Consider the following 71,512-nt stretch of genomic DNA (forward strand, 5'->3'; position numbering starts at 1 on the left):
TTTAATTTGTTAATGATAGTTTTTTCCCCCCTGCATTTTCATATTGCATAATATTGTCTTGTATTTACTGAACCAGTTTATTTTAAGTCTGTGTGCTTGATCCAGAAGCAAAACTGATCTTTCCAGAGGAAAAACTCAAAACAATTAACCCCACCTGTATATTGTCTTTGTGTTTTTACAATTCCCATCAGGGATTTCCAGAGAAAGTCAGCCTCCTCCACTTATCTTCATTATCCTCTCTAGTCACTCCTATGTCCTCATTTATCACATTCATGATCCTCTTTAGTTTTCTTCATTTTCTTTCAGCAGCTAATTCCATTTATAACAATCTTTCTCCTTCAAATGTTCCCTGCATTTCTTCTCTACATGCCAGAAACAATTGAGTCTAACTTTGTCATCAAAAACTTCTCCACAATAATTGTTCTTCTTCTAACTTCTCATCTTGTATTTTTTCGAGACACTACTACAGGAAGTAGATCTGCATAAACACACCTTTGAAGTGCTAGATGTACTTGTTACAGAAATAGAAGTGTTTCCCACTGATATATCAGAATGTCGGTGTGATTATTTTGCCGGTTACAGCCTATCACCACACAATAGTGACTTTCAGTGATATGGGAATATTAAAAAGATATATGGATGTTTGGCAGAGACACTTAAAGTCATGGTGATACATGTTCAAGTATTGATTACAGTAATAAATGTATTTAATGACTGTGTTGCAGTGAAATAAGACAAAATCATAAATAATAAACACATTTTTTCTGCAGTCACATTCCACAGTTCATACCAGTTTGCCAGTTGTTATTTGAAATCTGCAATTGCAATCTAACTGGCTGTTAGATTCTGAGGGATATATGTGACAGTTCTCAACAATGAACACAGATGCTGTGAGTTTTTACTTAAAAAAAGCTATTAAACAGTAGTTTGGGTGTAAAAACATAAAGAAATGACAAAATCGAGATGCTTTTCTTTGTAAATTGTTCAAGTTTCTTAAAAATCTTAATTAATGTATATTACCACAGCAGTTGAGCAAACCCTTCAAAATAAAAGCAGAATAAGATTGTGAATGAATTTTGAAACACAAATTGAGACTTGGCCCAAAGACTGTGTTGAGCTCACCTTATTACAGTATTATAAAATCTGGCATTTTAGTCCATTATACTTTGACTTTCTTATTATATTCTAGGAAGGTCCAATATTGTTTATTTTATATATATACACTGTATATATATATATACAGTATATAAATGATTAGCGGATTAGCCTCATACAATTAGAAATCAACTGTAACAAAAATATAGAAACAGATGAGTGCTTCATTCTACAGGTGCTCACCAATCAAACACTTAACGTGAGAAGAACACCTTGCTTTTAATACTGAAATAATAAAAGCAAGGGATAAAGAGGTCATGGTATTATTTAAAGTTAAATCACATCAGAGATTTATAATAATCATTAGTAAAATTATTAAGTCTTCCATTCTTCAAAAATCTACTTTAGTGTGTTAAATAATGAAAGAAACAATATTAAAACAAATGTTGATATGCTTTGCTTAAACTATAGACAGACACTCGTGCCAATGAATGCAATTAGATGTAGTAATGGGTAGTTTAGCATTTATTCAATGTTCTGAAGTCATCTTAAGAAATACAGAAAGAAAATGTAACGATAGTAAAATGTGGTATTGTTTAAATAAAACTGGTAAAATATTGTTAGCCGTTTTAAAGGTCAATGACAAACAACATTTTATGTTACATTCATTATTGTGCATTTAACAATTATGTTATATTATTCATTATTGTGCAGTTCCCAAGTTAATCCACTAGAGGACACGTTTTGTCGAATTCCCAGTTTGGGAATATCTGCTCGAAAACAGTGGAGGCGAACCCGGAAGCGCTCCTGTCCGTGCTCTGGCTGCTGACTGAGGAAACGTCTCCTGGAATCTTTTCCCATCGGATTTCTGTCCAACGATTCATCTTAAAACGTCTATTGGCCGCATTAAAGAAACGGATCACCATGGCTAGCCGGCTACCGGCGTGTGTTGTCGACTGTGGCACAGGGTGAGCAGGGAAAATGTTGGGCTAGCTAGCTTTAGCCTGGTTTTCATTGAGCGACTGTCAAAGTTGCAGCTAACGCCCTGCTGTCAATACGACGCAGAGACATTTTTTCCAGGCATCATCTATGAGTCACGCGTTGTAAAATAGTGCTAGTGTTGGCAAGGACTGTCTAGTTTTTCATTATCAAATGCTTTATTACATCACATTGCCCTGCTAGCGACGAATGCTAATGTTACTTCCTGGATTCAAGGCAGAAACCACAATGTCCTAAATAATGAATTCGCCATCTAAATGTCAGAAGTTCCTTTATTAAAGTCATTTTGTTTTGTATTAGGTACACCAAACTTGGCTATGCAGGAAACACAGAACCCCAGTTCATCATTCCGTCATGTAAGTATTACGTGTGTACCTGATGGCTGTAGTATTCAGAGTATTATGCCTGACTTTCTATAGTCTTATTAACCTTAGCTTTAACTCCAACAAGGCCAACATTCATGGAGTAGTTGTTTTAAGTAAAGTGAAACTCAAGTTATCTGAGATTATTTCATGTTCCTTTTCCTTTGCAGGTATTGCTATCAAAGAATCTGCAAAAGTTGGAGATCAGGCTCAACGTAGGATGATGAAGGGGGTGGACGATCTGGATTTTTATATCGGAGACGAAGCCATCGACAAACCGTCATATGCAACAAAGGTGATTAGACACATCATTTATACAAACATTCATAAATCTCGCAATCATTTGAGTTATTTTTAACACCTGTTTTCTTCTGTTTCAGTGGCCTATTCGTCATGGGATTGTTGAAGACTGGGACCTAATGGAGAGGTTCATGGAGCAGGTCATCTTCAAGTATCTGCGGGCAGAACCTGAAGATCATTATTTCCTCTTGGTACGATTAGACATGCATTTTAGTAGGTTGATGTTTGTGTTATGACTGTAGGCAGTCTTTCATTGTAAAGACCTGTTCTTTCGTGTTTCCACAGACGGAACCCCCTCTAAACACACCCGAGAACAGAGAGTACACTGCAGAGATCATGTTTGAGTCCTTCAACGTTCCAGGTCTCTACATTGCTGTACAGGTAAATTGCTCAATCATCCTTACAATGTTTCATTTTCATTTCGTTGTCCTCTGCCAATCTGGGTTTGGGTTGCGGGAGAGCATCTTTAGCAGGGAGGCCCAGACTTTCCTCGCCCTATGTACATTGTCCAGCTCTTCCCGGGGAACCACAAGGCATTCCAAAACCAGTTGGTAGACATAGTCTCTCCAGTGCATCTTGGGTCTGCCCTGTGGTCTCCTACCTCTGCCCGGAACACCTCACAAGCAAGGCGTCCTGAAGGCATTCTAATCAGGTGCCCAAGCCATCTCAACTGATCCCTCTCAACGCCATGGACCAACGGTTCTACTCCAAGCCTCTCCCTGATGACCTTTCTTCTCACCCTATCTCTAAGGGAGAAGCCAGCCACCCTATGGATAAAACTAATTTTGGCTGCTTGTACTTGTGAGCTTGTTATTTTGGTGACTACCCTTCGTTCGTGACCATAGATGAGGGTAGGGACTTAGATTGACCGGTATACAGTGAACAAGACCCCAAGATACCTAAAATCCTCCAATCAGGGCAGGATCTCATCCCTAACCCGGAGATGGCTCCCCACCTTGTTCCGACTGAGAACCATGGACTTTGATTTTGAGGTGCTGATTCTCATCCCTGTCGTTTCACACACGTTACAAACCCTTCCAGCGAGAGCTGAAGGTCACCTGTCTGATGAGACCTACAGCAGTGACCTAGTCCCAAGGTCAACACTGGAGCTCCTCAACGCCTTGGCTGCACAAGAAATTCTGTCCATAAAAGCTATGAACAGAATTGGGACAAAGAGCAGCCTTGACCAAGGCTGATTTTTGATAAATCATACAAAGGTCGAACAGACAAGAATAAAGTTTATAGACAAAAAAAACCACAGGATTAAGTTATAACATCTGATTTATTGTTCTGCTGTCAAAGATATTTATAATTCATTATGTTTTGTGTTGAAGAAATTTCACCACAATATCTTTTTCTCATATTTGATTTATATCTTTGTATTCAGGCTGTTCTGGCGCTGGCTGCCTCCTGGACATCCAGACAAGTGGGGGAGCGAACTCTGACGGGAACTGTTATTGACAGTGGAGATGGAGTCACACACGTCATCCCAGTGGTGAGATTATTTTTATGTTCGGTTCCTTTTTCAGTTTTGGTCTTCTGGTATTTCAAACAGATTTTTTAATGGCAGTACGGAATCCAATTGTGATGTTTGATTTCTATAGTTGTTTTATTTACATCATCACGTGCCAACTAAAACAAATACAGTCTTTATACATGAAATACATTTTCAATTGATAATATACAGTTTATTGTAAAATATATTTTTTTCTTCTGATGCAAGCACAAAACTGCTGGAAGCTTTTTGGGGTCACTCTGTGCCCTTAGTGTAGCTGTGGGTAAGAAAAAGGCTGGCTCTACATTTTCTAATGTGTTTTCATCTTGTTTAGTGGTGACAAAGCACAGGTTATTGTAACTTCTTTGCAGCCTGTTCACCTGCCCAAGAATGCAGAAACGGTAACAAACCACAAACTTGGTGTAGCAGAGGAAAAACAAAAGACAGTTTTTTTTAAAGTTAGAAAAAAGTTAGTTTTTCACCAACACAACAGTAAATGTTAAACATACATAGTATCTTCAAATCGGATATTTGTAACTTGCTTCAACTCAATTGGTTCTTCTTACCAATAAAAATTAAACAATTTCCCGAAGGAGACCTCCTGAGGGATCAATAAAGTTTTACCTTACCTTACCAGTAAAAAGGGTTGTGTGTTAAAGTAAACTGTGATTATTCCACTATGTCCCAAACTTAAAACATTGAACTCATTGCTGTCCGGATTCCTTGCCCTGGTCTAGGAATTGACGAAACCCCAATCTTCTTTCATATGCTTATTTTTCATCATCTGCTAATGCTCTTTATCTTAATCCCACTAGTCAACATTTAACAAAGGCACATTGCATGTGCAAACATTCCTTCAGGGTTTTTTTTGTTAAAGCAGTATTTGGAGTGGAGATCCTGTGCCTGCATAGTTGCATGAACACTTTGTATCCTATAGTCTATTGCTCCTGTAGTCGTGCCGAGAATTTTTGAGACCTTCATTATCTTGTACACTCCACTCTCGCCTGTTTTCCAACACTGCTAATGGGAATGTCCCTTCTCTACCTGACACATTACAGGCAGTGGACGTGACTCTCAACAGCCCATAGCATGTGGTGCAAAAAGACTTCCATGCAGTGTAAAAATGGCACTTAAACTTTAGTTTTAAGCTCTTCTTTTTTGCTATTTATGAACATGTGTTCCATAGTTTCCATTGTCATCCTGCAGTAAATTACCTGATTCTCCCTAACGCCACAAAGATATTGGTTAGAAGAGTCTGATGGTTTAATAAAACTGTTAACCAATGTGTCTGTTCGAGCACAAGATCAAGTTTGACTATTTGTGAAGGTGTTCTGTCTTGGCTACAACTTGAATAGAAAATAATTTGCTGTTGTGTTTCAGGCTGAAGGATACGTCATCGGTAGTTGCATCAAACACATCCCCATCGCTGGCCGAGACATCACATACTTTATCCAGCAGCTGCTGAGAGAACGAGAAGTCGGGATCCCTCCCGAACAGTCTCTGGAGACGGCAAAAGCTGTCAAGGTGGGTTTTATGATTTCTTGGTTCTCCTTAATCTTCTATTTACCTTTTGATTTCAATATTCTTCATAAGTGATTCAACAGGAATGTTTTTTACTTCAGGATAAAACCAGTGTTTACTTTGCTGCGCCTTGTGTCATTCTAGTGTCATAATTTATACGAGCAATTTCAAAATGTGATCGTGCTAAGTACAGCTAAAACTTAATTTCTACTTGGCATGAATATATGTACATTTATTTATATTTTTCTTTATGTCCACCCTATAGTTGTTGAATTGATGATGATTTTTTTCTTCAGGAGCGGTTCAGTTACGTCTGCCCTGACCTGGTGAAGGAGTTCAACAAATATGACACAGACGGATCTAAGTGGATCAAGCAGTACACCGGCGTTAACTCCATTTCAAAGAAGGAATTCAACATTGATGTTGGCTACGAGCGCTTTCTGGGGCCTGAAATCTTCTTCCATCCTGAGGTTAGAGATGCCTTAAATGCGTATCGTTTTGTTAAATGCTGTGTCAGCATCTGGTTGTTTAACATTGTTTCTATCATTCATTCTAGTTTGCCAACCCAGACTTCACCCAGCCGATCTCCGAAGTAGTGGACGATGTTATCCAGAACTGTCCTATTGATGTCAGACGGCCACTCTACAAGGTGAACTCGAGCGAAATCTGACACATTAAGATATACAGACGATTTAGACCTGTTAGGAAGCAAGGAGTAAACTTAAAATAAGAAAGAGGGGATGAGTTTCCTGCAGCTGAAATCTGAGGTGTTTGAGAACAAAGGTGTAAAACCTCAGAAAATCACACGCATCCAGAAATTTTTATAGCATTTTTTCTCAAGCCTTCTCCCTCAGAAGTGTTTTTGTTTCTCACATAAAACAAGTCTTCGCTCAAGTAGAAGAACTCACATTTCTCCGATCCTTAAAACTCTTCACTGGCTTCCAGTTTCTTTCAGGATCAACTTTAAAATTCTGGTTCTTACTTTCAGAACTATTCATTGTCAGGCTCCTCCTTACATCACTGATCTGATCCAGTCTTACACCCCAGCTCGGGCTCTGAGGTCTGTGGATCAGAATCTACTGATGGTTCCTCGCACACGGTTCAGGACCAGAGGAGAGAAATCTTTTCAGGCTGTTGCTCCTAAGCTTTGGAACGATCTTCCTCTCTCTTTGCGCTTGATGGAGTCTACTGACTCCTTTAAGAAACATCTTAAGACGTTTCTATTTGTTCAGGCTTTTCCTTGATTTTCTGGAACTCCTGTGTTGTTCTCAGTATTATCTTGATCTTTAAAGTGTATATACTTTTTTGAGTATTGTTTTGTTTGTTTTAGCGCTTTGTGACCCTGGTCTGGAAAAGCGCTATATAAATAAATATTACTTACTTACTTACTTACATCAGCTGCTTAGATGTTTTACATCCAGTGACAAACGAAGTCAATCTTTGAGTGTTACAGCAACACATGAGTTTTTAGTGTAGCATGTAGTGTGCTAACGGGGGAACATGTCTGCCTGAAGATGAACACAAACACCTGTTGTGTAGTTTTGATAACTAGCTAATAATCACAGCAAAAACATTCAGTTCATTTATGAATTGAACCTAATTGCTAAACTCGAGTGTCAACACAACGAGTCACAAGGTAAAATACAGAGTTAATGTGTTTTTGTTGACATCTTGTTGTTGACTGTCTCAGAACATCGTGTTGTCTGGAGGCTCCACCATGTTCAGGGACTTTGGACGACGAATGCAGAGAGACCTGAAGAGAACTGTGGACGCTCGACTGAAGATCAGTGAGGAGCTGAGTGGCGGCAAGCTCAAGGTGAGGAACAATGGCGCACTCTGCTGGAGGGCGGCGAAAACCAGAGAGTTTATTGTTGGCTGTATATGAATTGTTGAATTGTTTTGCAGTTAAATAGTGTTTCACTATTGTATTAAAAAATACGGCATGCTCTTTTGTTTATGTCTCTGTAGCCAAAGCCCATCGATGTGCAGGTCATCACACATCACATGCAGAGATACGCCGTATGGTTCGGAGGGTCAATGTTAGCATCAACCGTAAGTGTCTTAAAGGTTTTTCTAAGTGGACTAAAGTCAAAGTCAACTCTTAGGTAAGCACTGTTCTCCCTTCACAGCCTGAGTTCTACCAAGTGTGCCACACTAAGAAAGACTACGAGGAGATCGGGCCCAGCATCTGCCGCCACAACCCTGTATTTGGCGTCATGTCTTAGACTATTGGAGCTCCAGCCATGCGAGGACGCAGCGGAACACCTCTGTGGAGTCACCACAAGCCTTTGACCAGATGCTCCGACAGCGCCGTCCACAGCTTGATGGCGGACCAAAATAAAGAAAGGGCAATATCCTCGCGGTCCAGAGGTCGGAGGTGTCTCATCCCAAAGGATCTTCAAACATCAAAGAAACTTGTTTACTCTGCGGTTAATAGGTTGCTAATAGTAATGATAACAGTAATAATAAGAGGTCTCTGCGTGCCTGGTTTCTTTGCTCCTAATCTTTCTCACAGGGTTATCGTGTATAGAACTCGGCTATAAATGTGTGGGTGGGGTCTTGCCGTGGTATTATGATGCGTTTCTCTGGATTATGTTCTGAACTTTTTAATTGACCACCTTTTAATCATCAATAACGGCCACAATCATGATTGCTAATCGATCCTTTCAAAGGTTTCCTCCCAGGAATAAATATTTTCATCTCAATATTTCATGTTTTTTTAATATATTTTTCAGGCTTAGAACTTCTCACATTTGTCCTTTTTTTTCTAATTGTGATGATGGTGTTCCTCTGGAAAAACCTTGTGCTGTACCAAATCACTCGCTGGCATTCCAATAAATGCCACAAAGCTGTTTCTACAGTTGTGATTGCTTTCTTTCCATCGCTTCTGCTTTTAGAGGAGCTATTTTTAAGTAGACGTAACTGAATCCTGGCAGAGACGTGACGCCTGCGTTTATTTCCACGCTGCGCACAATAACAGCAACATGGATGTTCGCTCGTGCTTGTGAGAAGAAGAGATGTCGCCGCTCGACAGAGTGAAGGTGCTGCTCTTTCTGGGGTTGTTCTTTGGAGCGGTGGGCTTCCTGTCCATGCTGCTGTGCTGCGGGACTGAGTACTGGCTGCTGGCCACAGAGACCTGCCTCCAGGCCGACCCAGGCAGAGGAGAGGGTGATAAAAGAGGGAGAGATGATTCAAACCAGGTACCATTGATTCTATTTACTTTCCATTTTAGAGATTGTAAATCTTTATTTTGAACTTTATAAGTGGAAAGATAGTGAGACCAAAAAAAAGAAGCAGTTTGAGGAGTTTAATTTTGGGTGAGGACAAGATAATAGCACTTTCGTGACCAATCCAAGCACAATCCTTGCCCTTCATCCAGACTACAAACATTAAACTTGCCAGGTAAATTCAAAGTCTATCTGAAGTGTGATATTTTCAAGGTGGTGACCGGTGTGAGAGTATTTCACGAGGGTCTTCTTTGGCGCTGCTCTTACTCCTCCGCCTCTCCTCATCCATCCATCTGGGATCTGTGGATTAGTAAGACGTCATTTAGTGTTTCTCATAATAATCATCTGGGAATATTTGAAAGAATTTGCAACATTTCCTTCAGCGAACCCTCCACCTCTGAAGCTCTGCCAGATGGCCTTCCTCTTCCCTTTCCCCCACAGTGAGCCAAAGTTGGTGGGACCCCAAAGTCACCCGGCCTACGAACCTCCATCCGCCATAGGTTAGTGTTGCGAGTTGCAAAGTTTCACTCAACGCTGCATCGTCACATTTCTTTAGTTTTCAGAACTTTCTGGAGCATCTTTCTGGTGTCTGCAGTTTCGGCTATTTTGATTGGCTGGTTCTGCATCATATGTGCCAGTTCACAGACCAATTACAGGCTCTACAATGTGGCTGGAGGTCTGCAGATCTTTGGAGGTAAAGGAGGTCATTTTGTTGAGCAATGTTTGATTACCCTTTTTAAGTAAGCTAAGATAATATTATTCTGTAGTTATTTTATATTCACATGTTTAGATATATTTAATTATTTGAAAGTATTAAAACATAAAGAATAGTCCTCATACTTTTATGTTTTAAATTTTTTCAAATTTAAGTTTATCTGGAACATACTGTGCAATCAATGCAATGCTTTGAATGCAATAGCCGGCCTGATATACATATTTAGTATTTATTTGCTTTTGTTTTTTTATTGACGTGCAGACTTCATTTTTGTTTTCTATGTTGTCAACAATGTAACTTCAGATATGTCTGGACTTTACTCTGTCCTCAGGCGTCAGTCTTCTGGCGGTGCTGGTCATGTATCTTATGTGGACGGAGGTTCTGGACGTTCTAGAGCAGTTTGCCCTACAACAGAGGAAGTCCAACTGTCCCTCCTTTCACCTCAGCGTCCAGCATGGTCCATCGTTCCTGCTCGCACCTGTGTCCATATTCTTCTGTCTGCTGGCCGGACTCATCCTGCTGCTGGTCTCTCGTTCCATGCCGCCTGCAGAGTCGAACCAGATGAAGCACATTCAACAACTGCCAGTGATGGAAACAGACTTGTGATGCGGCATGTGTTACAGCGACTAGAACTGCCACAACATTATGACCACCTGAACCTGAAGTGTGCCCTCTCTCCGTATTCATTTGATCTATTTCTCAAGAGTTCTGGATCTCATCAACTGCTAACATGAACCTACATTTGCAGTTACTCGCCACACAAACAATGTGTTCCCAATTCACCTGTAATTTGAACATTTTTGAGTGAGAAAACGGCCTTTTCCAGGACTCATACGTATGTACACAAAGCCAACAAAAACCTCTAAAATTGATTGATTAATTAATACTTAATAGCGTGGTAGCTACATAAAATAATGTAGACCTGGTATCGGAATTTACTTTACATAAAATATAATCAAATCAATGTGTTGATGAAATGTCCATTTGTGCTTAAACTAAATAAAAATCCAGTTTAGATACATTCATGTAAAGAAGGTCCAAAGGGTGAATACACAACAAAGACAGTTTCGATTCAAATCAATTTTATTTAATTGAAAGTGTCAAATCAGAATCAGAATCTTTTCTTACCAATGTTGTAAATACAATATAGGATATTTTCGGAGGGAGTATGGTATAAAAGAATCAAACAATATCATAGCAAAGTTTTCTTGAGACACTTTCTCAGAGAAATATATATAATGTATATTTTCAAGAATATATGGAAGAACAGAAAAAAGGATCCCAGTGAATTAACAAATTAATCACTGTCAGATTGTGGCAAGGAATACCTTCCTTTTAGAAGGCAGAAACTTCGAGCAGGACTAGAATTGGTGTTGACACCATCCTGCTTTAATCAACAAATGCATGCAAACGTATCACCTACATACTGTATGTTAAAAAACCACTGCACATGGTGAGAAGCAAATATCAAACAGGAGGCGAAGAGGAACTAGTCTGCGCATTGAAAAAGACTTGATAATCTGGTGGCTGCTTCTAAAAACAAATTATTTTTAAGGTAAAACGGCCACTTGGCCGATTCTTTTCATAGCTTCCAGTTATTTTACGTTTAATATTTTGCTTTGGTTATATTCTCTAGTTATTCCTTGCATTAACATGGTTTAAGTAATTCAAATATTTTTTTATTAAAACACTCTTAAGATTTGAACTACAAAAAAATCAAACATTTCTATTGATAACTGTTACCTTTACCAAGCAGATACAAATCTGTGTCATTAGTCCTGAGCAAGTGTGAATGTAAATTGAATTTGTACAGTATATGAGTAAGTGAGTAAGTAATTTGTATTTATATAGCACTTTTCCAGACCATTTTTTTCCTTTATATATGAGATTTATCTTATAGGTGATCTGTTTAATACATCCACTGTCTTATTACAGTGTGTGAAAACCAATGTGATCCATTATAGTCCTTTCAAGCTCATTTTGTAATTGCACAAATTAAATTTTAACAACTAATCTTCCCCATATTTCACCTTTGACCCTCGTCTGTGGCTCTGTCCAATGGGAACCTTCACGTGGAAGGATGATTGGAAAGACTTAATTTGAAGTTTGAAGTCTTTATTAATCATTTTTTCTAATCCACTTAACTGCAGCCATGATGACTCCTCTGTAGTTATTATGAGAGACGGATTGACCATGACTAAAGTGGAAGGATAGGTGTGTGTGTGTGTGAGAGAGAGAGGACGAGAGGAAGTGATGAGATTGAGTCTGACCGCTCTTCTCTGTCATCAGGTTGAAGCATTGAAACGTTGGGTCAGTGGGATGAAGATGGTAATAAATTAAACTGTCACAATCCATTGTCTGACGGTAAAGTCATTGCAGTACCACTATCCTGCCACAGGAGGTCAGTGTTGGGCTGAGGCTGACGGGCTGAAAGACTGAAGCAAACCGAACAGTTGCGTCTGAGAAATGAACAAACTGCTGATGTAACAGACAAACAAACAGAAAATGATTTCTCTAATCGTAAACATGATGTGGGAAGGGGGGTTAAGAGGAGGAGGAGGGCGTGATAATTGGAAAAAGGCAAAAAGAAGTGACAGGAAAGAGAGAGAGGTAATTCTGAACCCTTCAGTATTCTTTCAAGTCACTTCCATTTCCTGCCATTCCTTTATATTCACTAGATTACATCATGTTTGTGTTTTAATGATCTATACTAAGAATTTCGAGGATAATATACAATTTAAATAACTTCAGGGATATTATGTACAATATTGCACACAGCTCTTTAAGACAACAGAGGGCGCTGCGGGTATATTCATGGGGGTCACACTGTAGCATCACTGCTCTGTTGATCGTTGATACAATGGCTGATAAACTCCGGCCACACTAGTGGAAACATTTGATTGGATAAAAAGAGCAGAGATCAACTTTAAAATGCTGGTCTCTTCCCTTTACTTCCTCATGCCTGGCATTGATCATAAATCAGCCAGTCGATGCACAACAATCAATGTAATTTATTTTGCTTTATTTTATTTGTATTAATTATTCATTATTTATATGTGATTTTATGTAATTTGTCTATTATTTTACTGTCATTTATTGAATTTAAATCATATTACTTCCGTTAATACCACCAAGAAAAATCCTGTGTTGCTTTAGGGCAGAGGTGGGCAAACTCGATTCTCAAGGGCCGGGTTCAGGTTTTTGTTCCAACAATTCAAGAGGAAACCTTTTGACCAGTCAGATGTCTTCGGAGTGTAATCAGTTGACTGTCAGTCTGGTTTTGCTTGTGTTAGCTGAAACCTCATTGGTTAAACTGTACATGCTCGATCGGTTAATATGATTGGTAATCTGTTTTACACAGAAACCCATGAAAAGTTGCAAAATAAAACAAAAGAAAACAATAAAAAAACACACTTTAGCTTATCTGAAATTGTATCATCTGAAATTTACAGAGCCCCAGACATGACATGGTAAAAAAAAAAAATTGTGGCTAATTCTTTTTTTCAAGTTTTTTTCAAGATGTCATGTAGAAATCTAAGTGTTTCTAGTTTTATTCCAGTAAATATATTGGTCAAATGTATCCACTTTGGAAATGTCCACCAGTCACAAATGTATACCAAACCATGCTTGAAAACTGTGGAATGCAATGATATTAAATGGAGGCCATGTAAGGGAAGTGAGTGTCAGTGAAGGTGAGCATCCACGGAACACGACCCCTGGCTCACCTGGTGCCTCGAGGCTCCAAATGGGATTACGTCTGTTACCATTTTACCGCTCAACCTCGTCTATGAGTCTGAAGCTCTGAACTAGAGCCGGGCACGAAAGATTAAATCCAACTTTCTTTCATCCATGAACGCTTTCATCTTAGTTTCTTTTTTCACACCAAGGGAATTATCAGTAACCGCCGCAGCTTATGACGAGGGCGGCGGTGCAGAGAGGTGGGGTTAAAATGGAGTGTGTGCAGCACAAGGCGAAGGGCGGGGTGGGAAGTTCTGTGGCTGTCGATCCACCCCTCGTTCACACTTTATCTCCAAAGGTGCAGCAGTTCCCCCCTTTTGTGGAAAATGTTCCTCGTACGCTCTCCAGGTTTTCTTCCAGACCCCAGCACTGTCACACCATAATCCACCTTTCTCCTCATTCTCTCCCTTCTTCTGTAATATTTGGCACAAACGATTAATCTCTTTTCTTCTCTGTTTCTTCGTCAAATGTGTGTCAGGACTCATTCTGGGCGAATTGAATACAGATGTCAGGTTGCCATCAAATCCCATCGCGAGGCCTTTAATGAGATAACAAGCTTTTCCTCAAAGAATTAGCGCCATTGAGAGAAAAAAGAATGCGATTAGTTCAATCAAAGAGAGGAGTGATATGAGACCTGCCCTGCCAAATCACAAATCTATTCCCGACACTGGTATTAATTATCAGACTAAAGCTGCTGTTGCATATTGATTCATCAGGGAGCGCTCTTGTATTATCTCCCATTAGGCAGGAAAAAGGCGAGATTAAATGAAGCCTTCAGGGCCGATGATGGATCCTGGGAGACGGTTGATGCACATCACAGACTGGGAACGCTATAACAAGGCACCACATTTTTAAGCCCTTGATTTTGATTATTTTAGTGAGAATTTTCAATTACAGCTTTAATCTGTCTGTGTATTTAAAGACACAAATGCCTCAGGAAGTGTGTCAGTGGCACCTGCTCTATTAATAACGTACTTCTGTTGTCTACATGTGTTTTTCTTTGATTTCTCACTTCTTCAAATGATATACACATTTTTGTTGTACCCGGGTTACTGAGCCTAGAAAGAGGCATGTCAGGTTCATGACCACTATTTACTCCTGATATGTGAATATAAAGAATACTGTCAACATGAAGGTAATAAAACAAAGTTAAAGTGTACTTAATATACAGGCAGAAATCTCATAAACATACATACAGTTGTTTGATTCTAATAATGATTAATGATTCTCTTTTATCCCTTGTGTTATTTCAGGGTCAAGGTGACCCAAAGGCCTAAAAACAAATGTATTTGAGGTATCCCTTGTGTTGTCTCTGGGTCAAGGTGAACGACCTCCACCACTGCATATGTATTTCTGGAAGCCAGGGAGGTCGTAATTGACATTTCTTCCCCCCCGACCTCACATGGTTACGCCCTTAGTCAAAGAACCATCTGGAGGAAGTGGATTCAAACTTGGCATCACATAAGGCAGTATCAAAAAACAACTTTTAGCAATTATTAGATGTCATATATCTTACTTTGAGTGCTTAAGTCTTTACATTGCATGCTTAATAAAAAAAACAAATACAAATTGACAAAAACTTAGAATTCTTAGAAGAATGGAATTCAAAATTCAGTATATACACGACAAAAAAACCCACAAAATGCATTCATAACTTTAAGAACTACAAAATGTATTAAACAAAACATGAATTTTCTTTCAGAGAATTAATGTTATACAGTATAGATTTTTGAAGAAAATGAGAAGCTGGTGTGGTTCATTCAAACCGGTTGTCGTGCCATTACTGTGTAAATGTATAAAAGGTTATTTATATTGTTTTCTCTTTTATTTGGTTCTCTCACTTCCTGTTATCTTCCCCCAGTCCAGTAATAGCACACAGCTGGACCTCATGAGCAATCATGATCCCTACTTCAACCACCTGAGTCCAGACCTGTGAGCCGGATCAAAGACTTTCCTGCATTAGTTTGTTGTTGTTTTTCCCTCCTTCCTTACTTCGGATTATTGTTGTTTTAGCATTTTTTGCCTCTTTGCCCCTGTGCCTAAGTGCTTTAGTTTGTTGTTTAATGAGTGTTTTGAGCACAAAAGTAGGATAAGGGATTAGGTCGGGCTATCCTACCTCAAAGCGAGATTGAAGAAAGTGGGATATGTTTTGACATCAGTTACCCTGAAGATTTATTCAGTGGAACTTAGCCTGCTCCAGACCAGGCTAAATTCCAGGATCTATATGATCATATATCATCCTTTATCTTAATCCGAAGTCACCACAAATCAATCAATACTTATTACACTACACACTCTTGACTCTGTCACATAGTGGACTGACCTCCGGATATATTCGTGACAGTTTGGTTTTTGATAGATGAGCTCTGCGAACAACTTTGAATTGGAGAAGAGACAAGCACAAAAAGATGATTTATTCACCAGTTCTAAAATTGTTTTCCAATTGTTGTCAGACAGGGAGATGCCAAGGTCTTCTTCCCAATCCCGTTTGTGTTTATCTGTAGGTTTCTGTGTCAATTCAGAGAGGCCAGAATATATTTCAGAAATAAATCCCTTCATCGTTGGGTTCATAGAAAGGATCTCGTCTAATATTTTCCTTTCCTTAACAGTTTGAGGTGACAATTTAGATGAGATGTAGTGTCTTGCTTGTAAGTATCTGAAGAAGTTTGACCTGTGAAGATTATATTTTGTTCTTAGTTGTTCAAAAGAGAGAACAGTGTTGTCTTTAATAATGTCTCTAAAGTAAACTAATCCCTTCTCGTGCCATTCCTTGAAGGCTGAATCCTGCATGGAAGGTTCAAAGAGATGGTTTGAGAATATAGGGCTGAGAAGAGAAAAACTATTAAGTTTTAGGTGTTTAACTATGGGATTTGAAATTGATTTATGAGAAGTTGTTGGTAACTCGGAGCCAAAAATGGCTGGCAGTGATATTTGGCAGCGACCATAACTCGGCATAACTATGGAAGAAATAACAAAGTTATAAGTAAACGATACGACCAGGATGAAAGGTGCTGTTCCTCCGCTCCTCTGTCTCTGCTGTCCTTGACGTCACTGTAAGCCGCGCAGGTGAGGAAAGCTATGTCATTCATTCATTGTTTTGATGTTGTGGAGAGTTTTCAACGTATTTCCTCGCCTCGTCCACCGAACTTGGCCATTTGTATGATCCGTTGGGAAGAGTAATCCGAAGTCGGGCCGGGAAGCGAAGAGAAGGTTTAAATCCACGTTGGTAAAGTTCCGCCATTACGCCCTTGTACTCTGAGCGCATCTCCTGGATCTCGGGTGCGTAATCCTCCATTATATTCTCTAGTTCTACTCAAGCTGGCTTTTCGCTCTGTTTGTGGTAGAAGGTCCAGGAGGTCAGACTAAACCACCTAAAGTCTTTGCTTTCTGAAGATGAGTCTTGTTAAGGCGGGCGTGTTTGCCGTTCCATATGTAGGATGATATCAGAGAATCAAAATGCTGAAAAAACGAGGCTGGCAGGAATATTGGAAGATTCTGGAAAAGATATAAGAATTTGGGTAAGACTGTCATTTTTACTGAATTAACCCTACCAATAAGTGTCAGGGAGAGTGGGGACCACTTAGCCAAGGTCTGTTTAATTTCCGCTGTCAAAGTTAAAAAGTTTTCTTTGAATAACTCTTTAAATTTTCGCGTAACCATTATACCTAAATATGAGATTGTTTTCTGCTATCTTGACAGGCAGCTTGGGTATTAAGTCAGAGTCGTTTTTATTTAATAGAAATAGCTCACTTTTTTGTAAATTCAATTTATATCCTGAGAGTTTGCCAAATGCTTTTAAAAGGGACAAAGCCAAAGGCAGAGAGGTGATGGGGTCTGAGATATAGAGCAGGAGGTCGTCTGCATATAATGACACTTTGTGTTCTGTGTTCTCTTCGGATCCCAGACACCTCATTACAGTCACGCAGGGCTGTGGCCAGAGGTTCTATGGCCAGGTCAAATAGCAGAGGACTCAGAGGGCACCCCTGACGAGTTCCTCTACGTCTAAGTTCAAACTGCGTGGACTGTTGTGAGTTTGTACGGATGGAGGCTGTCGGTCGCTTATAAAGCAGTTTAATCATTGAGATGAAGTTATGACCAAATCCAAATTTTTCTAAGACTGCAAATAGGTAATTCCACTCTACACGGTCAAAGGCCTTTTCGGCATCTAAAGAGACAACACACTCTGGAGCCTGTCCCGGAGTTGAGTAAAGCATGTCAAGCAGTCGTCGAATGTTAAAATAGGAATTTCTGCCTCTAATAAATCCAGTCTGGTCAGTAGATATTATTGTAGGGAGTATGTTTTCTAGTCTGTGTGCCAGGACTTTTGCCAGTATTTTTGTGTCTGTGTTGAGTAGGGAGATGGGCCTATACGAGGCACAATCAGTTAGGTCTTTATCTTTTTTGCCGATGAGGGTGATGCAGGCCTCTGAAAATGATGGTGGAAGGTGGCCGAGGCGACAGGAGTCAGTTAGAACCACGCACAAATGCGGGCTAAGAGTTGACGAGAACTTCTTAAAAAACTCGGCTGGGAAGCCATCAGGACCTTGGGCCTTTGCAGACTGTAGTGAGCAAATGGCCAACTCAATTTCTGATTGTTTGATCGGCTCCTCCAGTATCTTCTTGCCCTCTCTAGAAATTGTTGGCATGTAAAGGGAATTTAAAAAGTTCTTTATTTTGTCATGGTCCGTTTGATGTTTGAGGAGTATAATTTGAAATAATAATCTTTAAATTCTTTGTTGATCTGTGTGTGGTCAGATGTTAGTTTGCCTGTCGCAGTTTGGATTCTAGAAATATTTTGTTGTGCTTTTAGTCCCTTTAATTGGTTGGCCAGTATCTTATCTGATTTATCTCCGTGCATGTAAAACAATGTTTTATTTTTTAGTAAAAGGTTTTCAGCTGAATGTGTTGTTAGCAAGTCGAATTTGGTTATAGCTTCAATTCGTTTTTTATAAATTTCGGGATCTTTAAATTTAGAGTATTGTTGGTCAAGGTCATAGATAGACTTTTCTAAGTAAGATTTTTCTTGAGAAGATGTTCGTTTCAACCTTTAGGTGATGATCTGTCCAGAGTCGGATCAAGCCATGTATTAAAGTCGCCTCCGAGTATGAGCGAGTATGTCCCGAGGTCCGGCAAGAGAGAAAATAAATGCTCAAAGAATTTTGGTTCTTCTACATTAGGTGCATAAATGTTCACAAGTGAGACCAATTTGTTGTAAAGTTTACCATAAGCAATAATATATCTGCCAAATTTGTCTGATATGATATTGTGTGGTTCAAAAGAGATGTTTGGACTGATGACTATCGTCACTCCCCGCGCCTTAGCCCCAAAGGAAGAATGGAAACACTGCCCCGCCCATCTGGAAAAGAAACGTTCACTGTCGGAGGTTTTGACATGAGTCTCTTGTAGAAAGGCGATTCCAGTTTTGAGATGATTCAAATGAGTGAGGACCTTTTTCCTTTTTATGGGGTGATTTAGACCCTTTACATTCCAGCTCAAAAGTTTTATACTACCATTCATTGTTTGTGAGATGGTCTATGAAAACTGGTTTTAATGTGCAGTAGAAAGCAAGGCAAGTTTGCAAAGTTTGTGAAATTGGAATAAGCAGTGATAGTAATCTCCCCCTCCCCACCCACAAAGAAAGCTGCCAAAAAAAAGGCAGCAAGCTCTTCACAACAATCATCTTATAACAACTTCTACTCATTCTTCAATCATTTGAAACATAATACCTGCAGACATATTAATGAACACCCCACACAAATTCAACATTAATATTTTGTTGACGAAAAAATATATGTGTAAAAGATCTCAGTCCTCAATAAAGTAAACAAAAGTGTAGTCGGTCACTTTACTTTACACCATAACTCGGCATAACTATGGAAGAAATAACAAAGTTATAAGTAAACGATACGACCAGGATGAAAGGTGCTGTTCCTCCGCTCCTCTGTCTCTGCTGTCCATGATGTCACTGTAAGCCGCACAGGTGAGGAAAGCTATGTCATTCATTCATTGTTTTGATGTTGTGGAGAGTTTTCAACGTATTTCCTCGCCTCGTCCACCGAACTCGGCCATTTGTATGATCCGTTGGGAAGAGTAATCCGAAGTCGGGCCGGGAAGCGAAGAGAAGGTTTAAATCCACGTTGGTAAAGTTCCGCCATAACGTCCTTGTACTCTGAGCGCATCTCCTGGATCTCGGGTGCGTAATCCTCCACGATCCTGATGGTGTGTCCGCGGTAGTGTAGATTCCCTCTCTTACCTCCCTGATGATCAGATCCTTGGTTTGGTAGCAATGAAGCCGGATAAACACCGAGCGCGGGCGCTCTCCAGGTGCGGGTTTGGCGAAGGTAGCACGGTAAGCCCGGTCGATCTCCGGGGGAGTCGGCAGGATGTCGGACCCCAAAATCTCCTGGAGCAGGTTGGAAAAATATTCCGTGGGGCGTCCGCTTTCAGTGGATTCGGGAAGACCAAGGATCTTTACGTTCTGGCGTCTACATCGACTTTCAAGGTCGGTCACTTTACTTTTTAGCTTAGCATTAGCCTCCGTTATACTGGACAATGTGTTTTCAAGGTCCTTAACACGCTGGGTCAGGTCCTCTGCTGTGAGTTCTAGGGAGGAGACTCTTTCATCGTGGTCATCCACCTTTTGTCGCATCTGGTCCAGCTTGGAGTCCATTAGGGCAAACGACATGTCGATGTCTCTAGCCTGCGCTTACGATGCTCTTCCAGTAGCGCAGCGATAGCTTCCATGCTAACGGGAGCCTTGTCCTTCTTGGATTTGGTCGCGTTTGAGGCCATTTTCAAAACTTGGAGAGTTGGTTGAGTTGGAGGGCAATGAAAGTGCGTTACCAGAGTCGTTTTTCTTCTGTCTGCAGGTGTCGCATAGGTTGGTTTTTGGATGAGTTTACCGGAGCACACGTGTATACACCCTACTCCATCACACACCCAAGCGGAAGTCCGACCCTCTGTAATTATTAAAATGTGTGATCATTAGTTTACATCATTTTAGAAACTGATTATCAAAGATTATTTTTTTCATTTACACTTTTCCACAGACTTTACACAAACTATATAGATACGCGAAGAGTAACATGTTACTTTAAGGATAAAACAAACACAGATGACACACATTGATCGTACTTACTCTCACCTGCACTTTGGTTCCGTCTATTTGAGATTGTGACAAGGTATCGGCAACAAGTGTGACAAACCAACTTTCCTTACGTACTCGCATGTTTCAAAAGTCTTCCTCTCCAAGGTGCAGTAAGTTACTTATGACCATATTTTGAAGTTACTTTATAAAGTTCTCCCCTGTCTGAAATCTTTGCGAACGAGAGGTTAGGAGAGCGGAGCCCATTATGACGTAATAATCAGCTTCACTCCTCAAGCCAGCTGTAATCACGTCGCTTTGTTTATACAAGGAGTTTCTTGGAGGTGTACACTTTCGTGAATAATGACTCGGTGATTAAACTAGATGCCCCAGTAAAATAGCGTTGGGGAAAATGAGAATTAATCTCAATAAAAACAAAAAACGTGTTTTTCAGTGGGGAAGGCCTTAAGCACGTCTTCTAATGTAAAGTTTCAATTAAAACAGTTCAGTGCAAAGCCAGTCCCAGCAGAAGATAGTCCCCAATGGCTCTGGGTCTGACCTCTGGGATCAGTTCTAAAAGAAAAAGATCTGAGTGGGATTTTTTTTTTTTTTTTGCTCCGAAAAACGGCATTGACCGCAACACACATCGGCCTAGGTAAAAGAAATTGGTCGGACATGAAGGGAGATGTAAAGTGGAGGATGGCGGTCCTGCCGCAGAGTGCGGGTCGTCCAAGGGTTTGGTGTTCCGAGCTCAATAATGTGAAGGATGCCATCACAATGCGGCACACCTTCTCAACGTCATCAGCCAGCTGTTAAGTTGGTATCTGCAGTCGCCTGTAGTCAAATAAAATCAGAAAATAAAATGCAGCTACTGGGTACTTTTATTCCCTACATAATCAAACACACTTATTGCAAAATAGAAATCAAAAGTTTAACTTTAAACGTCATAAGTGACTATGAAATGTTAAATGATTTGAAAATGCGTGATGCGTTTATCGATTAAAAATATATGAACTCACCCAGAAGCCAACCATCACGCACAGTACCAGCTTGTAGGCTGTTCCCAACCATACTGTTACGCAGAACGTATTCTTTGAACCAAGCCACCTCGCCACAATATTGCTAAGTCGCATTTGTGCATCACATAAGCTGCACATTGAGTGTAAACTTTTACAGTTCACATAAACATACTCATTATGTGATGCCGCTTTTATAGCAATGTGTGTGCAGTCGATAGCTTCGATCACGTTAGGAAATCGGTGCAAATTGCACTTTAATGTTGGCCTGTTCAGCTGGATGGTATGGTAATCTGACATACCGATGATTTGCTCCCACACGACCGGCATGGCTTGACTGAGACTCAGCCAGCTCCCTCCAAGGGAGGAAACCAAGAGTGGTCACTAGTTGAACTGGCACCGGCAACGAATTGCTCCTTGCTGTGCGCCTCTCCAAAGCCGGTTGCAGTTCATCACATCTCTAAAAGAATGGCTCTCGGGAATCTGAAGCTGACTGAGAAGCCATGCGACGTCGTTTGTCAACAAGTCCTCTCTCTCTCTAAAAATTAAACTTTTAGCATTGTCCTCCAACAATACTAATGCAGCCATTTTCTATGCACTATTTTTTTGGTTAAACTTTGCCCATGCTTTTATACAAACTTGTGTAATCACTTGTGTAAATTGCAGACACGCGAGAGTTTTAATAAATGATTAAGGTTGACAGTTAGTGTCTCAAACACTTCTCAACATGGCCACTGAGTGTCGCCAAATGGTCGAACTAGCTGATTGGGCGTACGCAACCTACAAACCTTGCGGGAATTATGAAATTTTTACCGCTGTTTTCAGTATTGATACATGTAACCCACTGTTTACACAGAGTGATGTCCTTTGTGTTGTGCTTAATCTTAATTTCGGATGTTTCTTTAAATTCTGTTACCGGTTTAGCACTTTGGGGTCTAAGTGAATCAGATGTTAGCTACCCTTATTTAGGATATATAATTGTGGAAATAGAATACCATACCAGAGACTGCACACCGATACCTGTCCTCGCTCTCATATGTCCAAAGCCATCAACTTCTTGTCAGACTCCCATCATTGTTAAAACCAATGTCCGTCGTCTGGTTGAACAATGTAAAGAGAATGGTATTGATTTAGCTCACACATTTCAGTGAACAGTTAGAAGATGGAACATGTTACAGAATGTTCCTCAAGTACTAGGGAGGATGATACTGATGTGGGACGGGTTGTGTGGCCAGGTCCAAATACCCTAATGATTCCACAGTGGCCTGTACAGTTCAACTCACTCAATCAGTGGAGAAAGAAATTGTTATCATTGATTCCCCTGCAGAGGTCCTTCCTGCTGGTTTACTTGTACAGCCAGTTATTTTATCAGGTAAAGTCCCCAGAGTTTGACGTGAGTCAACTAAATTTTGGTGACTTCAAAAGAATGGAAGGAGCAACTTAAGAGAAAATTGTCCTCTAGGTCTCATGTTTTTCCTGTTAGTGATTGGGATGTGGGACTAGCCAAAGGTGTCCAGCATGAAATCCGACTGTCTGATTCTAGACCTTTTAGACAGCGTTCACGGAGACTTGCTCCTGTAGATCTAGAAGACGTTAGGAAACATCTTCATGAGCTTAAGTCTGCAGGGATAACTAAAGATTCTCGCAGCCCTTATGCATCGCCTGTAGTGATAGTGAGAAAGAAAAATGGCAGTATCAGGATGTGTGTACCTGACCAATACACCACGCCCTGTATAGAAGATGCTTTGAACTGGTTGCCTGGAAGTAGTTGGTTTTCGGTCATTGACTTAAGAAGTGGATATTATCAAATCCCTATGGCCGAGCAGGACAAAGAGAAACCGCATTTATTTGTCCCCTTGGATTCTACCAATTTGAGAGAATGCCGCAAAGCATAACCGGGGCTCCAGCGACTTTTCAACGGCTGATGGAGAAAGCTGTCGGTGACATGAATTTGCTTCAGGTTCTCGTTTATTTAGACGATGTTATTGTTTTTGGAAGTACCTTGGAAGAGCATGAAGAGAGACTGCTCAAAGTCCTGGACCGTTTTGGTGAGGTAGGGCTAAAAATATCTAAAGACAAATGTCAGTTTTGCTTACCGAAGGTTAACTATCTTGGGCATGTAGTGTCTGCTAATGGTGTTGCAACTGATTCAGCCAAGATTGAGGCGATCACTGACTGGCCGCAACCTACCGACTTGAAGTCTTTGCAGTCCTTTCTAGGATTTTGTGGTTATTATAGGCGGTTTATAGCGAACTATTCTGCTATTGTTAGACCCTAACGAACTAACGAAGGGATATGAACCAACACAAAAAGGAAGAAAGAATGAAAAGAATACTAGCAAGTGCTATAGGAAGAAATCTGAGCAATTTGGGGATAGATGGGATCAGTCTTGCACCGATGCTTTCCATAAAATCATCTACTGCCTGACTCACGCACCTGTGCTGGCTTTTGCAGATCCAAAGAAGCCTTATACTGTATACTCCACGTGGATGCTAGCATGAAGGGTCTTGGAGCTGTCCTGTATCAGTCCAATCCTGAAGGGTTAAGGCCTGTTGCGTTTGCTAGTAGAAAGCTCACCAAGTCGGAGAAAAACTGACGGTGACTATCGGTGTGTGGATCAACTTGGGGTGTCTTTTGCAAGTGTTCCAAAAATCTATGCTTTTCCGTCATAGCTAGAGTTGGCATCACTTGGTCAAATGTCCTTGGAGGAGGTTAGAACAGCGCAGAAAGAGGACAAAGTAATAAAACAAGTGTTAAAAACTGGTGGCCAACTGATACAGCATCGAGTACTGAACTTTCTCTTATGAAAAGAGAGTTGGGGAAGCTTACCATCAAGGATGAATTGCTTTATCGGTTGAGTAAGGGACATACCGGGAAAGTTGAGTTGAAGCTAGTCTTGCCTGCTGTGTTTAGACAAAAAGTGATTTTCTCTTTGCATGATGATCTGGGCCACCTAGGCATTGAAAGAACAACGGACCTGGTCAGGAATCGATTTTTTTGGCCCAAAATGCAGAGGTCGAGCATTATGTAAAAATTTGTGGACTGTGTGTGACTCGAAAGAAGCCTTCCCAGAGATAAGCTCATCTAAATCAGATAATAAGTAATGGACCAATGGAAATTGTTTGCATTGCTTTTCTTTCACTAGAACCAGATTCACAGGGTCTTTCAAATGTTTTGGTAGTCACAGACCATTTTACACGGTATACAAAAGCGTTTCCCACTAGGAATAATAAGGCGCACACTGTAGCAAGGGTCTTGACTGAGAAATATTTTGTGCATTACGGGTTACCGGCTAGAATCCATTCTGACCAAGGCAGAGATTTTGAGAGCCGGTTAATTAAAGAACTTTTGAAAATGCTAGGTATAAAGAAGTCTAGGATGACACCATATCATCCACAAGGGGACCCTCAGCCTGAACGTTTTAACCGAACCTTGCTGTCCATGTTAAGCACTTTACCTCAGGGGAGAAAGAGGCAGTGGAGTCGCCATGTCTGGCCATTAGTACACGCGTACAATTGCACAAAATGTGATGCAACATGCTATTCACTGTACTCCTTAATGTTTGGAAGAGAAGCCAGACTTCCAGTAAATATATCTTTTGGAACTTCCCCTGATGGCCAACCTAGTTATTGTCACGGTAGCTATGTAGAGAAACTCAAAAGTGATCTGCAACATGCTTTTAAAGACTTAGACTTAGAGACTTAGACTGCACTTTATTGATACCTTTGAGATGACACTCTCAGGGAAATTTCTGTTTTCCAGTAGCATAGAAGGAATAAAAGAAGAAACACCAAAACAGCACACAGAAGAGGACGATAGTATTAAATAACAACAACAGTAACTGAATATAACGATAGTATAAATAAAATAAACTAAACAAAGTGACTTTACATTATTGCAAATGAAAGTGTCAAAGTGTTGTTAATCCACTGTAGAGGTGGAAGTGTCTCCTTCCCCTCTGACTCCAGCCCCAAGCAACCTCCTCCCCCCAAGTGAGGAGTTGTACAGCCTGATGGCGTGAAAGACAAAGGAGTTTCTCAGTCTATTGGTCCTACACTTGGGGAGCAGCAGTCTCTGAGTGAACCGGCTCCTCTGGTTGGTAATGACAGTGTGCAGAGGGTGGCTGGTGTCATCTATGATGTCCATCAGTTTGTCCAGTGTCCTCTTCTCTGCCACCGACACCAGAGAGTCCAGTTTATTGCCGACCACAGAGCCTGCCCGCCTGATGAGTTTGTCCAGTCTGGATGAGTCCCTCTTGGATATGCTGCCCCCCCAGCATACCACGGTGTAAAAGAGGATGCTGGAGACTACAGATTGATAAAACATCCGCAGTAGTTTTCTGCAGATGTTGAAGGACCGCAGTCTCCTTAGGAAATACATCCTGCTCTGGGGCTTTTTGTACTGGTGATTGGTGTGTGTTGTCCAGTCCAATTTATTGTCCAACCACAGGCCAAGGTACTTGTAGGACTCCACTGCCTCCACCTCAGCTCCGTCTAAGACAACTGGCCACTGAAGCTGCTAATAAGTCCGACCAAAGAAACAAAAGAATGTACGATAAACGTGTAGTCTTTCATTCTCTTGAGGATGGAGACAGGGTGCTCGTTAAAATCTTGGGTTTAAAGGGAAAGCACAAGTTAGCTCCACGTTGGAATCCTGTGCCGTACATGGTGATTTCAAAATTGCCGAACCTCCCTGTTTTTAAAGTAAAACCAGAAAATGGTTTTGGAGGATCAAAAACATTACACTGGGACCTCATTCTACCAATCGGACACTTGGTGCGTCTTGAAGAAGACAAGACTGAGGAACTTTCTGAAAGGCCCAGATTAAGAAAGGACACTCGTAAGCGAGCAGAGGGTCTGAATGACCATCGACCCGAAGCAAAAGAAGACTCTGATCTGTCTTCAGTGTGAGTGTGAAGAACCACCAAGAACTTATAGAGCTGTCCAATATGATAAATTACCAACTAACAGATGTCATTCTGGTGGTAGAGGATCAGAGAGTGAACTCTCTGACCAGGTAGAGTCAAGTTCTGGGCAAGAGCCTATATCTGGTAATGAATGTCCTCTACAAAGTGACTAAGGTGATCAGACGGAAGATCAGGTGCCACTGAGTGACTCCTCAAGCACTGAGGTTGAAGAGTCAAACCAACAACCAGTTGTGGGTTCTGCTAGTGTTCGGGAACCTGTTGTGCGGTCACGTCCCCATAGAGCGGTGAAGCCTGTTTGACGATTGGGTTATGAGGTGAACCGAGTGTTGAGCCGTTGACTATTCTACACCGGGGTATAGTCATTAAGATAGATAAGAGTCTGTAAATGCATATATTCATAGTTTGTTTATTCTCTTGGGTGATCTTTTGTAGACACCAAAATGTTCTGGTTTATTGTACCATGTTGTGTTCACTTGTGTTTGTCCTTAAGGAGGGGGAGGATGTAACCCACTGTTTACACAGTGATGTGCTATGTGTTGTGCTTAATTAAAATGTATAATATTCCAATGATGAACACTTTAACTTATCATTGAATATTTATTTTCGTTGATGGCATGATTGGCCAAAAAAAAAAAAAAAAGCAAACCACTTTCAGGAAATAATGAATTATAAAACAGCCAGGCAACAGAATATGTTAACATAGGGCTAATGAGACGGTGCTGCTATGTGAAAGGATTGGTGGAGCTACATGTGGGGTTTCTATTGTGTATACATCTTTGAAGGAACTTGAAGTGGCGCAGGACCAGGACGGTGGGCAGGATGGCCAGGACCACCAGAGAGATGCAGATCAGGACGGACCACGGAGGGAAGTCCTTCAACTCCTCAGAGGCCGTGCCCTCGACCCAGGCGTTGTAACTGGGCGGCTTCATGATGAGCTGAACAAAGCTGGAGACCAGGAGCAGCAGCAGCAGCACCGGCGTCACATACTTCCACATGTAGTAGTAGAAGCGGTTCGGGGTGTAGCCCAGCATATCCCGCAAGTCGTCGAAGAACTTGTCAATGCCGTAGACCCAGGCGACGGTGATGTTCTCCAGAATAACCACGATGAGCAGCGGCAGAGTGGCCGAGTAGTCGTCGAACATGGCGACGAAATAATTCCCAGAGCGCTGCACGAACAAGAGGCCGATGAGGAAGGCCATCACGCAGCAGCCGAGTGTCAGGAACTCCTTCCGGACTTTGAAGTGGTCCATCAGCGGCGTCAGGATCCCCTCGATGGTTCCGACCATGCTTCCCAGACCCAGGTTGATGAGCATGAAGAAGAACATGATGGACCAGAAGGGCGGGGCCGGGAAGTGGGTCATGGCCTCGGTGAAGGCGATGAAGGCCAGACCAGTGCCCTGGACTGACTTGTTGAGCTCCGCCTCGATGCTGCACTTCTCCAGGCCCAGACTGCTGAAGCTCACCTGCTTCACCCTCTGGACCTCCAGCAACCTCTGCTGGTACTGCTCGCTGGTGACCTCGGTCAGGTTCAGGGAGTACCCGAAGAGGTCCTCGATTTTGAGGACGTTTCTCTCACATGCATCTGTCCGTCATGACGTTGGCCTTGAAGCCCAGCACGGCGAACACCACCAGCGTGGCCAGCACCGAGTTGAAGAAGTTGATGAAGGCCACCAGGACGGCGTCGAAGTGGCAGTTGTTGTCGCACTTGTTGTAGCTGGAGAAGGCGATGACGCCGCCGAAGCCCAGACCCAAAGCGAAGAAGACCTGCGTGGCCGCCTCGCGCCACATCTTCACCTCCAGCATGATCTCCAGCTTGGGCGTGAACATGTGTTTAATCCCGTCCACGGAGCCTTTGAGCAGCAGAGCTTGGACCAGGAAGCAGAACAGCACGACTTACTGGAAGAGTGAGCTGAAGTACATCACCTTCCCAGAAGACTGGATCCCCTTGATCACACACCACAGACCATGCAGCCAGCAGACACAGAGTCATCCTCCAGTTGAGTCCTCCGCTCTCTAAAACGCTGTCGCTGATGTCCAGGGCCTGACGGTACCAGTAGTAGGTGGTGGCCGAGCTCTCCTCGCACTCCGGCACAGGATAGGCGGTGGTGTTGTTCTTGATCAGCGGGCACTCGTGCCATGGCAGCGGCTGCTGGAAGGACTGAGTGAAGTAGAAAAGACTCCAGCTGATGATGACGTTGTAGTACAACGCCACGAAGAAACAAACCTAGCACAGCAGGATCCAGACATGGGGGCCCAAGCCGCGGCAGGTACCCGCGGGAGACCAGGACCCGGCAGGCGAGATAACCACCAGAGCCGAGCCCGACTCCAAACACCAGCGAGAAAGCGGACCACCACCGGGGGGGCCCCGGCGGCGCGCAAGGGCAAGCACCAGCGAGGACGACCGAGGAAGCAAAGAGGGGGAGGCACCAGGCGCAGGCAGGGAGGCAGAGGGGCCAAGGGCTTGCCACTAGCTCAATGTCCGAGCCCTGGATGCTCACCGGTTGATGTGGTGGGGACTTTTTCCTGAAGTCAATCACCATCTCCCTTGTCTTACCGGTGTTTAAGCAAAGGTAGTTGCTCTCACACCAGTCAACAAAGTCCTTGATGACTGACCTGTCCTGACCTGAGTCCATCTGGTCCAGCAGCTTTCCTGATCTTCAGTCGCCTTAATTCTCTCCTCACCTGTTCAGATGTAACAGAGAGAGGTGGCTGTGGGGGGTTGGGCAGCTGAGGCAGTAGGGCTTGTTGGAGGGGAGAAAGGTGGCTAGGTGAGAACAGTTGGGGGGAGGGGGCTGAAGCAGGGGAAAAACAGCTTTGTGAAGAGTGGGGGGCAGAGATGGAGGGGGCCCCAGATCAAACCGGTTGAAGTTCTGGTTAAGTTCAGCGGCCCATCTTTGGACTTCAGTTGAGGTTGGATATTAAGACCAAGTGAGACTGGTGCATGGTCGCTTACAATTATGGGATGGATTTTTGTTTCTGATGTGATTGATAGTAGAGATTTACTGGTCAAAAAGAAATCTATTCTGGATGAAGTGTGATGTACCTGTGAGAAGTATGTAAATCCTTTCTCATCCTGGTGGTTTAGCCTCCAGCTATCAGCCAGTCCAAACTCCTCCATGTACTGTTTTAGTACTGCTGTTGATACTGAGGTTTTGGTGTTTGCAGTTGAACTGGATCTGTCCTGGACTGGATCGAGCACAGTGTTAAAGTCACCGCCTATAATAAGATTAGAACAGGGCAAATCAATTAGATTAGAGAACAAGGTGTGAAAGAAGTCTTGGTCGTCCTTGTTTGGCCCATATACACTCACTATAGTCAGATTTTGTTTGTTATTTAAGGAGATATGAATAATGACGTATCTGCCTTCTGGATCAGAAATTGTAGTGTTAAGTGTGAATTTGATTTTATTATTTATTAAGATTGCAGTTCCTCTTTGTCTGGAATTAAAATTTGCCATAAAGGTGTGTGGGAAGTTAGGAAATTGCAATACTGCATTTCTTGAGTCAACCAAGTGGGTTTCCTGTAGGAGACAGATGTCTGTATTCAGTTTTTTTAATTGGTTTTGAAATTTAAAACTTTTGCCTGATTTCCAAATCCACAAACATCCAGCTTGTAAACCTAACCATGTCCATCGAACAGTATGTCTAAGAGGCTATTATCCCGACCTGTGTGCGAATGTGTGAGTGTAAAAGAATGAATAAAGTGAAACATGTTGTAGAGCAAAGGGGGATAGGTGTGGGGAGTAAACAGAAAAATACAAGTGCCAGTGAGATGCGAGCAAATGTGAGTATATTATGTGTTCATCGTTTTATATTAGCGGTTGTAGCCCTCCTCTGTTTCTCCAGATACTGTCTCCTGATTGGGAACAGGATCTTGCGCCGGGCCTGGATTTCGCGGGGATATTGGTTGTTTATTCCGAAGTTTGTTCCTTTGAGCTGAACTCCCTGTTTCTTCACCTGTTCCTTTTGTTTGTAGTGTTCAAACTTGGCGATGATGGGACGAGGGTAGTTCTTGTCCTTCCTGACTGGACCCAGGCGATGGATGCGGTGAAAAGTGATTTTACTCACTCTGTCGGGGGGTAACTTCAGATTGTCCGTCATAAAGTTTTTTAGGGCCAATTCTGGGTCGGTCGGTGCCGTCGATTCAGGTATCCCGGTGAATATGAGGTTGTCTCTCATGGAGCGGGTTTGAAGGTCTAATAATGATTCCTTAAGTTCTTTGTTTTCTTTTTTTATTTCGGTCATCTCTTTTGTTAGAGGTGACGTTATCTTTTAGGTTTATTTGTTCTGTCGTAAGCGTTTCAATGCGCTCATGACAGAACTCTAAACTATTTTTTATGAACTGAAAGTCTTTGTGGAGTAATTCCACGAGGGCGATCCGTGAATCCAGAGCGTTAAGGGTTGTATTTATTGACATTAGACTGTCACTAACCTCTCTGTAGAACGGTGGTGGTGATGATGAAGGTAAATCCGTCTGGGTCGGCGAATCCATAACTTTAGGCGAGTCTGGAGATCTTTGCCGCTTCGCCGCTGGTGTGGAGGATTTTCCCTTTGAATTTTTCCCTCGGCCTCCCATGTTCTCTTGTCCGTAATAAAGAGTGTCAATATGATCCTCTAGTTGTTTGAGGGATTCCGTGGCTGCGGTTGGTTTTATTTTATTTCAAATTATAGCGTTTAGCGATTGTTTTTGATCAGTGAGAGGGGGCCGCCGTGTTTTTTTTTTTCCACTCACATCAGACTCTCGCGAGAACGTGATTCACAGCGTCATCCCGTCTTCCCCTTCGAAAACCCCCCTTCTAACAGAACGTCTTTAAACGGAGGCCAAAGCTCCTCAGACACGGTGACAACCTCGCCATCCGTGAGGAGGGTCACCCGGTTCCCGGCGGGGCAAGCCCCCATCACCCGGATGACCCTCTCTGGTACTTTAGCCTCCTGTTAACAAAAATAGGATCATGATCTTGTGTGTAGGCAATGTCCCATGTCTTGAAAAGTGAAGTTAAAAATAAGCAATTTAATAGTTAATGAAAAAAAACAAAAAACATGCTTGGTATATCTAAAATGTAAATGCTTAAATACACTACAATAATAAATGATGTTCAGGTGGTTTGTCAAACAGTCCTTCAAGAATCAAATTTCTCCAGGTCTTTACCATTTGTTTAAAAAAATCAATTCAATTATTGTGTTTCGTACTTTGTCATTTTATCACAAATGTCACTGTATATTTAAAAATTGTCAATTACTTCAATCTGCGTCCAGCTCCTGCTTTGCAGCTGGAAGCCGAAGTCTGTGGTGTGGCCCTTAACGTGGCTCACCACGACTGCGGCTCCCAGCTGCAGATTAGGCATGGCGGCCTCCCTCCAGAGGCCTAATTTCTCCATACAAGTACCCTACAGAAGATAAAGACATTAGAATTATAATTAACTACTTGATTCGTTTGTGTCTACTAAAAGATTCTACCTGCCGCAGCGTGACTCTCCTTATAGGGACCGTTTTCCTTCCGTAGGCGACCAGCTGTACGACATTGGCCTAAATAAAAAGATTTGTACATCAGTGTATTAGCGAGACACATAACTGTACTTTTTCCAGTTTTGGTTTGGCTCAAGTAACACAAGTTTATTTGGGGGTAAAAAAAAAAAAAAAAGAGTTCAAATTCACTCAGCCACTTACATTTCTCTTATTTCTCTGCGTTTTAGGATCATTGACAATAATTGACCAATTGTCTGAGCCATCATTTACAAATTCTGCCAGACTTATTATCAATAAAACAGTTTTCAAAACAAATCCAATTTCAAGTTTCTCAAAGATAAAATGGCCATTTAAAAAAATCGTTCAACTGAATAAAAACAAGTTTTTTTTTTCCTTTCCTTTTTTAATCAGTCCAACAGACTTTTACCAATAAAAGGATCAAAACACAGAGTCGCATCAGTCGCTCAAACAAGACATCACTTCCGTCCTGAGTCTTGTACTTCGCTTTGTGGAGAAAGAAAAACAGTGTGTAACAGGTCGCTTTACTCGCCGCTTCAAGTCAAAGAAAATACAAGCTTCAAATAACGATCGAACCGGACCCACTTCTCCTGGTGACTTCACTGATTGACAGTCCCGGGCAGAATGGTCCCAAGCTGTAGAAGGCTCGCTGTTTTTAAGTCAAATTTCCGGCCAAATTATTCTTTCAAGTTCCCCGTTTCACCGATGCATATATACACACACGTATATAACAATTTTAATCTAACACGGACCACAACAACTGTCCATCTCCCTCTCTACAAACAGAGACCTTTCACGCTTGAATACTTCCATCTAAAATTATTTCTTAATAAAAACGCCCTTTTAACCCAATAGAAGTTTAAGATAGTTGTCCATAAACTACCTACCCATAACTTAAATAAGACACATTAACCAAGAAAGCTGTATTTACATAAATGTATCTTTAAAACAATTTGTAGCACAAAACTCAAGAAAAACGTTTTTAACCAAATAGAAGTTAAGATACTACGAAACTTAAAGCTTCTTTTCAAAATAACTTGAAATGAATTAATCAAAAAAGCTGTTTCATTTAATCATAATATAAGTACTCACTATGCAACATAAAATGAGACGACGACCAGAGTATATTCCAAATTTCTTTTTCACTTTATATCTTTTTACCACAAACTTGCGACAAACGTGGTTTAACAAAGTGTTCGATTAAAAATTATTATACACTATACGTATACGCCATACTTAAATTAATGCTAAAAGATAATCAAAATATAGAGTATAAAATACTCGCTTCGTCTAAGACAGGGGTGTCCAAAGTTTATTTAGTGAGGGCCAAATACAGAAAAATAAACAAAGGGCTGGGCCAGACACTAGAGGTGACACATGGATACTGTGTTGTTACGACCTGGCTCATTACTCAAGGTCTCAACATAAAAAGGAACACAAACAAACAATTTAGGTTTTAAATAAAGAACTGTTTATTATTAAAGTAAAAAGGCTTGGCTGGCCTGGCCTGCAGGTGGCTCAGGGTGTCGTAACGGTGTGTATTTCTAACTCACTTATAATGTGAAGAACATTGAACTCAGCGGGAGCAGTGAAGCTGTCCTTTGGATTGAAGGATGGCTGACATGTCAGCAGAAAGTTTGGTGGTTGAAATACGAAGGACTCCACATAGAGGGCTATCGGTCATTCATGGTTCTCAGTCTGCTTTTGTTCTGATTTAACAGAGAAAATGTTTGTTCACATATGTTGAGCCGAACAGGCTCATCATTCTTTTGGCATGGCGTCTCATCAGAGGAAACTTGGCACTATCCTAATTCTGATAGATATCAGGGAGGGAGAGAAGCTGATGTTGACTCTTCAGAGAATCATCACATTGCTGCTTCTTCTGCACCCACCAGGAAGGGGGTCGTGAACAGTTTGATTTGTTTTTCAATGACAGAAAAATCTTGAAAACGCTGGTTGAATTCTGTCACGAGAGATGCAATGACACATATTTCTCATTTTTAGCAGAAAGGTGGGCGTTCGGATAAGCAGACTTGATTTCAGACAGCACAGTGAAGTGTGCAACATTGAAGCTTCGTAGTTGTGTCTCAAACAGGCGGAGCTTTACACAGAAGGCTTTCATGTGCGCATACAGGTGTGGCACCAGCTGATCTTTGCCTTGTAGGTTCTTATTCAGTGTATTCAGATGTTGAGTAAGATCAACTAAAAATGCTAGGTCTGCCAGCCACAGAGGGTCACTCAGTTCAAGAAGAGGTCGGTCCTTCTCTTTCAAAAACTGGTCGATTTCTGATCTCAGCGAATAAAACCACGAGCATCCACGTCAGAAAGGAAAGCTTGAAATTCTCTGTGGTATAATCCTCTAGCTCGAATTATGTTGACCGTTTTTACAACAGTGTTCATCACATCGCCCAGCTGGACAGTCTTGGCACACAGTGCTTCTTGGTGGATTATACAATGCATTTTCACAGCCTCACCTCCGCTCTCTTTTACTTTGGCGCACACCATTGATGCCATTCCTTTGCGATCGCCTGTCATGGCCTGAGCTCCATCCGTTGTTACTCCACAGAGCTTGTCCCATTTAAGCCCCATCTTTTCAACGGCCTCTGACACAGCTTCAAAAATATCTCTACCCGTTGTTGTGCCTTTTAGGCTAATCATATCAAGCAGCTCAGCAGTTGAGCGGTGTCTTTATCTCTCATCACATGCTATGGAGTAAAAATCAAAAGCACAAGTTTTGTCTCTCAGTTGAAGTGTCAAGTTAGCTGACAAGTCCTCGATTCTCAGCACCACTGTATTTCTGGATAAGCTTACGTTGTTAATCCTGCACTTTCTCCGGGCACATTATTTCTGTGACTTTGATGAGGCACTGCTTTACAAAATCACCGTCTGAGAACAGTTTGCCATGCTGGGCAATAAGGTTAGCAACTTCATAGCTTGCTATTGTGGCGTTTTCCTGTATTTTGTTAGCACGAAGAAAAAAAACGTTGTTGAGCTTGCAGGCTAGCTGCCATTTGCTTGACTTTCTGTGCTCTTTCGGCACCAGTGTACGATGTGTAGCTCTGATGTTTGGTCTCATAGTGCCGACGAACATTATAGTCTTTCATCACAGCAACATATTCATTACAAATTAAACAGACACACTTTCCGTTGATTTCTCCTTTTATCATATTCCCACCGTGTTTTGAAATTTTCTACACTCACTTGCTAATTTTAGTTTCTTTTGTGCTGCCATTTCTGATGACTCGCGGTAAAAGTTTTTCTTTGCTTAATTTCGTTTAGTAGCTGTAACAGTTGCGAAGCACTGTTTCGATGGCTGGCTCCATCTAGTGTTGAAACTGAGAAGTGCAACAGAGTTGAGCTCAAGCTTCTTGTGCGGGCCATAGTATGGACACCCCTGGACTAGATAAAGCTGTGCTAAAGGGAATGTATAATGTATAGAATACTATATTACTTGTACAAGCCTAGTTCCATCAGATGTATATTTCAGCTCAGGGAGGAAATGCAGGAATGGAAGACACACAAATAACATTTTGGTTTGAATAGTGATATATATTTAAGACGAACACATATGAACACAAGTTTTCTCTAACTAAAGTTAGAGACAATATACAATTGGATCAAATTAGATAATACAACCACTCAAGTTGAAATGAAGAAAAAAAGAAAACCAAATCAAAACTAGTTCACCCAAGAGTCCATTCATTCCTTGTTTCCAGATCAGGGGTGCCCGTGTGTGAAGGGAACCATGTGGGGGTGTGTGGTACAATTGTTCTGGCGGAATATCGAGAGCTTCTTGTCCAACCTAAAACGATTAAAACTTAGACCGTTTCTGTCGTTCCAACACGACGTCACGTCCGGGTCTTAATACTTTGCTTTATGGAGAGAAAAGGTCAAAATGCAGAGTGTACGGGTTGTTTATTCGCCGCTTCAAGTCAAACAAAGATACAACTTTACGATCGAAAGGACTCGCTCTTTGCCGGCAGCTCTACAGGTCACTAGCTCCGGGAAAGATGGTCTTGTGTTATGGGGCTTCGCTGTATTTAAGGGAAAGTTTCCTATCCAGGGGGTCGTCTCTTCCGGGGCAGTGGTTCTTTCAAGCTTTTTCATGTCTCGGGTCACCTGGAGAGTAACTTCCTTGCTTCCCTGTTGTGTGGGCAAGTTCCTTTGTCTTCCAGCCCCCCTTCTTTGGGTGTGTTCCGTTTTGCTCTTTTGTTTGCCCCCAGGTGTGAGCCGGGCATGCAGACAGATGTTTAGAGTAATCGCTGTTTTTAGCTCTATGTCTGCTCCAAGCTTTTCTTGAAACAGTTGTGTCAGTCTGAGTGAAATGTTGGTTGTGGATGTGTATTCAAACATTTAAGCTCTTAGATGAAGCTAGTAATTTATACTTTATATTTTGATTATCTTTTTAGTATTAATTTAACTATGGCGTATACGTATAGTGTTTAATAATTTCCAATCTAACAAACCTGGTAGGTGCAGGGGGGAAGATTTTGTTCTGGTCACACTTGTTGCTCGCCATCATACTCTTCGGCGCACATCAGCCCCAAGCCATACCTTGGCTCGCATTTGAGGCTTAGGAAGCAGAACTGAGCTTCCCCACAGAAAACGAAAGCATCGTGCGTTTTCATAATCATCATAACTGTTTGATGATCAGAAACACTTGAATACAACACTTTACCCGGCACAATGTTGCCAGTGGACACCAAGCCAATCAGAAACAAGCTCTCTCCGGTCTCTGTGATTGGTTGGCTCATTGGCACAAATTAAGCGCTGTGTAGAAGTTGAGCGATCTTAAAAAGAAAATCTGAGCGCGCGCAGGGATGAGCACTCATGAAACAGCAAAAGCGTTCGCAAAGTGAGATTTATTGAACGTAAAATAGATTTTTGTATGCTCAAACCACTTTTTCTTTTGCTAGACTTAAAAAAAAGGAAACTGTCACTTACATGCGTGCAAAACATATTCTCAGGTGCTCAAAATGTCTTACTGCACGCTCAACAAATAGAAACAAATAAAACGGTGGGTTGTTGCTGAGCCACTGTGCAACAAAAGTGCTAGTGAAGTGTGCTCTGCCATTGTCAACAAGCTGTATTCCTATGGTGTGGTCAGGAAAATCATAACTGATCAAGGAGAGGAGTTTGTGAACGAGGTGATATTTACATATAAATACGAATACAGATAAGACGCCATATTTGTGAAGAGGTCTGGCATTGTCATGATGTACTTGTGCCCTCTTGCTGTTTAATGGAGAGGGCTGATAAGGTCCAAGCCCACCACATCCCAAGCTTCGTTAACCTAGTGCAATATTTTTTAATAATTATTATCATTTTATAATATATAAACACCTTTGTTGCATTTGTTCAGAAAAATATGTACACCACCTTGATTGGATGCAGCATTGGGGTCTTAATGTGGTTATTGAGTTGGCATCGATGGCGCCAGTTAAGAGAAATTCTCTAAAGCACTTGAAAAATACAAGTCTTCATCTTCAGCTGAGAGATAATATATGAGTAAAACGATGTGCGCATGCGGGAAGGTTTTACTTCACGACAACCCAGATGTGGAAGGTAATTGGCACGGAGAAGGTTTTAGGGCAGTGACAGTGGAGATGCCAGGTCAATAGCCAAAGCTGTGTTAGCCTTGCTTCAGAGATGTGGCCTCAAAAAAGAGAACCTCCTTGGCATTGGCACAGATAATGCATCTGTGATGACAGGGTTGTGCAATGGGGTATACAAAATTCCTAGTCAGGAGAGTGGCCTCAAAGATCTAGAGCTGTGTTTGTCACTTGTTACAGTTAGCGGTGAGCTCTGCATCTAAGGACACAATCCCACAAAGTGTGGAGTATATGGTGAGATAAACTTACAACTGGTTCTTTGTACCTCCACACATTTGCTGTCCATCGATCCTGCTGCGTTTCAAATTCTGGACCAATGGGAGGAGCTGAAATTACACTTCAGCCTCACCAAGGCAAGTGGAAATTGTTACATGGCAGATGTTCTACACTCCATGTACATTGACCCACAGAGGAGGAACAGTCTGCTGTCAAAGCTTTTGAGGGGGAGCAGATTGACCCTCTGAAGCTGCTTGACTGTCTTATTATTTTAACCAGGTCAGTCTGCAACAGAGTTATTAATCTGTGGGCTAAAAATGCTCAAAGAGCCCATTGAAGGGCACATGAGCCCCAAGCCATACCTTGGCTCGCCTCAAATGGCTTAGGAAGCAGAACTGAGCCTCCCCACAGAAAACGAGGGCATCGTACGGAAGGGACTTGTGAGCTACACCTTGCCTTGGCAAATGAGCTAAAGGCAAGGCTCCTTGGCAACATGGAGACATCGCAGAACAGGTCTCTCTTCAATGTGGTGGAGACGCTAAAACGCAACAAGAGCCAAGCAAACATGTCTAAAATAGACAACCTTTTGGGATACTGCCCTTCCAAAATTTGACAAGGTCATGCAACATGGGAAGAAACGACCAACATAATGGCATTCTGGAACAAGGTTAAGAGGTTCAGAGATACAGCTGGCCTAAACCCATTTGAGTTGGCTACCACTGCAGTCTCTGTCCTCTCCCTACCACACTCAAATGCTGAAGCTGAGAATATTTTCAGGCAAATGAGTGTGCCAAAATCCAAACTCCGTAACCGTATGTCCCTGCAGACCCTAAGCTCAATTTTCTACATTAGATATGGCCTGAAGCTGGCTGGGAATACATGCTTTGAACATAAGCTGCCAGAAAAAGTGCTGCAACAATATGGAACCTCAGCTGGCAATTCATTTAAGCCGTGCCCAGCAAGCACTAGCTCTGCCTCTGCACCTGAACTCACTATTCCACAGAGAGTAACATTGAGGATCTTCACTATGAAGACGACAAATTCTGTACATAAAAAAAACATTTACAAACTATAAATAGATACAGATTCACAAAGTGTTGTATAAATTAGCAGTTACATGAATAGTGAAATAGTTCACACTATAATAAATAGACAGCATAGAATAATATTTTCTCTGACATAGTTACATAATTAATTTGATCTTCTCTCTCACACTTTATATCCAATGTTCCAAATAGTTTGTGAATATTTATATACAGTGCCTTGCGAAAGTATTCGGCCCCCTTGAACCTTTCAACATTTCGCCACATTTCAGGCTTCAAACATAAAGATATAAAATTTAAATTTTTTGTCATGAATCAACAACAAGTGGGACACAATCGTGAAGTGGAACGAAATTTATTGGATAATTTAAACTTTTTTAACAAATAAAAAACTGAAAAGTGGGGCGTGCAATATTATTCGGCCCCCTTGCGCTAATACTTTGTAGCGCCACCTTTTTCTGCAATTACAGCTGCAAGTAGCTTGGGGTATGTCTCTATCAGTTTTGCACATCGAGAGACTGGAATTCTTGCCCATTCTTCCTTGCAAAACAGCTCGAGCTCAGTGAGGTTGGATGGAGAGCGTTTGTGAACGGCAGTCTTCAGCTCTTTCCACAGATTCTCGATTGGATTCAGGTCTGGACTTTGACTTGGCCATTCTAACACCTGGATACGTCTATTTGTGAACCATTCCATTGTAGATTTGGGTAGATTTGACAACAGGTTTTCTTCCAGAATGGTCCTGTATTTGGCTCCATCCATCTTCCCATCAATTTTAGCCATCTTCCCTGTCCCTGCTGCAGAAAAGCAGGCCCAAACCATGATGCTGCCACCACCATGTTTGACAGTGGGGATGGTGTGTTCAGGGTGATGAGCTGTGTTGCTTTTACGCCAAACATATCGTTTTGCATTGTGGCCAAAAAGTTCGATTTTGGTTTCATCTGACCAGAGCACCTTCTTCCACATGTTTGGTGTGTCTCCCAGGTGGCTTGTGGCAAACTTTAAACGAGACTTTTTATGGATATCTTTGAGAAATGGCTTTCTTCTTGCCACTCTTCCATAAAGGCCAGATTTGTGCAGTGCACGACTGATTGTTGTCCTATGGACAGACTCTCCCACCTCAGCTGTAGTTATCTGCAGTTCATCCAGAGTGATCATGGGCCTCTTGGCTGCATCTCTGATCAGTCTTCTCCTTGTTTGAGATGAAAGTTTGGAGGGACGGCCGGGTCTTGGTAGATTTGCAGTGGTCTGATACTCCTTCCATTTCAATATAATTGCTTGCACAGTGCTCCTTGAGATGTTTAAAGCTTGGGAAATCTTTTTGTATCCAAATCCGGCTTTAAACTTCTCCACAACAGTATCTCGGACCTGCCTGGTGCCTTTGTCTTCATGGTTCTCTCTGCGCTTTAAACAGAACCCTGAGACTATCAAAGAGCAGGTGCATTTATACGGAGACTTAATTACACACAGGTGCATTCTATTTATCATCATCAGTCATTTAGGAAAACATTGGATCATTCAAAGATCCTCACTGAACTTCTGGAGTGAGTTTGCTGCACTGAAAGTAAAGGGGCCGAATAATATTGCACGCCCCACTTGTCAGTTTTTTATTTGTTAAAAAAGTTTAAATTATCCAATAAATTTCGTTCCACTTCACGATTGTGTCCCACTTGTTGTTGATTCATGACAAAAATTTAAAATTTAATATATTTATGTTTGAAGCCTGAAATGTGGCGAAATGTTGAAAGGTTCAAGGGGGCCGAATACTTTCGCAAGGCACTGTAGTTCGTTTGAGCTTCTCTCCCAACCTCTCTCCAGATTGTGATGTTCCTATGTCTTGTAAAAATGTACATTGTTCGTTTGATCTTCTCTTCTCTCTCATTCTATATCCAGATTGAGATGTTCCTAATAGTTTGTGAATAGTTTGTTTGAGCTTCTTCTGGTCTCACATGTTCCCTCTGAGGTCAATCTCCAGCGAGGAGAAGTGAGAGTTCACGTCTTACATTGGTGACAGAAGGCCTTTTCCCCACATTGCTCCTTGCAGTCCTCGTCGTACGTCTACAATTTGCCGCGTGTTGGCAGTAAGTAGTATTAGCAAGATAATTAACTATTTAGCTAAAGTTCACGCCAACCACGGGAAACAATACACTTATTTTACAATGGCGTAACCATCATTAATATAGATGATAGTTATGAGTGCGCTGCCGCCTATACTCATGAAGATTAAAATTACAACACAAAGGCACCGTAGTCAGACCATAGTTGAAGTTGTTGTTCTTCCTCTTGATGTTTTATGGCAGTTAACAAAGAAGAATTTATCGGTGCATTACTGCAACCGTCTGGCGGCATATTTTAGATCCACCCTTTCTGTTCTTAGCGCTCACAATAACAATATTCTATCTTGAAATGTACATCGTTTGTTTAATGTTCTCCCTCCCTTTACTGTTTTTTACTTCAAATATATTATGCAAATTAGTACATGATTAGGTCATCGATGTGCAAATTTCAATTTCAGTTTATTTAAAAGCACAATGTGCAGTTACATTAAAAAGATGCCTACACCAGATTGAACACAATGCTACTTTCCATCTGTAGTTCTTAAAGATGAAGACGGTTTACATAATACATCACATACAAATAGGGCAAAAACACAATAATATACAAAAACACAGTACAGTCTAATAATGTCAATGATGGCCAAATACCCGTCTGGTACTATTAATGCGAGCAGGACTGGTGGTCTAAAAGCCAGTCTATGAAAATCTGCTTTGTTCCTTAGATTGTCTTGGAGCCCGTTCCATTCTTTGATGTCTTTATATGAAAAGGCTGATTTATTTTGGAATCATCGCCCCTGGACACTGACCTTAAATGAGCGTGTGACGTCATCTGTCGACAAGTGCTAGCTACTTACTGTTGTAGAGGTGGATCCCTGGCGGAAAATAAAGATCGTCTTTAAAAGCTCAAGTTATTTGAGCAGTCTTTCAAACACAAATATTTTCAAACAGGTTGATGCGCGATACTCCAATCCAAAACACAAAGGAGAACAGACTGCAGGTGATTTAAAAAACTAAAATAAGAGACTAAGAAGGCTGTAACAAAAAGCGCTGGCAACACTAGGATAATTAAGTAATCTGATACACTGTAAATCCAAATAGCGATCCGGGAACAAACTTTACCAGGTGTCGAGACACGATCTTATGGCAATGTGTTCACGGACCGTTGGACCTTTAAGCATCGCTCCTTGATTGCCCAATCGCCCCCGCAGCTGGTTATTCCTCCTCTGAAACAAAAAGCAAAAAAGAACATACCCGTCATGAGTCTACTTGTTCCTCCTTGTTTTTCCGGTTTTATTGTGAAATCAGCTCCCTTCTGTGTCTGTGCTAGTCTTACTTCCCCCCTGTCTGAGTAGTAATTGTTCCCAGCCGTGTCTTGTTAGTTCCGCCCCCAGCTGCTGCTGATTGCTCCCCTGTCTTCTTAAGCCCCCACTCTCTGTCACGTCTTTGTCTTGTCGTCTTCATTGTCTAGTACCCGTATCCTCCCACTAAGTATTCGTACCCTGTCTCTTACCCTTTTCCCTACCAAGACTCATTTCTGCCTTGTTTGTTTTTCCACCTGTTTCTGCCCCTTGACGCCGTGTTTGCCTTACCCTTGATATTGCCTTCTTGTTGCCGAACTATGGACTGTTGGACTATGCCTTTGCCTTCCCCCACGGAATAAAATCAAGTCTCTACAATTTACCTCTGCGCCTGGGTTTCTCGTTCTGCACCGTGACAATACCACAGGAAAATAAACATAGAACTTTGACACTTTCATTTGCAAAGAGTTGGCAACACTGATTTCTCCTACAAGTGGGCATTCAAGACAAGTAGGCCGCTTGCAATCCCACAACTTTTCATCAAGGAATACAATAAATTGAAACGCCCATGAAACTGTGCCCTCTTAAAAGCCTGGACACACCGCAGATTATCGGGCGTCTGACGCCTGCGGGCAGTCCTGTGTGGTCGTCGCCCTGAGTCGTTCATTCTTTTCGTCCCAGTCAGACTCAATCTGATTGGTCGAGTGCTAGGTTTAGTTAGCGAATCAGTGCAGGACAATGAAAAGAAAGTGACTATTGTAAACACTGGAAAAGCAGTGATGGCATTTTTTCGAGAGATGGGCGGAAGACTACGTCAGACTGCTAAGCACGACTGAGTCTCTCTCAGATGATCTTGAAGGAAACATTTCAGAGCACAGACAAAAGTACCAAGGACTCTTCCCTGATTTGAAACTACTCCTTAACACATTTAGAGCACTATCCCCATCTGATCAGAATCAGATATATCTATTCACAAGACATTTTTCAACTATAAACATAATTTTCAAATATAAACGTGTACACTCCGGGCAGAATTATTAGGCAAGTTGTATTTTTGGAATCCAGTGCTCATGATCAATCCAAAGTGTCAAACTTAGATATCTAAAGAGGTAAAATTGAGGTGTGGGCTATCATAAAAATATATATACTGTGTATATATATATATATGTGTGTGTGCAGAATTATTATGCAGCTCAATAAAAATCAAACTTATCTGAACTCACTTATTCATTTTCATCTGCTTAAGATATAATAACAACTCAAGATGTACAAATAGATTACTGACACTTTAACAAAAGATCAGTGACCAATATAACAACCCTTCTTTTTAATAACACTCAAATGCCGTCCATTCATGGAGTCTTTCAGTTTCATGATCTGGTGACGATCAACGCCTCCCAGACACCGTCAGAGAGGTGTACTGCATTTGCATCTTTATTTCTCAACACGTTTCTTATGTCCTTGTTGGGAATTTGCAACAAAGCGTTGGTGGTTCTGTGGTCATGGCTCAATATCTTAGAAATTTCCAGAGAGCTGCATGCCTCTGCAATACATTTTTACAATTTTGGACTTTTCAGAGTCTGTGAGATCTTTTTTCTGGCCCATTTTGCCTGAGGAAAAGAAGCTGCCTAATTGTTAACATCTGATATAGGATGTTGGTCTCCTTTGGCCAGACCCTCTCTTATTGTACAAATTCACTTCACGTGATAATCTTCAATCCAATTGGCATTCAAGTTTATACAGATTAGAGCTGCTAAATATAGATACAAAGGACAATGTCTTCAAAATACTGACTTGCTTAATAATTCTGCAGACTATAAACATTTTTCAACTTCAAACATATTTTTCTCAATTAAAAGTCTCTCTGATTCTTCTTTTGAAGAACAGGGCAGTAACACTGCCTGAAATCAAAGAACGAAGCAGGACACATCAAGGAGGGGGGACTGGAAGAGAAAACGAGAAAATTTGAATGATAGATTGCAAGAGGGCAAGTTAGGAAGTTCTCTGTGCGGGTGATCGAAACACACGCGACTTAAAAGAACCATTTGCCAGAAGGAGATGACCTCCCGGCCCGGAAATTTGCCTTAAATATCGCAATGTTTCTACAGTTCGGGACCGTTTCTCACGGGGCTGTTGAACTGTAGAGTTGCCAGAAGAAAGTGCGCCCGGTCGATCGTAAAGCTTGTATTTTGTTTGACTTGAAGCGGCGAATAAACGACCCGTGACACTCTGCATTGACCATTTTTCTCCCCAAAGCATAAAATTTAGACCCGGAAGCAGGAAGTGACGGCGTGTTGGAGCGACCGGAACGGACTCCTGTTTTGACCGTTTTACAACATTATCGTCTAAAACTTGCATGAGTCTACATGTTCCTCCTTGTGTTTCCAGTTTTATTGTGAAATCCGCTCCCTTCTGTGCTAGTCTTACTTCCCCCTGTCTGAGTAATTGTTCCCAGCCGTGTCTAGTTAGTCCTGCCCCCCAGCTGCTGCTGATTGCTCCTCTGTGCTCTCAGTCATGTCCATTGTCTTGTCACCGTTTTCCAGTAACCAGAGCGCTGACGTTGAGTATTCCTGCATCCCTACCATGTCTCCTTACCTTCCCGACCAAGACTCCATTCCTACCTTTTGTGGTTTTTCGATCCGTTTCTGCCCCTTGACGCCGAGTTTGCTGAGCCCCTGTTTTTGCCTTTTGTTGCAGATTCCTGGACTGTCTGACTAAGCCTCTGCCTTCCCCAATGAATAAAACCAAGTTTCAGCAAATACCTCTGCGCCTGGGTTTCTCCGTTCCCCATCGTGACAGAGCAAGACTACGATGAACCCAGCAGAGAGTCCTCTTCCCAACGCTCCACGTACACACCAGGAGCAGACGGCGAGGAACACTTAACCCCTCGCAACGCTGCAGCTAGGCATGGAAACCATGGCAGTGCAGCACGGCTCCATGCTCCAGAGTCTGGGACACCAGTGCTGTGTCTCAAATCGCATACTACTCTTAGTATACTAGAAGTTAGTATGCATCAGTACTAACTAGTACGCAAATTCTCCACAGTATGGCTCAAATCAAACTCTGCTACAGGAAATCACATGACAGCTTCTTCTACTAATTAACAATGATTGCAATCAGCTGTTGGAATGCTATCGACACCTGCTGGCAGCACATTTTGAAAGTTTGTGAGAAAAATAAATAACGAAATATTCGAGAGGTATTTACGCCGCTATCAGCAGCGAAGACGTCTAATCCTTCTACTGCTGGCAGAAATTATATAAATATATATATATACACCTGATAAACTGTGTCCTTTCTAATAAACATTATGTGAAGGAAAGGGAGGACAGAATAGAGGTAGGGAAGAGTCAATCGGATAAAAAGAAAAAAATTATTGTGGATGGAAGAAGGACACAGTATAACAATATTAAAGTAAAGTCTCAAAGTGGATACTGAGCATGACTTATGCATTAATGCATTGTATATCTTGTTTCAGTCATTTTAAGTGCAATACAAAAGAAAACACAAGAAGATTTACTTAATATAACTTTATTAAAACATGAACTTTTTTTCCTCCAGGCTCCAAACCCAAGGCAGTACTGCCAAATAAATGCCACAGTGCCACTTTTGGCACTGTACTTCGATGGAGACCTCCGGCCCGACTTCCATCGCTCCAGGCCATCTGTTAATGCCCTGATGGTTGCCCTCGGCGAGGCGAGTGACCATGGCTGGGGACCCGTCATTGAGGCCTTAGTTTTTCTTTTTTGGTTAGCCAGTGGGACCTCTTACCGTGTGGTGGGAAGAGCCTTTGGAATACACTGAGCCACAGTCCACCGTGCCATACACAAAACAAGCACGAAGGTCCTCACCCGTCACCCATCAGAAGAGGAACTGCCACTGGTGGGAGCTGGTTTTGCCCATTTGGCTGGGACAGCAGCCTTCCACAATGTTGTTGGCAGCATTGATGGCTGCCACGTCCGGGTGAAGCCACCCACCGCAGACTGCTACCTTGATAGAAAATGATTTTATTCTATTCAGTTTCAAGCTGTGTGACCACACAGCTAGATTTAGACATTTTTTTGGGGTTCCCAGGCTTTGCCCATGATGCGAGGGTGCTGAAGCACAGCCCTCTTTATTATGAACAGAGGTACCCCCAACCAGGGTACTGCATCATTGGAGACGGTGGCTACCCCTGCCTGCGCCAGCCCATCGCCCTGCTGACGCCGTACCGCCAGCCTCTCCACAACCATCTTCACGCCCTCTACAACGCCCGCCTGGCAAAAGCCAGATGTGTTGTGGAGAGAGCCTTTGGCATTCTTAAAACAATGTGGATGTCCATCTTCATGAAGGCCTTGGAGGTGGACGTCCATTATGTCCCGGAGGTGGTCGCCTGCTGCATCATATTGCACAACATCTGCCCAGGTGCCATCTGTGGAGCAGACGACAGGCACAGGATGGCAATGTTGTGTGTTGCGCCTGAGCATGACTACATCTTAATAATAAATAATGTACATAGCAGTCACGACTCCTTATTAAAATGTGTCACATATTTGCTTACACTAGCCTAAATGAACATTTTCTACAAAAAAAATACACAAAATAAAATAAAAATATTTTTTTTAAAGATGATGCCAGAATGTCAAGGAGACGCTCCTCCATGGCAGCAGTCTCCTTGTCTCTCCTCTCATCCTTCATTTCCATCATGATCCTCTCTTCTCTCTCCATCATTCACTCCTCTCGCCACGCTCTCCCTGTACCTCCGCTCTTTTCTCTCCACGCTCTCCCTGTACCTCCGCTCCTCTCCTCTTTCTCCGAGTCATCTTTTCTCCTCTTCTCTCCATAAGCTCTCTTGTGTTGATTTGCTGGAGCTCCAAAAAGTGTCCATCCTTTTTTTAGAGCGCATCCACAACATCCCGCCGCCTTTTCTGGGTAGATGCCGTTGATGCGCTTTGCTGTGGGGTCTGCACGGAGGGGGGTTCAACCACAACCGCGTCCTGGGAGGATGAGGCGATCTGGTGTTATCGAAGGCTTGGCCCCAATCGCCTCATCCATCGAGGTGTACCACTTGCGTGTTAGTACGCCAATTTAGTGTGCATGGCGCACTCAATTTCACATACTAAGAATTGAGACGCACTAACACATTAAAAATACTAACTTTGAGTACGCTAGTATGCGATTTGAGACACAGCACAGATGACGGTGATGGCCGCCCAACTTCAGTTCTGACGGCCGCCACCAGGAGCGCAGCACCAGCTCCCACTTCGGCGAGTCCGGCAACCGCCCTGGCTCCAGCTTCCACCATTGAGTCCGTCGTTGTCGCCATTCCGGTCCCACACTCCTCTATGATCGTCCTGCAACGGCCCGAGTGTTGCTCCGGTGACTGGAGATTGCCGGGGCTTCCTCACCATGTGCAGTCTCCACTTCGAGCTGAACTCTGCCACCTTTCCCACCGAGCGCTCCAGAGTGGCTTACATCATCTCGCTGCTGAGCAGGCGGGCCACGCGGAGTGGCGGAACCGGCCACCCCTCTGCGAAGCTGTTCACCCCGGCGTTCCAGCGGACCTTCCAGCGCATCGTTCCCCCTCTTGGTGGGCGGGTGGGGAAAGGCTTGCAGTCAAAAGTGTCTAACCCCCTCTACTTTGTGCTCCCCCATTAGGTCTAGCGTCTCTCAACAGGGGCTCAGCAAACCCGGCGTCAAAGGGCAGAAACAGATCAAAAAACCACAAAAGGCAGGAATGGAGTCTTGGTCGGGACAAGGTAAGGAGACAGGTGCTGTGTCTCAAATCGCATACTTCTTAGTATACTAGAAGTTAGTATGCATCAGGATAGTGTACATACTAACCTCTGCCTTCCCAAATGAATAAAACCAAGTTTCAGCAATTACCTCTGCGCCTGGGTTTCTCCGTTCCCCATCGTGACAAAAACATTGAGAATTTACTGGTCAACGACCAATTAAAGTGTCTTTATATTGTGCACTTACAAAACTTTTAATGCACTTAAAGTACATTACTCTACTTGGCACTCTCAAACAACAGGGCAAGCTAGTAACTCAACAGTGACCTTTCACTTGTCAGTTGTGTAAATACACAGAACCCTGCATAGAAACCATTTTTTTCAAACACTTGCGCAACCATTTGAAACAAAAACAAAGGGTTACTTGTTCATGTAAAGACTGTAATTTTCAGAGCAATATATATTCCACATTTAACCATCACAAAAGTAAACTGCATGGTGGAAGTGCCACAAAAACATTTAAAACGGATGTATAATCGAACACTGCAGGTCCAGATCAGCCGCCTGAAGCAGAGGAAGAAATTTGTTTGCAAGATGAAACCAACATTGAGTTTACAATCTGCTGATCAATACAGAACTTGGAAACACAATTAGAGCGCAACGTGGCATTTCCTGTGTGACCACACAGCTAGATTTATAGACATTTGTGGAGTTCCCAGGGTCTGCCCATGATGCGAGGGTGCTGAAGCACAGCCCTCTTTATTATGAACAGAGGTACCACCCACCAGGGTACTGCATCATTGGAGACGGTGGATACCCCTGCCTGCGCCAGCCCATCGCCCTGTTAACACCGTACCGCCAGCCTCTCCACAACCATCTTCAGGCCCTCTACAATGCCCGCCTAGCAAAAGCCAGATGTGTTGTGAGCCTTTGGCATTCTTAAAACAAGGTGGAGGTCCATCTTCATGAAGGCCTTGGAGGTGGACGTCCATTATGTCCCGGAGGTGGTCGCCTGCTGCATCATATTGCACAATATCTGCCTCAGCAATGGCGATGAGCTTGAGCCCCAGGTGCCATCTGTGGAGCAGACGACAGGCACAGGATGGCAATGTTGTGTGTTGCGCCTGAGCACGACTACATCTAATAATAAATAATCATGTACATAGCAGTCACGACTCCTTATTAAAATGTGTCACATATGTCCTTACACTAGCTTAAATGAACATTTTTTTCTACAAAAAAAAAGTACACAATAAAAATGAATACATTTTTTAAAGATGACAGATATCAAGGAGACGCTCCTCCCTCAGTCTCCTTGTCTCTCCGCTCTCCCTCATCATTCGCTCCTCGCTCTCCCTGTACCTCCCTCCTCTTTCTCCGAATCATCTTTTCTCCTCTTCTCTCTCCATAAGCTCTCTTGCGTTGATTTGCTGGAGCTCCAAAAAGTGTCCATCCTTTTTTTGGAGCTCATTCAGCGCATCCACAACATCCGCCCGCCGCCTTTTCTGGGTAGATGCTGTGGGGTCTGCAACCACAACCGTGTCCTGGGTGGATGAGGCGATGCGGTGTTATTGAAGGCTTGGCCCTAATCGCCTCATCCATCGAGGTGTACCACTTCCAGGATGCGGCAGGGACTTCACCCCCCTCTGTGCTTACCCCAGTTGAGGGGCACTTCAGCTTCTGTGAAGGAAATAATTAGAGGGAATGATATATTTAACGTCTCTATCATTATTGTCATATGAAGCCATTTAACTTATAATAATGTATCTGGGATCTGAATGTGTATCCCAGCAGGACATCTTAGCTTGAAAACAAACCTTGTATGCTTGTTTAAGGTTTCCCCACTTCTTTTTGACGTAGGTTTGGGTCACCTTCCCCCCCAGCTCCCGGGCATTAATCAGGGATTAAAGTGAAAAAAAATGATTTGACTGAAAAAAAATTGGCAAGCCCAACCCACATGGTATGCATTATATAGTGATTTAACAGTAGCCCACTGCATGCAAAGTGCTTTTCCGACTGAAGCGGCTGCCACATAGGCACCTGCACACACCTATAAAACAGAATGACAATCATCAACAATCATCATAGTTTTATCCTACTAGTTTAAATTGGTCTCAAAAAGGCCCTTAAGAATATGGTCAAATCATTTAGGTTTCAATCATTTCAAGAAAGGTTTTACCTAGCTTATTTAAGAAATAATTGTCCAAATAGGATTCCAGTGCACATTTTATTTAAACCTCACAAAAACAGAATACAGTAAACATTTTGTTTTGAAGCCCAGCTGCAAACATGGCAAAACTTAAGTCACTTTTTCTTTTTAGCCACGAAGCCAAATGTCTCAAGCATGGCTACACCTGACCCTCGTTTTTTTTGGCTTGACTTTCTATTGGAAGTGGAGGCAGTGGAAGGCCCAGGGGCCCTGGAGGAGGCAGCAGGGGCCTTGGAGGGGGCAGCAGGGGCCTTGGAGGAGGCAGCAGGGAACCTGGAGGAGGCAGCAGGGGCCTTGGAGGAGGCAGCAGGAAACCTGGAGGAGGCAGCAGGGGCTCTGGAGGAGGCATCAGGGGCCCTGGAGGAGGCAGCAGGGAACCTGGAGGGGGCAGCAGGGGCCTTGGAGGGGGCAGCAGGGGCCTTGGAGGAGGCACCAGGGGCCTTGGTAACCCTTTTCACCTTAATTGCCTTGAGTACCCTAATGGCCTCTCTCAGTTTCAATTTGTTTTGCTGTTGTTTTTTGTCTTCTCTCTCTGTCAAATAAGCCTTGTATCTTGCATAAGACGAGAGACACTTTTTCCTCATTGCTGAATCAATTTTGAAATTGTAGGCTGTTTCACCTCTTGCCTTTAAGTGTGACTTGATGACAGCAAGGCCTTCGTATGTCGCAATATCAAGTCGGGCTCGGTCACTCTCTATTATGTCATCCATTATATTGAAGGAACCCTCAACAAGTGGGCCAGTAAACACAGATAGAAGAGCCTTCACCAATTTTGACAGAATGGGGAATCGCATGTCTCCTGTAGAAGTCTTCCTCGCAAGAATTTTCCCCCACCAGTCACAGTCAATTTTTGCCATTTCAGTCAATTCCTGTGCCTGCTCTCTCAGATCAGGGTCAACCTGGTAGTCTCGGACCTCCTCATCCAATTGACCCAGCTCCTCTGAATTCACAACATTGGGCAAGGTTTTGGCCAAAATATTAAATGCCTCCTGGATTATTTCCTCACTTATGAGGGCAGGGCTTAGGGCTGACAAAGAAGCGGTTACTTTGTTGGACAGAGGGCGACTTCGAAGAAGAAATTCTGCTGCCTTGATGTAACCCTCACGTAGACAACGGTAAACTGTTTTCACCCAAGGTTTCTTTGTCACTCTTGCCTTGTTGAAGGCTTGGTGACTGAACCTCCCGACAGACAGCCGTTTGTCTGAATATTGAAGCTGGTCATTCTTCACATCCACTTTTAGCAGGTCTTGCACAGTCAATGGGACAGCAGTTGGCTTAATGAACTTGGACAGAAGTTCCCTCACCAGCACCACCATTTCAGCATGGAGCAGATGGACCATAGGCTTCTCGTGTTGCAATTTTTTCAAGAATGCCTGGAAAGTCGGAAGAATGCCTAGAAGAAAAACAGACAGATCAAGATAGGGCATTTGTTATTGAAAGCTTTAAGCATTAAAACTAAGACAATGCGGACCTCTGTCAAAACCGCTCCATGCTTGTTATTTCTCGAATAGATATCACAGTGCATAACAACAGGACATAATACAACATACAGAATAGAATAAAATAGCCCAATTCTTAATTTACCAGTTCAAAGTTAAAATATGTTGTAAGGCTCAAGGATCTTCCTTCAAAAACATTTTTCAGAATTAAGCAAGAAATAAGGTAAATGTAGATTGATCTGTTCTTGAGGTTGCGTTATTTTAAGGCTTTTATAGATAATGGAGCAGCAGGCATGCAAAGCGTATATGAAGGCCCCAATGAGAACATTAATGTATTTTTCAAATACAATATTGTAGCCTAAAGGGAATATTAGTTTTTTAAATAGAAAAACGTTTGCCATTCTCATAGCCTAAAATGAACATACCTCGGTATAAATCGAGTAATGATGTAAGCTTGTCAAACTCTGAAAAAATCTTGCAGATACGTGTCTTCCGGCTTTTGTTTGTAGCTGTTCCTGCCCTAGCAGAAATTGCCATGTCATTTTGCATCACAGTGATCCTGGCCCTCTCCTTAGATGTGACTGCATTCTTGTCAAGGATCTGGTTCAAGAGTCCCCTGTGCATAACATTTTTAAAAGAATACTACATTAGACACAAGGAATCTGCATGTAAGGTAGACATGAGAAAAAACAATTAGAGTCAAACGTAATAATTCTGTGATATCTGAAGGCACTACAGACACAATACACTATGGGTGCTGCACTAGGTTCATGCAATGAGAGAGATTGCCGTTGCCCAATAATGTAGAAATCTACCAGTAAAATGTAAAACAAGTTGGCTTTTATGAATACTAAAATATCAGTTGAATGTGGGTCCATTAGGATCCCCCTTCGAGTAATTGGGGCTATCACCACCAAGCAAGTATAGATAGATAAATATGTGGATAAATGGAATTTAAGATGAAAATATTAACTATGACATGGAAATCTATTCTATCATACATATACTATGATTATTGTCAGCCATTGCACATCACAAATCATTATTATGTGTGTCTATACTAGTGTTTGTCTGCCTGCCTGCGTGCATGTGGCGCACATAACACAAGTGACCATAATACAACAAAGTTAGGCCTACCTGTGTCTGTCCTTGTCCTTTGGAGACAGAATGCTGTAGTAGTGGACAACCAGAGGATCCAGAAGTTCCTTGGTGCGGTTACAAACTTCCAGAATTTGAAGGAACCTGCTGCTGATAGGGCGCATGAGAGTCTTGGGCGTAAAATGGAGTAGGCATTGGATCTCTCCAAAAATCTCCCTTTGCTTTGGCGACTTTTCAATGTCATTAAATATGTCTGAACAAAACTCCTCCACATATCCTTGGAATGGACTACACAGAGCCTTTGCTGCATTGGAAACCATGTGGACAGTGTCCCCACTAATGTCCAGCAGTGATGGGTTATGCAACCTAATTTGTGTCTCCACGCCTGATTTTTTCCCTCTCATCACATTGCAGTTGTCCATCAAAACGGACACGGTTTGATCCCAATCCACACCATTGGACTGCATGATATCTGTCAGTGTGTGTGTGAGCTTATTTGCATCAGCAATATTGACCTTACTTGAGGCAAAATGCTGGGTCAGTACTTTCTGCCTATCGTCATCAAAGTACCTCACAAGCACGTTTACAACCCTGTCCATGTTAGTGGTGGTGGATTCGTCCACATTGAGGGAAAACATATGACCCTGTAGCTTGGATGACAACTCAGTTTTGAACTGGGCACCAATGCCATGTGTAGACAGGTACGACGCGTGTGCATTTGACATCGACAATCTAGACAGAGCACTTCGATCCTCGGCCATGGTAGTAACTAGTTTTACTAGGGGCTGGGCTAGAGTAAACGAAAGATCGTGTTCAGCTATGAAAGCACATATGCGCACTTTTTGGTTGCACACACGATCAGCCATGGAAATAGGGGCCTCGGTTGTTACTGTAACGGCACCAGGCAGAGAGGAGGTATGTTGCAGTGCTCGAACAGCAGCCTTGTGTTTAGCATCTGCAGCATGGCGTGCTAACACTTTCTTGCCATTGCCGCCATACGGGATTTTTTTTATGACAAATCACGCACATACCTGACAATGTCATCTTTTTGCACCATGTGCGAAACAGCTTTCCATCATCCCCCGCTTCGTCTAACCAAGCCCATCTCCATTTGTTTTTAATCTTCCCGTCAATTTGACCAGTGTCAGTACCCTCTTCAGCAAACAACAACTCCATGCTGTCATTAGGCTCAGTCAAGTTACCTGGGAAGGTTTTACGAACTAAGCGTGCTGAATCCAAACAACAAATCAAAAAGAGAAACGCGCCCCGCAATAACCTACCGTAAACCATAAAGTAGAATATAGCGAAATGTCTACTGCTACACTGAAGGTTATACATTCAACTGGTTATACTGCCGCTAGCCTAGGCTAGCTTACAGCAGAACGACAAAATGCCAACATGAAAAGCAGAACATTTTTTAACTTACCTGATAAACTGATCTTTATCCATGGCCCAACCATATCCATATCCATATCCATATCAGGTCTATCCACACGGCTATTGCTTTTGAGTTAGGACTACCACACATGAGTTAGCGTCACTGCTGCTGTAAACAAACGCTTGACGTTCAGCACACCGTTCTCACAGGGGCAGACTCTGTTTCTGATTGGTTGCTGAAGGTCAATGGGAAAGGAGCTACATCGGTTTGTTCAGCCAGCAGATAGAGGGCGCCAGAAACGCACAGAGACCAGGCACTTGGAATCACACTGCAAACGAATGCATAGGACGCGCCGAAATCAGGGATTCTTATTTTAGAATTTTTAGATTTTTTTTTCCGTCTCATAATTTTAATTTGACGGAATTCCGTCACCCTGACGGAAAACTTTAATCCCTGGCATTAATGAACACCTTGATTGAAATACAAGTTGACACAACTGACAGTCCTTACAGTAACAATGTCTACAAACATGTAAGTTATGAAAGGTGTCATTCATGTTAGCATGATAAAATATGTTCATTCACTTACTCATAGCCAGTAATGGCTGCATTTTGCCTCCCTGTAAAAAGGGAGGCGTTAGCAGATCGCCACTCAATGAGGGCCCTTGTGTCTTCGTCGCCCCCTTAAAAATAAATAAACTATTTTAATTAATAACATTTTTAAATGAAAATAAATACAATAATATCTATAATCAGAACAGTAAAAACAATATCGTTTATATACTGTGTGCTGATACGCTAGCTTCAGCATTTCGGCTGTGAACACATCTTTTACCACAATAAACGTAACATACATATCATGACGTATGTTTAGTGACTGTTCGCTCGCAAGCTAGCGAAATAACATTAGCATTCACGTTTTCGTCCAAAATACACATAAACAAATGTTACTGACGTTTCTATACAACACTAGTGCAAACATATGAAATGAAAAAATTGACCGAGGGGGCGTCGCTCAACGTTCTGTCTTGCCGCCTCCATTTGACTGGTTGTGACGTAACTTCACGTTCACAACGTCAACGTCATTAAGATGGCGGCTGTTTAGGGTGGTTAGTGTCCATTGAACCATACTCGGTTTTGTGGGCGTGTTAGTACGCCAATTTAGTGTGCATGGCGCACTAAATTTCGCATACTAAGAATTGAGACGCACTAACGCACTAAAAATACTAACTTTGAGTACTCTAGTATGCGATTTGAGACACAGCACTGGTGTTTAAAAATAAATAAAACACGGAACAACAACAACAACGTCCGAGGAATAAAGTTGGAACAGCAAGTGCTACAGCAGTAGCATAGTCAAACATGTACAAGGTGATACTGGAAACAAGCTGACACTTTTGGCTGGAGAGCAGCCCCTTACATCCCTCAGAGCTGATTGATTGATCACCAGCAGCTGTGCGACTTTGCAAACCACTGTCAGGAACTGGACCCGTCAACTGTCAAAGAAAAAGAAAATGGCGAAGCAGGAAGTACTTTGACAAAATAAAACGAAACAGCAGTTGATCATGACACTGACAGTATTATATGCTTTGGATGACCAAACAAATTCTGCATGAAAATGTTGTCTATATTGTTTGACAGTAACAGTAAAAAGGCAATGAAGTTAACTCTTAAGAAATTGACCAGCAAATAATGTGAAATGATGGTCTAAGGTAGAATCCGATCCCAAGGGAGGGAGGCTAAGATTATAGGCAAAGGTGCGCTCATGAGTCGCAGCACTCTTAATAATAAGGCCTCTGATGGTGTGACACCCATTTCACACATGGACGGCATCTGTGATTGGGAAACACGTGTTTGTATTGATGTATAATTATGAGCTCTGACTGCTGATGAAACGAGTCACTGTGTGTGATTGCATGCTGAGACGGGAAAGTGAGATCAGAAGTGAAAGTGAGACGGAGAAAGAGCATCAACACCCTGCTATCTGCACTACATCACTTTAATTATACAGCGAGACCACACGTCCATTCGGAGCCTGTGTCACCACGAGGTAATACATTGTGTCACCTTTACACCTCTGATTTGAGGTTCAGGTGTCGATGACAAACCTGCTGTTGATCCTGCCGGCGGATGTTGTCCAACTTTCATCGGCATGAAACAAAAATGTTAGGAGAGATGAACAAATACAAAGAAGAGATGGGAAAAGGGGGATGGGGGATTCGATGATACCAAATGTTCTTTGGCAATCTCACTGTTCCTGCATCAGGTGCTGGGGCCATTTTACTGAAGCAAGCTCACCCGAGAATATCATTAGTTCCTGAGCCCCAGGTGAATTTGCCAGAGTTCCACATGATTAACCAAGATAATTGTGTGTTGATAGTGAGCGTGGTCGATGGAATACAATTTTCGAGCTCAGATTCCAAAACAAACAGTGCAGCAGTGGCGTCTGAAGACATCCCAGGAAGAGATAGGTAAGAATAATTTGTGATTTTTGTGAAAAACGGTAGCTCTATGATGGAACATCCCAACGTGGCTCCCTTAACAAGTTCTACTGCTTGGACCAGGAACAATTAGATTTATATATTTAATTAAAATTGAAACCTGGATCCCTCAGTCTTACCTAATTTTAGACCAATTTCAATAGTACCTTTCTTGTCTAAACATTTTACAGAAGTATTTTTATTCAGTTGAAATCTTTTTTTTTGCCATAAACATGATTTATGAAAAAGTTTCAGTCTGGTTTAAAGCCACACCACAGCTCTCCTGAGAGTTACTAGCGGTCTATTGCTAACCGTTGAGCCAGGCAACTCTGCTCCTGGACATTACTGCAGCTTTAAACGTTGGATCACAGAATTCTCTTATCGGTCTAAAATAATGTGTATGCATAACAAGGGCGGCCTTCTCATGTTTCCTGTCCTACCTAGGTGATCGTAGCTTTTCAGTGGTTCTAGGAGATTACTCCTCAGCTACAGCCCCTCACACTTCTGGGGTTCATCATATACTGCCTCTGGGGTCCATTTTTAAGAAACACAATATCGCTTTTCACTGCTTTGCAGAAGATATCCAGATCTATTTTTCTTTTAAATGGAATTCAAATGCCTCTCTTCAAACTCTGCTTGACTGCTTAAAAGTCTTTAAAATCCTGGGTTAACAAACTTCTTATATCTTAATGAAGACAAAACAGAAGTCATTATCTTTTCCCTAGGAAGAGCGAGGCAAGCTTGGCAGGTGTCGGCTTCTAGCTAGTGATGGGATCGACAGTTCTTTTGACTGTACTGAATCACTAGAATCAGTTCATTAAAATGATTCGTTCAAAAGATTTGTTCAATTCGTTCATTCACTAAATCACTAACTCTGTGCTTATGGAGCCCTGGCTGCAATTTCTTCTACTTCCTGAACGCAGCCAAACAATCCGTTACTAGGTTTAATGATTCAGACCCGAGGTTCACATTCACTGCACTTCAGGGACGATGCAAAAAAAAAAAGACGCCCGGTGCGTTCACGGACAAGGACCAGTGACATTCGCGAGGAATTAGCAAATAGAGAAGATCTTGAGGTGTGTTCACAGCAGAACTTCAATCCTCGTTCACTGACCAAATCCCTGACGCACGAATCACCGGAAGAGAATCCTTTTTACTTACCGAATCTTTTGAGAATCCTCGTTCAGTCACTGACCGAATCTTTTGAGAATCCCCGGATGAGAATCCTTGTTCAGTCAAAATAAAACAAAAATAATAATAATAATAATAAAATGTAATATAAACTTAAATGCAATCAACAATAAATTAAAAAGGCCTTGTTTAAGTAAAAACTAATATTAAAATAAGAAATCCTTAAAAACTAAATGTTCTGTAGCGGAGTCCCTCTCTCCGCACCCACGAGTAGCTGAGTCGTTCGCTGACGCCGAGGATTCAGCGAGTCATAGAATCATAGAATCCTCCCACCGGCACGATCGCGGCTGAGTGAGTTCAACTGAACTGAGAAAGGAACGAATCACTTCATGAAGTGATTCGGTTCAGTACGTTCAGTAAAAAGATTTGTTCTTTCGAACGAATCGTTCGCAAACGACACAACACTACTTCTAGCAGGTGCTCCTGACCCAGGCAGAAGAAGCAGGATTTGTGGAGAACGAATTCAGCAAGGATTGCACTGCATGAGATGCAGGTCTTTTGGTAAATAGGGACACCGGATGGTGAAAAAAATTGCTTGAGTAGATCGCTAAATTGTTGATTTGAGGTGACTGATGGTTTTACATGTCTTTATGGAGTGTTGGATTGGGAGAGTCTTTGGAATTTTGAAGCATCCTTTGACTGAGTTCTGCTCTCCAGATGTGTGGAAGTCTTTAGTGAGCACCTGTCTCAGTGGATCAAAATCTGTTGCTTTGAATGCCAGACAAATGTCATCTGCATTGATAAATGAGTGGGATTTGGTGGTGAGTTTGTATAGGAGGTTGAACACAGATGGATCCAGGACTGAGGCTTGCAGGAGAACATTTGTCCGTCTTCCCCATGCGCTAATGTGCTAATGCTCTGAGATGGTCTCTGAATCTCTGGTTAGAAAAAAAAAAAATTGACATATTAACAAAGTTTTCAAACAGGCCCCCACAACATGCGGTTACCATTACGGATACTCATTTATTTTGCACATTCACCAGCTTTGCATTGTCCCTCCTCAGTTGGGTTGCAACCTATTAAAATGGAATGAAAAGCACTGTAAAAATGTCATGTCAATTTTTGCCAAAAGTCAATTAGCATTTCTCATTAATTAAGAAACTACCAGTTATGAAAAATCCAGTTACCTCGTTTTGGTCATTCAGGTAACGACCGAACAGGATGAGCTGCTTGCTCACTGCAACATCGTTCGTCTTGTCGATTGAGTGGACTGAAGTAGGGGCTTGCCTGCAAGTCCGAGATGACCTTCTTATGCGGTTCATCAGCCAGCACCTTCGAAATTTGACATTCCTTGTAAAATCCAACTTTTTTAAGTTAAAGCGCATGATGGAGAAGGTAGAGGCCGTCTATGGGCCATGCTCGAAGCATGCAGCAGCCTTTGCCATCGAATTGAGGCAGAGAGTGTACGGATTTAGCTTTTGACCCTGGTCTGGAAAAGCGCTATATAAATAAATATTACTTACTTACTTTTGTAGCTCTTTTCTTTGAACACCAGTGTGTGTCAAAGCAACCTGTTACTCTATTGTTTTTTCCACTGCATCATTAGCGTTCACTTGTAATTAGCCACACCTGTGTATTCATGTCCCCATTGTGGACATGAACAGAACCTGCAAGAATGGCTCCATCAGAGTTTTTATGACGCATGGTCAAACGCAGGTATGTAGAATATACTAAACACGTACTGTTGTAGGTTAGCTTGTCTAGCTGAAAACATCCTAACGTAACAAGTTCACATTAACGCTAGTAAGTTAAAACAATAATATTGTCTCAATCCAGCAGTGATAAAAGTCTGTAATTGAACATTTACGAATTAGTATATCGTTTGACCGGTGTGCAGATTTAATTTAATGTACATGCCTTGTATCAAATATGCTCTCTTTGTGATGAAAAGGCAGATGCAGTTTTTATTATACATGATGTTTGTAAATAGTGTCTTGTACAATCGATCATGTTTTTTTTCCACATTGGTAAAATAAATCAAAAATCTGTTAAAACTCCCAGACTTTTGTAACGTCTTCTCTTGTGAAGAGTAATAGTTAAGAGTGTACAGTAAGGCAACAGCTATCTGACAATCTCTATGTCCCTCAGGAGCTCGTTTTGAATAAAGTTAAACACCAGAGACGGAGTTTATAAATATATATAAATGTATTAACTTATAATTAGAGCTCAATCACATACAATAATAAGACAGACACAAAAACAAACAAAAAAAACAGCAACAATCACACTGTTGGCCTAATAGTAAATAAAAGAAATCAGTCGTTTTGTGTTATCCTTAGAAAGGAAAAGGTTCTTAGGATCTTGATTAAAAAAATAAGTCTTTCTGCTGGGATCCAGTTAAGTTATCCAGATACAACACAAAATTAAAAGATCAGGTACAGCTCGCCACCTCTTGCAGAGGAATCAATTTGGTCAGTTCACTGTAGGAAAAAAAGAAAAAAAAACCTGATCACCGAGTTTGGATGGTTTTGGTTGAAATCGCACAAAGTTAGGGTCACTAACTAAGTGATTTTCTGTCATCAACGAAGCACAGTCCCTAGTATTTGGATCTTCCTCAGACTAACTATGCCTTATTTTTATTTCGTGAAAGACTTATTGAAGACGGAGATGGAAGAATTTGTACGCAAGACACAAAAATAATTAAAACTGTGACAACCATGTCCATCTGTCTTTCATGTCAGAGTTTCCATGTAGTTAAATGACAATTTGTATTCTTTTTTAAATGTTTACTGTCATTTCATGTCATAACATTTTCACATAGTTTCAGCAATGCTTCTGTTAACTTGTTTTACTAGAAATATAACCTCAGCCAAATGTAGGCTTACAACATTGTTTTTGTTTATTAGTATGTAAGTGAGTTATTTTTATTTGTATAGCAATTGAGGTTCTAACAAAATATATATATATATATATATATATATATATATATATATACTTCAAAAGTTTGGGGTCACTTAGAAATTTCTTTATTTTTGGAAGAAAAGCACTGTTTTTTTAAACAGTGCTTTAAACTAATGGATGATTAGAAAACCCTTGTGCAATTATGTTAGCACAGCTGAAAACAGTTTAGCTGGTAAGAGAAGCTATAAAACTGACCTTCCTTTGAGCTAGTTGAGTATCTGGAGCATCACATTTGTGGGGACGATTAAATGCTCAAAATGGCCAGAAAAAGAGAACTTTCATGTGAAACTCGACAGTCTATTCTTGTTCTTAGAAATGAAGGCTATTCCATGCGAGAAATTGCCATAAACTGAAGATTTCCTACAACGGTGTGTACTACTCCCTTCAGAGAACAGCACAAACAGGCTCTAACCAGAGTAGAAAGAGAAGTGGGAGGCCCCGCTGCACAACTCAGCAAGAAGATAAGTACATTAGAGTCTCTAGTTTGAGAAATAGACGCCTCACAGGTCCTCAACCGGTAGCTTCATTAAATAGTACCCGCAAAAGCCCGTGTCAACATCTACAGTGAAGACGCGACTCCGGGATGCTGGCCTTCAGGGCAGAGTGGCAAAGAAAAAGCCATATCTGAGACTGGCCAATAAAAGAAAAAGATTAATATGGGCAAAAGAACACAGACATTGGACAGAGGAAGATTGGAAAAATTGTTATGGACGGACTAATCGAAGTTTGAGGTGTTTGGATCACATAGAAGAACATTTGTGAGACGCAGAACAACTGAAAAGATGCTGGAAGAGTGCCTGACGCCGTCTGTCAAGCATGGTGGGGGTAACGCAACGCCATGCCATACCCTGTGGACAGCGCTTGATTGGAGCCAATTTCATCCTACAACAGGACAATGACCCAAAGCACACCTCCAAGATGTGCAAGAACTATTTAGAGAAGAAGCAGGCAGCTGGTATTCTATCTGTAATGGAGTGGCCAGCGCAGTTACCAGATCTAAACCCCATTGAGCTGTTGTGGGAGCAGCTTGACCGTATGGTACGCAAGAAGTGCCCATCCAGCCAATCCAACTTGTGGGAGGGACTTCTAGAAGCATGGGGTGAAATTTCTCCTGATTACCTCCACAAATTAAAAGCTAGAATGCCCAAGGTCTGCAATGCTGTAATTGCTGCAAATGGAGGATTCTTTGACGAAAGCAAAAAGTTTGAAGGAAAAAAAATATTATTTGAAATAAAAATCATTATTTCTAACCTTGTCAATGTCTTGACTATATTTTCTATTCATTTTACAACTCATGGTGGTAAATAAGTGTGACTTTTCATGGAAAACACAAAATTTTCTGGGTGACCCCAAACTTTTGAACGGTAGTGGTATATATATATATACACACACACACCAAATAAGCATAGACGAAAAGTTAGTAATTATTATTACTCCACTGCGTGTGACCCTGGTCTAGAAAAACACTCTACAAATACTAATTACTTGTTGTATGTTTTTTTTAATTTTCCTAATTCTAAACGTTGTCTGTGTTTACTATCTCTAAATCCCTTCAGTTACAAATCTTAATACAGATGGAGAACAGCCAAATGACCATTAAGAAATGCAATGCTTGTTCTATCACTGCCGTATTTTATGAGGTCACCAAATTCAAACCAGCAAGGAAGGATAAAACTGAACAGCACATACAAAGCCACTTCAGAAAGGCAATCATCCATCGAGGTGTATACAGTATATCTTTAGTTAGTTCCTCATATGTTGCATCAAAAAATTATAACAGTTTACATTTTTGTTTGACAGACTATACGATACACAGATGTGGGCTGCAGACCAGAACCTCACGTCCATTGTCCGTATTGTGGTGATACAGTCATCATGGTTGCATGTGCATGGATGTGTGTATCTTTAAAACATGTTGAATAATAGAAAAATGTATTCAGTATTAAAAATCCAATGGGCCTTTTCATGCAATGCTAACAAACTCATCTGTTATCTTTGCAGTAAGATGACATCCAATGTATGTCCTGGCAGCTGGTGCGAAACAAGGTTTGGACTTCCTATAAAGGCGGGAGACACGCTTCCGCTTCCGGTGAGCCTTTGATCGGCTGCTTGAATGTAAGCTCCTGCAATAATTGCCAAAAACAGTCATTTTAACGACTACTTGTCTGGATTTTATGCTCATATCACTTAAGATATCTATCAAGCATCTATGATCTATGATCGTGATGCTCTTTTCAACATCAGAGAGTCGATGGAGGACTTCACTCGCGACAGTTACCAACGTCCGGTGAACGTGTTTCCGGCTCCGCTTCTCATCGACTCGGACTCTGTGGAATATCGTTTGATCTCTCGAGTACCGGGCGATTTCCACAAGCGATCGAGTCGGGCTGGAGTACAGGTCAGGATGAGACGCGCAGTCGCGATCGCTCGGAACAACTCTGACGTCATCGAACGTCATCGATGTTTGATCGACATTCCTCTCGCTGAAGAGAATGATGACACATCAGCGCTGCCGTCTGTCCAGACCTCAACGAAAGGTGGTAAGATTTTTTCATTTCCTCTCTTTAATTCGGCTTTTACTACGGAGTTGAACGTCAGTGACAGCTGGTACCCACGTGACCGCTGTTCGCTTCAAAAGATCCCGCTCTGCGCGCCTGTCAGTGACGCGGCGTCGTCAGTGACGTCATCGGTGCTGAATGTGGGACTTCTTAATGTTCGCTCCATTACTAATAAATCGTTTATTCTTAATGATCTTTTCACAAGAGTTAATTTGGATTTATTATGTCTTTCTGAGACTTGGCAGAGAGAGGAAGAGTTTATTCATCTGAACGAACTCTGTCCAGTAGGGAGCGCTGTTCTGGGGAAGCCTCGCCTCTCTGGTCGTGGGGGAGGTCTTGCTACTGTTTTTAGGGAGAGTTGTTCTTGCAAAGTGATTCAGACACAGGAATTCACTTATTTTGAGTCTCAGATGATCTTGGTTGGTTCTACAAGACCTTTCTATTGTGTGTCAATCTACCGCGCGCCTGGTCCTGCGGCAGTGTTCTTGAAAGACTTTAGTGACTTCTTATCTTCCATTATTCAAATGGAATCTGTTCTAATTCTTGGAGACTTTAATCTTCATGTTGATGACGTCACATCTTGTTCTGCTAAAGAACTTTTAACTTTAACTGAAGCCTTTAATTTTGAGCAACATGTTTCTGAACCCACTCATCAAAAAGGCCACATTTTAGACTTAGTTTTTACTCTTGGCCTGGCCATTTCTAATGTATCTGTACATGATGTCCATCTGAGTGATCATTCTCTTGTCTTGTTTAACCTGGACTTCATCCCTGAACCTAAGCCTTTGAAAGTTAGGTCTCAGAGGCGTGTCATCTCAGCCGATACTGCAGACAGTTTTTCTGCTATGTTTGACGCTCTTTCCTTTGATGACTGCACAGACGTGGACAGTTTGATTCACTGTTTCACTGATCATTGTGTTGAAATACTGGATCAAGTGGCACCTGTTAAATCGAACTTGAAAATTCAGAAAAAACGGTGCCCTTCGACAAATGAAGATCTCCTGAGTCTGAAGAGACTTTGTCGAAAGACTGAGCGTCTCTGGAAGTCTACTAAACTTGAGGTGCACAGACTTCACCTCAGGGATCTGTTGACTTCTTACAATGAGATGGTAGAAACTGCTAGATCTGATTACATCAGAAAACTGGTAGCAGCAAATAGGAAAAACCCCAAAGTTTTGTTTGACACGATTAATTCTCTTGTGTCTCCTGCTTCTCAAATCACGCCTGTCTTCTGTGAAGCTGACAGCAATGCATTGTTGAGATTTTTCATTGACAAAATTAAATTGATCAAAGAGAAAATCTCTCCCCCTTTGTTTGGAACCCCTACTGTCTCTGAGCCCATCTCCTCCTCTTGGTCCTCCTTCACTGCTGTATCTTTGGGTGATATTTCAGCACTAGTGAACAAGATGAAACCATCCTCTTGCTCAGATGACGTCCTTCCTGTAGGCTTTTTATCAAAGTATTTGATGTAATTGGCCCCTGGGTTACAATATGGTGAACCTCTCCCTTTCCACAGGGGTTTTTCCCAATGCATTTAAACATGCCATTGTGGAGCCTCTGCTCAAAAAACCAGGCTTAGACCCAACTGACCTCAGTAATTTCAGGCCTATTTCTAAGCTCCCTTTCTTGTCCAAGATCTTGGAGAAGGTGGTGTCTGAGCAGCTGTCTTTGTTCCTGGATCAGAGCGACATCCATGAGAAGTTTCAGTCTGGCTTCCGTAAACATCACTCTACGGAGACAGCTTTATTGAAAGTGTCCAGTGACATCATGATGTCGGCTGACTCGGGTAAATTCACTGTTCTGGTGCTCTTGGATCTGTCCTCAGCCTTTGACACAGTTGATCACCAGATCCTGCTGAGAAGACTAAGGGATGAAGTGGGACTGTCTGGGTCTGTGTTAGAATGGTTCTCATCTTACCTTTCTGGGCGCAGTTTTAGTGTATCTGCCAATCAAATGAGGTCTGAATCGGCAGATCTGTTGTGTGGAGTCCCTCAAGGTTCTGTTCTGGGTCCTTTATTGTTTTTGCTGTACTTGATTCCCCTCGGTAAAATCATTCAGAGATTTCCTGATGTTTCTTATCACATTTTTGCTGATGACATCCAGCTCTACTGCTCTTTTGACCCAACTGAGCCCCAAAGGCTGAACAGCTTAGTCAATTGTTTGCTAGAAATCAAACAATGGCTGAGTGAAAACACTTTACAGCTAAATGTGGACAAAACTGAAACTCTGGTGATTGCTCCTGATGATAAGATTCCAGGGTTGAGTCAGTACTTGGGTGACTTAGGTCAGTCTGTCAAACTGAGCCTGAGAAACCTGGGTGTTGTGTTTGATAAAGACATGTCTCTTGTTCGACATTGCAGAAAACTGACCAGAAACTGTTTCCTTCAACTGAGAAAAATCTCTAAACTTAGGAAAATGTTGTCGGAGCTTGTAATCCATGCGTTTGTTTCTTCTCGTCTGGACTTTTGTAACAGTTTGTTTTCATGTCTTAACAAGAAGGAGCTGTCTCGTCTGCAGTTGATTCAGAACTCTGCAGCGAGAATTCTGACCCGCTCAAGTAGGAGAACTCACATTTCTCCGATCCTTAAAACTCTTCACTGGCTTCCAGTTTCTTTCAGGATCAACTTTAAAATTCTGGTTCTTCTTTCAGAGCTATTCATGGTCAGGCTCCTCCTTACATCACTGATCTGATCCAGCCTGACACCCCAGCTCGGGTTCTGAGGTCTGTGGATCAGAATCTACTTATGGTTCCACGCACACGGCTCAGGACCAGAGGAGAGAAATCTTTTCAGGCTGTTGCTCCTAAGCTTTTGAACGATCTTCCTCTCTCTTTGCGCTTGATGGAGTCTACTGACTCCTTTAAGAAACATCTTAAGACGTTTCTATTTGTTCAGGCTTTTCCTTGAATTTCTCAAACTCCTGTGTTGTTCTCAGTATTATCTTGATCTTTAAAGTATGTACTTTTTTGAGTATTGTTTTGATTGTCTAAGCGCTTTGTGACCCTGGTCTCGAAAAGCGCTATATAAATAAATATTACTTACTTACTTACACCCGCCACACTTCGCCCAATTGAAAACTCAGCAAGAAGGGCGGTCGCTCCAGCGTGTGGAGAACGCCCGGGTCCAAAGTCCCGCTCAGCTCGTCCCGTGCAGGAGCCACACTGTCAGAGTCCCCCCTGCCTGAAACAGGGCAGCGGGGGCCCAAGGGATGTCCCACGGGTCCCCGACCGCCATGCGCATCAGCTCTGGGAACCAGAGTGCCCCCGGGGAATCTGGCGCTACCAGTATTAACCTCAGCCCCTCCCGCCTCGCCCTCCGAACTAAGGGGAGGAGGAGCCGCGGAGGTGACCGAACTGAGACCATATCTTGTTTGCCACTGCCTTGGACAGGCACCATTCGTCCTGGACGGCCCCCCTCGACAGTCTGTCCGCTACTGCGTTCAGCTCGCCCGGTACATGCTGAGATCTGAGCGAAAGCAGGTGACGGTCTGCCCACAGCCAAATCTTCTTTGCCACACTCAGAAGGGCTGGGGATCTGACTCCAGAACCGCAGCACTGACGAACTTTGGGTTGTCCTCCGGCCCGCCCCCGCGACCGTCCAAGAGTGGGCCATTGACGAAAGCGCATCACACAAGCCGCTTCTCTATCTCTTGAATCAACAGAGCATGTACTCGAGCTGGATTCACTAGAACCCCCACTCTCATACGTAAAATCCGGCTCTGTGGGAGAAACGCGCAAGTTCCCTTGAGAAACCTAAGATGCATGTCGATGCCGGAAGTCTTCCCAGCTCCCCGAACACTCCTTAGTGTCACCGGAGCCGACAAAACCCGACATGTGGAGGAATGTGCAGGAGAATTAACCCGGAGCTGATGTGAGTTCAGAACAGGTCGCGCGTCGGCACCGCATCCAGTACATTCTCAAGCTCCGCTGGCGGTCCTGACCTGCTGATCACTTGTGAGATCCGACCGCCACGCACCTCTCCAGATGATCGACCAGAAGGGGTGAAAGCTCCTCGTCCACGCCAACTCGCGAGTAAAAGCGCTGTGTTGCGTCAGTTCCATGGCATTTTCTCTTCTCCGCCACCATAGTCCTCCACGGTGCCAGTGCTTGTTGACAGCACTGTGGGGGAAGGAACAACCTCCAGTCAACATAGACATGTTCGGACTAGTTCCACTCACCTCATCAGCTGTCAAGCTCTGTCGGGCACGAGCGCTGGTCGACGCCGAAGTAAACACCGCTGAAGCCGGCACCACGGACCTCTGCTCACCTGGAAATAAAACACATCTGGTTGGAGTATGCCTCTCATTCGTGTGGACAGACTCCGTAATTACAGTCTCGGCATGACCCGGATGAAGGGGTTTAAAACCTCCTTCGAACTGTGTTCTGAGAGGAAACTCTCGCCGTCTATGAACGGCGGAGCATGTTAGCTAAGCATTAGCGGTGAAAGTTTCTAATGATGCCTGTGAATACGTCACACTCACAGGCGGAAACACATGCACACTACTAACATCTCTCTCAGAACGAACCACAGAAACGTCATACGTTTTCTTTGTTTTATTTCCATAAATGCCCTTAAATGAATAGGGGGGAGGAGGGCTCCCCCGAGAAGAAGCCTCGCCGCCTCTGAGTCGTCGCCGCTGCTGGTTCCTCGGCTCCAACTCTGCTCTGGCTGCTGGCTCCTCGGCTCCCGCTGCGTATCCTGGTGACGCTCACTTGTCGCCCGCCGCCGCTGTTGCCGTTGTTGCTGAGGTGGCTGGCTCTGGTGACGCTTCCCCCCAGCACCAGATAATGAGGCTGCCGAACGGGATCTCCATCTCCGAGCGCCGAATCCCCGTCGCATCTCATCATCACGCCCATGCAGGTGATGGCGGAGCTGCGCTGACTCCTGGCGGGCCACGATCTTACGGAGCTCCGGACCAAACAGAGAATCCTCCATTATGGGTCCATCCAGGAGTACCCTCCGATCTTTCTCCGGCAGCGCTGTGGCCAAGTCTAGCCACAGATGCCGGTGGCCCAGCTGTCCAGTGTCACGGAGTCTTCCTCCCAGGATCGCATACGCTTGTGACATCCTGAGGAGCACAGCCACCGAGTCCTTGACTTCCTCCATCTCTGAAGGTCCAAGGTCGTCTCGGTCCACAACGAGCCTGTCGACGGCACCGCACAGGAGAGCCATGTTGTTCGCGAGGGAGACCACCTGCGTCCCCCCCATATAGGTTCTATTGAACAACATCGCAGTCAACCTGTCTTCAGCTTTAGGCAGAGCTACAGGGCGGCCTGGCCAGAGCCAAGCTCCCGGGTCGAGGGCAGCATGTACCGCATCCGAGGGCTCCGGGACACCGCGCTGCCAGTCCACCCCGTCCACACGGCAGTAGGGTCCGTAGGTTCCTACCGGAGGCCCCGCAGCCATGGGAGAGGCAGACCCCCGCAGCGTTGTAGTCCCAGATTTCGTCCAGCTCAGGACAAACAACCCCCGGAACCGCAGCACTGCGCGCCTCATTCCGCCCAACCTTCACTCCGCATGTAAACTGGGGTGGCGCAAGTGGAGGTGCGGGGGGGAGCTCGACCTCCATGCGGTTTGCCGCGGCGGTGAATATGCGCGGACATCGGATAGACAGTCACCAATCATGCAGCAACTGTGGGTGAGCGATCTCCTCCTTCTATAAAATACACTTTATGGCAGTAGAGGACATGAAACGGATGACTCTTCTGTGGTTTATTATAAGAATGTTACTGGCAGAGCGCGCAGCTTCAAGCCTGTGACAGGAAGTTACTTGCATGTTTTGAAGTCTTCGCTGCTAATAATAAGCTATCATGCTCCGCCGCTCACAGCCGGCGAGGTTTTTACTCTCACCACATAACTTAGTGTTTTCTAACACCTTAGTCCGTTCTTTCATAGTCGGGTCTGTCCACACGGATGAGGGACAGAATCAATCACTGTCTTGTATTGCCCTTAAGATACAGATGTCCGCGAGACTGGCTCTATCAGCTGTGTTTACTTTCACTTCTGCGTGACATTTGAGATGCCGGCCCGGCGGGTTTCGTCATCTGATGAGGTAAGAATACGGAAACTCATTATGCTGACGTTGACCGGAGGCTGTTTTCCCTCCCCTACAAGAGTGTAGAGAGCAGCCTGTTCCGGGTTTGCTGTCCCGGTGTTTCCGGGCGGGAGTGCCATGGAACAGTATGTCCCACAGCCACCAAGGGTTTGACCCCATCCTGGGATCCTGCGGGGACGCGCTGCCACCCCTGATGACGGGACATGTGGTGACATGTTTAAAGACCCGGTTTCGAGATCAGGATCTCCAGCGAGCCGGTTCACCTATAAGCAAATGTCCACGAGACAAGACGGCTTAATCAGCTGTGTTTACTTCACTTCTGTGTTGACAGGCGCTGGTCTGACGGGGTTTGACAGCTGATGAGGTAAGTAAAAATAGACCGGACATGTCTATGTTGACCGGAGGTTGTTCCTTCCCTCACAGCGTTGTCAAGAAATCCCGGCGCCATGGATGGCGTCACGTTTGGCGGCAGAGAATTGCCATGGTACGGACGCACCATGGAACCTTAACGTGCAGGGTTTTCCCGCTGCTCCGAGCCCAGACGAGGTTGAGGAACTACTGCCCCTGCTGGTCAGGCAGTTGGAGAGGTGCGAGGAGGTCGGATCTCACAAGCGAGCAGGTCTGGACCGCCAGCAGAGCTTGAGAATGTAATAGATGCGGTGCCGAAGCGCGCGATCTGTTCTAAACTCACATCAGCTCCTGGTAAATTCTCCAGCACATTCCAGGTTTCGTCAGCTCCGGTGACACTAAGCGGTGCTCGGGGAGCTGGGGAGACTTCCGGGGTGAAGAGGGTACATGCAAGACGCATCTGAGGTTTCTCACACGCGTTTCTCCCACAGAGCCGGGTTTTATGTACGAGAGTGGGGGTTCTAGTGAATCCAGCTCGAGTACATGCGCCTTTGGTTCAGAAGATGGAGATGCAACTCTTGTTATGCTCTTTCGTCAACGGCCCGCCCCCACCATTGTCACAGGGCGGGCCAAAGTTTGTCAGGTCTGCGGTTCTGACGGAACATTATTCGGCTTGGAGTCGCCTGGTTTTACTTCATTCCAGATTGCAGAGGGAAGTAATCAGGCGGGGCTATGCGCTCCAGTTGACAATCAACCCCGCGTTTTTCTCTGGACGCGTGGCGTAACGGGGAGTGGGTCAACTATTGGAACAGGGTTATAGCCACCCGCCCGTTTTGTATGTTGAAGGTAAAAGTCCAGGAGATTGGATGACATCTATCGACCTGATCGACGCGTACTTTCACGTTCTGATAGTCGAGAGACATCGGAAGTACTTGCGTCTCGCCCTCGAGGATTGAGTGTGTCAATACACTCGACTCCCGGTCGGCTACTCTCTGGCACCCAGGACCTTCACCAAGTGTGTGGAGGCAGCACTGGAAACAATGACAGCAAATGGGGTGAGGATCTCAGCTATTTGGCGACTTGTTGATCCTTGCCAGGTCAGATGCAGAAAGTCACGCTCACACACACAAAATGTTGAGCCATATTGCCAACCTGGGGTTCATGGTGAACCTCAGCAAGAGTGCTCTGACTCCAGTCCAGCAGTTAGTTTACCTGGGGGTACTGCTGAACAGGGAGGAAGGATATGCGTGCCTCCCAGACACGAGTTTCCAGCCCATTCTTCGACTGACAACACAGCTGCTGGAAGCTCGCCGCCATATGAAAAGAGAAGAAAGGTCGGCCGCAGGCACTGTTATGTCCCTCCTGGGGTTTGTGGCAGCTGCTCACACGGCAGTGCGGCTGGGCTTGCTGCATATGAGGGATCTCCAGAGATGGTTTGGTTGCGTCCCGCTCAGGGTCTTGCTTGGAGGATGAAAAGTGAGCCTTCGGTCGAGCCTTTGGTTTTTGCAGGACATCAAGTTTTTTGGAACTCTCTAACCAACCTCAGGAGAGTTCCATTAGGTTGCGTCCTTTATTACACTTAGGTGTTCACAGACACATCCCTGACAGTTTGGGGAGGCACCTCGGGTCAGACCTACGCCAGCAGTGTCTGGAACAGACCGGTGTACATCAACTGGCTAGCTGCAAACCGGCGGCGTTCAATGTTCGCTAGCGAAGTTCCTTGCTAATAGCCGTTAGCTTCCCCTCAGGAGCAGGTTCGAATCGCAAGTCGCTTCTGACACCAATGTAACGGTTGGTCCTCCTCACAATGACCAGACGATTGTGGGTGAAGGTGTGAGAGAGTTTGATAAAAGGTGTGAGAGAAAAACTGAATTTTGTCTCAAACTGCCCCTCATACATTCCTCCTCTATGGCTGTTCAACACTCTGGGGAGAACAATATACGACACTGGGATCTGAA

General features: G+C 43.0%; 3 protein-coding genes and 1 pseudogene across 3 annotated transcripts; 2 read left to right on the plus strand and 2 right to left on the minus strand.

Annotated features, from left to right (window-relative positions):
* Positions 1 to 1,878: 1,878 nt before the first annotated feature.
* On the plus strand, positions 1,879 to 8,632 carry LOC148080353 (actin-related protein 3). The gene is made up of 12 exons (XM_087792024.1): positions 1,879 to 2,063; positions 2,395 to 2,450; positions 2,627 to 2,751; positions 2,837 to 2,947; positions 3,042 to 3,137; positions 4,144 to 4,251; positions 5,632 to 5,775; positions 6,069 to 6,242; positions 6,329 to 6,421; positions 7,463 to 7,588; positions 7,741 to 7,824; positions 7,902 to 8,632. Exons 1-12 carry the CDS (start codon positions 2,020 to 2,022, stop codon positions 7,995 to 7,997), a joined length of 1,257 nt encoding a protein of 418 aa, XP_087648150.1. The 5' UTR covers positions 1,879 to 2,019; the 3' UTR covers positions 7,998 to 8,632.
* Positions 8,633 to 8,789: 157 nt separating this feature from the next.
* LOC148080354 (transmembrane protein 182-like) lies at positions 8,790 to 10,745 on the plus strand. The gene is made up of 5 exons (XM_087792659.1): positions 8,790 to 8,972; positions 9,213 to 9,309; positions 9,383 to 9,499; positions 9,556 to 9,693; positions 10,046 to 10,745. The coding sequence occupies exons 1-5, from the start codon at positions 8,790 to 8,792 to the stop codon at positions 10,318 to 10,320; spliced, it is 810 nt and encodes a 269-aa protein (XP_087648785.1). The 3' UTR covers positions 10,321 to 10,745.
* A 16,456-nt stretch (positions 10,746 to 27,201) lies between these two features.
* LOC148080355 (sodium-dependent neutral amino acid transporter B(0)AT2-like) lies at positions 27,202 to 29,597 on the minus strand (annotated as a pseudogene).
* Positions 29,598 to 49,974: 20,377 nt separating this feature from the next.
* Positions 49,975 to 53,685, minus strand: LOC148080356 (uncharacterized). Its single transcript, XM_087792025.1, has 3 exons — positions 52,685 to 53,685; positions 51,973 to 52,163; positions 49,975 to 51,501 (listed from the first exon to the last, which is right to left on the minus strand). Exons 1-3 carry the CDS (start codon positions 53,509 to 53,511, stop codon positions 50,204 to 50,206), a joined length of 2,316 nt encoding a protein of 771 aa, XP_087648151.1. The 5' UTR covers positions 53,512 to 53,685; the 3' UTR covers positions 49,975 to 50,203.
* Between the last annotated feature and the right edge of the window lie 17,827 nt (positions 53,686 to 71,512).

This window comes from Callionymus lyra, chromosome 5, assembly GCF_982586985.1.
Source record: "Callionymus lyra chromosome 5, fCalLyr1.hap1.1, whole genome shotgun sequence".
Classification (NCBI taxonomy): domain Eukaryota; kingdom Metazoa; phylum Chordata; class Actinopteri; order Syngnathiformes; family Callionymidae; genus Callionymus; species Callionymus lyra.

What these genes read in the sequence shown, in the direction of transcription:
- LOC148080353 (XM_087792024.1), top strand. Translation starts at nt 2,020, where the DNA reads ATGGCTAGCCGGCTACCGGCGTGTGTTGTCGACTGTGGCACAGG. An exon ending in AACCGTCATATGCAACAAAG is followed by an intron (nt 2,752 to 2,836) that starts GTGATTAGACAC and finishes CTTCTGTTTCAG; the next exon opens with TGGCCTATTCGTCATGGGAT. An exon ending in AGACGGCAAAAGCTGTCAAG is followed by an intron (nt 5,776 to 6,068) that starts GTGGGTTTTATG and finishes TTTTTTCTTCAG; the next exon opens with GAGCGGTTCAGTTACGTCTG.
- LOC148080354 (XM_087792659.1), top strand. Translation starts at nt 8,790, where the DNA reads ATGTCGCCGCTCGACAGAGTGAAGGTGCTGCTCTTTCTGGGGTTGTTC. An exon ending in CATCTGGGATCTGTGGATTA is followed by an intron (nt 9,310 to 9,382) that starts GTAAGACGTCAT and finishes CATTTCCTTCAG; the next exon opens with CGAACCCTCCACCTCTGAAG. An exon ending in CGAACCTCCATCCGCCATAG is followed by an intron (nt 9,500 to 9,555) that starts GTTAGTGTTGCG and finishes ACATTTCTTTAG; the next exon opens with TTTTCAGAACTTTCTGGAGC.
- LOC148080356 (XM_087792025.1), bottom strand. Translation starts at nt 53,511, where the DNA reads ATGGCTGATCGTGTGTGCAACCAAAAAGTGCGCATATGTGCTTTCATA. An exon ending in AAGGACAAGGACAGACACAG is followed by an intron (nt 52,164 to 52,684) that starts GTAGGCCTAACT and finishes TGTTATGCACAG; the next exon opens with GGGACTCTTGAACCAGATCC. An exon ending in ATTACTCGATTTATACCGAG is followed by an intron (nt 51,502 to 51,972) that starts GTATGTTCATTT and finishes TTTTTCTTCTAG; the next exon opens with GCATTCTTCCGACTTTCCAG.